This window comes from Furipterus horrens, unplaced genomic scaffold (assembly GCF_987537825.1).
Source record: "Furipterus horrens unplaced genomic scaffold, mFurHor1.1.pri manual_scaffold_4, whole genome shotgun sequence".
Classification (NCBI taxonomy): Eukaryota; Metazoa; Chordata; class Mammalia; order Chiroptera; family Furipteridae; genus Furipterus; species Furipterus horrens.
The window spans coordinates 203,245,067-203,313,773 of NW_028327174.1; the positions used below are offsets into that span (position 1 = coordinate 203,245,067).

General features: G+C 62.6%; 1 protein-coding gene across 2 annotated transcripts; it reads right to left on the reverse strand.

Moving 5' to 3' along the window:
* Window positions 1–24,332: 24,332 nt before the first annotated feature.
* OLFM1 (olfactomedin 1) lies at window positions 24,333–55,468 on the reverse strand. Of its 2 annotated transcripts, none has more exons than XM_090274983.1 (6): window positions 55,180–55,468; window positions 41,770–41,919; window positions 37,060–37,215; window positions 34,988–35,207; window positions 30,406–30,512; window positions 24,333–25,584 (listed from the first exon to the last, which is right to left on the reverse strand). In XM_090274983.1, exons 1-6 carry the CDS (start codon window positions 55,243–55,245, stop codon window positions 24,910–24,912), a joined length of 1,374 nt encoding a protein of 457 aa, XP_090131109.1. In that variant the 5' UTR covers window positions 55,246–55,468; the 3' UTR covers window positions 24,333–24,909. The 2 variants fall into 2 exon arrangements, with proteins under 2 accessions (XP_090131109.1, XP_090131110.1); XM_090274984.1 differs by lacking the exon at window positions 55,180–55,468 and adding an exon at window positions 43,837–44,028.
* Window positions 55,469–68,707: the final 13,239 nt, after the last annotated feature.

Sequence of the window (68,707 nt, forward strand, 5' to 3'; positions counted from 1 at the left end):
TAAATGAAAAAGAGAGGGCAAGGCAGGCTGGGGCCGGGAGAGCTGGGGGTGGGTGACAGGCAGCAGGGGCTTCAGCTGGAGAGGGAGGGTGGGCTCACAGGCTGGGAGCAGGGACTGAGTTTCTCATGGGGTCCCCTGGGTGCTCTGGGTTCTTGGGCAAGGATGAACCCCCTGGAGTGAACCCTCCTTTCTTTGGATCCTTCTCACAGGGGCTCGTCCAGACAACAAGAATCCTGTTTAGAGACAGGGCTCCGCTACGTGGCTGTGTGTGCACTTACATGTGTGTGTATGTGTGTCTGTGTATGCATGCATGTGTGCATGTGTGCGAAGCTGCAGGGGCAGCCTGGGTGGGGCAGGCAGGGTGGGCCAACGGGTCTCACAGGCCCCTGTGCACTGGCTACTTGGATCATTTCCCAGGCCTGTGGGTGCCTGGTCCCTGGGCTATCAGGGTGGGTGCATAGTGGCCCAGAGTGTGACAGACAAGCCAGGGAAGTGTCAGGGGGGGGCTGGCCCGGGTGGGTGCTCCTGCTGCAGACTGCCAGGGGCTGGCGGGGGGCTCGGCTGCCTCTGGGTCACGTGGGTGTGGGCCGCACGCTCGGGCTGGGCACAGAGGGACACGGCCTGGGTTCTTTGGCCGCCCTCTTGGCCCAGGTGATGTGAGAGCCCCTGTGTGGGGCCCAGGCTGGTGGGACCTGGCTGACCGCCCTCTCCCCCTGGAAGGTGCCCTTCCTTCCTCCTGAGCTCGGCCCAGGGGCCCTCCGCTGACCCCGGGAGCCCCGCCAGGACCTTCCTACCCACCCCCTCGGCCAGGCCGGGCTCTGCATCTGGACCGGAGCCCCCAGCGCTTTTGTGTTGGCATCCTGCCTGCACCCCGCCCGCCGTGCGCTCCGCGGGGACAGGCTGCCTCCCTCCGCGGCTCCGTGCCCGGTACACAGTCGGCACCTACTCAATGGTGGCTGAGTGAGCGGCAGGGAGCCCAGAGGCCCCCGTCCTTGGAGGAGGGGCTGCCCGGGGTCAGGCCCTCACAGCTCATCTCTGGGGCTCCGCGGTGGGGCTGGGGCTTGGGGAGAACCCGCCCCTTCAATGGAGAGGGGGCCTGCCCCAGTCTGCAGACGAGGCGCTCTCCCAAGGGGAATGGGTGCAGTCCTTGCTGAGACCCAGTGCCCCCAGGGCTGCTGGAATGTTAATCAAAAGAATAAAATCCCTTAAACACCATGTTTTCTGACGACTGGCGTTCTGGCCATTGTGAAGTGAGCGTGGATTCACGCGCGTGCTCCCTTCTCGGGACGAGAGGGTCCGGGGCCGAAGGATTGAAACGAGCCCGGCACCGGGAGAGGCCCCGGGTCAGGGACCCCCTGACAAGCATCTCAGTGCTTCCCCAGATGGGTTTTAGATTCCAGGCTCCCAGATAAAGTGGAAATTTACAGTCTTGATGCTGAAATGCCTTCTCTGGTCTGTCATCCACTCAACAGATGGTGTTTCTTCAGGCTACCTTTAATAGCCCCAGAAATTAAATTAGTGAAAAATGGAGGAGCCCCATAATATTAAAAGTCACCCATGGCTTCAGGAATCTGGTGAATTTCCATCCACAGAAACAAGCTTATGTGGACAAAGCCGGGAACGAGTTTCTGCTGCACAGGGAGACTGTGTCTCTGTCACTGGCCGGCTCTCTGGGCCAAGCACAGGGGCTGGGCTGGGGCCACCAAGGGGGACCTGCCTCCCAGCGCCAATGTGAGGGGCGGGGTCAGCGAGGGAGACTCCACGGCCCCTGGCAGGTATGAGCAGGAAAGGGGCCTGGACGCTCTCCGCAGCCCCACTGCGCGCCTGGCCTAGGTATCCCCAGTGGGAGAGACAGGGAAACGGGGCTCAGGTCTGTCCATGCAGAATGTCCGCTGCTTACAAGCTGGGAGGTGTACCCCAGACTTAGGTTTGCGGCCATCAGACCCACCCACGTGCCTTCGCCACCCGGGGGACACCCACAGGGGCTGGCAGTCTGGGCTCATGCCAGACTGGGACCAACCACACGGACCAGAGCCCGTCAGGGGCAGCGCCTCCTCCGACCGGAGCCCAGCACCTCCCTCCAGCAACGGTGGCAGGTGGTCCGTGGCCTCCGTCCCCGTTGTCACGTTGGACACGGAAGCCTAGACAGCTCCCTGGTGCTGTCTGACGAAACAGTCACACTAAGCCACCGCTGCCCGGAAGCCCTTCCCGCGAAGCACATCGCCGTGGCTTTCTCTGCGGCCATGATTATTTGGAGCCAGGTCCCCAGGTCTCCCCCGAGTGAAGCGACTCAAGAATTCCAGCTGCGCTGGAGCAAAGCAGGCTCTGGGCGGGGGCGCCGCCGCCATGCGGCCACTGCACGGTCGGGGTGACTCTGAAATCCACGCGGAGGAAGCACGTGCCCTGGTTCCCTGCAGAGAGACTTTCTGTTTATCACGCTTTCTTTCTGGTGTTGCTCACCCAGCTCGCGTGTGATTTCACCGCTAAGGATCTAACACATTTATCTTTAAAACTGGGCCAAGAGAGCCGCCTCCGACACCCCCTCAGGGGCCCACGCGCTGCTGGTTACCCCGGCCCTGCAGCCACGCACTCAGCAGGGGAGGGAGCGCCAGGCAGCCACCGCCATCTGCCCAACGTGGCGTCCCCACCCGCGGGCTCTTTAGAACACAGGGTCCCCTCCTCTGCCTTGGACGTGAGGCCGGCCCCCCAGGCCCCTTCCAACCAGACACCGGGGTGCTCACACGCGCGGCCCCAGGGAAGGCCCGGCACCCTCCTGCGCCCCCCACAACCTCCCCTACACCTTGCGGGTGTCAGCAGGCCCCAGAAGCTCCCCCGTGGGGGTCGCAGCCTGGCTGTCCCTCCTGTGTCCCAGGGGTGCCTGCCAGGGCGGGGCAGCGCCTCCGCTGGCTGAGGGCTGGGCGAGCTGGGCCTCTGGGTGGGGGCTGAGTCCCAGAAGCTGCAGCGCCCGCCCGGCCTTGAGGCTTGGGGAGAGCCCAGAGGGGATCTGTGCTCGGAAGGGCATTTGCTCAGACTCCTCGATTCAGGCCCAGACACCGCCTGCTTCGTCCAGGCCCCGTCCGCAGCAGCCCGGGACCCACGCAGCTCGGCCCGGGGCCTGCCTGCGCCCGCCTCCCCCCAGCAGACGGGGCCTTTTTGTGCATTTCTGTGGGAATAATGGGGGCGGGTTCCCGTTTCAGCTGGGCAAGCGGCCTCCCTCCTGCTCCCTCAGGGGCAGGGGCCCGCGTGTCCCAGCTCACAGTCGTCAGCCACTGTCCGCTTGGCGATGGGGGGAGCAGACGACTCCTGGCCAGCCGCGGGGCGTGGTTGCGGGCTGGCCTCCTTCCCGTCCCCCGCTGAGACCCCTGGGAGAGCCGCCTGTGAGCGTGTCTCCTGCCTCCCGTCCCCGAGGGCCGCCCTGGCTCCCCCGCTTCACACAGAGCAGGGGTGAGGCCGAGTCACTGGGCAGACGCTCCGCCGCGTCCCGGCTCCGTGATCCCTGCGTGAGCCGAGCCTCCCTCCCTCAGCGCCTTCGTCTGTACGAGGGACGTTCTGTTGCTCTGGTCGGTCACAGGGCCGTCGCAAGGGCAGACGGGATCGAGCCCACGAGCCCACTGGGCTCAGTGGCTGGTTAGGAGGCTTTGGTTACCGGGAGACTTAAAATCCAGCTCCAACTGGTTTCAGCAACGAAGATTTATTTCTTCTTCTAACGGAGGCTTCCAGAGGCCTCTGGGTCCTGTGCAGTGTGGCAGGGCCCTGCTCTGTACTCCTCGGGGCCCAGCTGCCCTCACGGTCACAGCATGGCTGCCAGGACCCAGCCGTTGCCCTCACATCCCCGCATCCCTTCCTGCAGCGGTGGCCGTGAGTCCCGAGCTCCGCCTGCATCACAGGGTTGGGACGGGGGGAGGTTGCTGACACCTGCTCAAGCCTCCGCGTCCCCCCTGCCCCCGGTCCCCGCAGTGGGGTCAGCGTGCAGTCGGTGGGGGTGGAGCAGGACTGGGGGCGGCAGCAACCCCCTCAGCACCTCTCCTGCCGTGGCTCCTGAGCACTCGGCACAGGTAGGTGACCCAGGCTTGCGCAGGAGCCATCGATAATCCTGGCCACACCCCGCCCGCACCCCCGCCTCCTGCAGCTGCGCAAACCTAAGCGGGAAATCAGGAGCCTCAGACCTCACCCGGGCCTGTGGGCTCCTTAAAAGAATAGGCCACGGGTGGTTTTTCTCCTTCTTGCCCAATAAAACCATTTCCCCCCAAGCCTATGGCAACATTCTGGCTCCTTTCTTTGTTGCCACAATAGCTAGAACCTCATGCCCCTTCTCACCCTTTCCTTTGTCCCCAAACTCCTGCCGGCTGGCCGTCGTGTGCCAGCTTCTGGCACAGGGAGTCTGAGGACCGCCACAGGCTGACCCCTCGGCCATCTCTTGTCGCCACGCGGCCACTTGCAGACCAGAGACACCGTCCAGGAGGCGTGAGAATCCCCAGAGGCGGGTTTGGCTGAACACAGCCCTCCCTCCCTCAGGCCTCGCTGCCTGGATCCCCTCGTGAGTCTTTACTCGGGCCCTGCTGTTCCCGGGGTTCCAAAGACCCGGCCCCCTCACCCTGAAGCTGCAAGCCGCCCCCTGCTGGGTGGTGTGGGGTGTCGCTTTGCCTCCCAGTTACGGGGTGCTGCTCTACTGCCCTGCCCCCCAGCCCATGGGAGACCTCCAGGAGCCAAGGAGCAAGCGTGTTCCAGGGAGAGCTGAGCGTCACCTGGTCAGACGTGCTGTGACCCCCCCGAAGGCCGTGGGCAGCCCCATGAAACAGCGTTAGCATGTTAGCACGGTCTGAGGCCGTCTGAGCCGGGAGCCCTGGGCTGCCGCTGCCGCCCACGCAGGCCAGGGGCCATCCAGCCCCGTGAGCATGACCCAGGGCGCAGGGCTGGGGGCAGGAGTCTGGGGTCAGTGGGGTGGAACTGACGAGGCCCGTCTCCTGTTCTCACTGGGAGAGAGCCTGGCACCCGGCAACCCTCCTAGGAAAACACGTTAGCAACAGTAATCATGGCTCCCGCCCCAGAGGCTAATGCCCTGGTGTGTCACCTAGAGCCACGGCTGTGGGACCTCCAGTCTCTGGAGGGCAGTGAGCACAAAGTGGAAGGTCACTCCAGGTGCACCTGGGCCTCCCTGTCGCCTCAGCCCAGCTTCTGGGGCCCCCTCCACGGTCCCTCAGCAGCGACAGCAGACTGGCCACCCAGAGAGCCTGGGAGGAGGCAGGGAAGGACGCGAGGGACCTCACAGAGTCACGGCGTCTGTGGAAGGAGCGGAAGCTCCTTGGAGCTGGAGGCACGCCCGTCCCTGGCGGCCACTCCGCGTGTCCACCGCCATGAGTCGGGGGCTGCCTGCCCTCTGGCCAGGTGCCCGTGGCTCAGAAAGGGAAATGACCCGCCCCTCGCCCCGCCTCCCAGAGCCCACAGAGCACACTGGCCACAGGCCGGGCTCCATCGCCTTCTGTCATGCAGGCCTCACGCTCCAGCCAAGCCACGGTGCTTGCGAAACACATTCTATCCGCCCTCCTCCCCGGGGCCCTGGGTCGCTGCCGTGACGCAGGCTGAGGACGTCAGCATCACCAGCTTGGAGAGACGCCACCCCCAGTGTGGGGGGAGGGCACCCGGGCCTCTGCTGCTGCCACCTCCCCAGGGCCACAGTGGTGGGCACCCGTCTCTGGGCCCCCACGCCGTGGCGCTCTTCTAGGTGACCAGGCAGCAGCACAGAGGCCGCCGCGCTGGGCTCAGGGCACCGGGGGAGGCTGCCCAGTGACGCCAGCCCGCCGGCCGCGGCAGAGCCCGTGCCGCCTGCGGAGTCAGGGCCGGCACTCCCGGGGTGGCCGGCAGGCTCTGCTCCCCATGGCGGCGATGGTGCCCGCCTCAGCTGGAGGGGCCGGTCCTGCACCCCGGGGACAAGGAACAGGCTCTCTGCGGAAGTCTGGACGTCCGAGGACATTGGGAACAGCATGATCACAGCCCTGTGGCACTCACTGCCCTGCTCCCTGCGGTGAGCGGGCCCCGGGGGCTGCCCCAGGCCCAGAGCCCCCCGTTTCCTGCTGACATCCCTGCTTTTCACCCAGACTCCCCTCAGACCTTCTCCGGTGAAGAACCCAGTTCTGCTGCCCTCTCATCTTGGAGGGGCAATGTGGCCAGTTTCCCCAGAGGAGGAGCCCCCTTCACACTCCGGCTGCCCGATGGCTGAGCGTGTGGCTCTAGGTGACCTTGGAGACCAGCCAGAAAAGCTACCCGGGCCGGGGTCCCAGGCCGCCTCCTCTGCCCCCCGACCCTCTCGCTGTGTCCCAGGCCTGCGAGGACACTGCTGGGCACGTTGCATTTCTAATTAACTCATGGGATTTCGTTTGTTTGTTTTGGGAAAGAACCTAGTGGGTTTGATTTATTTTACTTCTTTGCACTTTCCAGTTGCCGCTGGGAATGGAAGTGACACGTGGCAGGCGTGTGATAGCGTGATGCTGAGCCCGGCGTCGCTCTCAGGCTCCGGGCTGCACCCTGGCCCTGCAGCCCCGAGTGGTGGCGTCTGCTCCCTGGGCCGCAGCCCCCTGATCTGTGACGTGGGGGAGGTGACCCTGGTGGCTGCCAGGGTGTCCTAGAGACACATGAGGTCGTGCGTGGGAGGCGTTCCGCGTGGCTCTGGCAGATTCACGCTTGGAAGCAGCTGTTCCTTGTGTTATTTTCAGGGAACGAAAGCAGGAAGGGCGGAGGGAGGGAAGGAGCGAGAATATCCCCGACTTGGGCTCATGTGGGAGGAGCCAACACTCCCTCATCTCTAACCCTAGAATGGGCTGGAAGTGGGGTTTGAGCCCTAATTCTCCCAGAGAGTTATTTCTAGAAGTCTCCGTCCTTGAGAGGGGGAGCTGAGACGAACCCCCTCGGGGGTCCTCGCGTTTGCTTTCTGGCTTCAGGCTGCAGTGAGGGGGGGTTGTGCCTGCTCTGCCAGGCTTGGGGAGCTGGAGAGGGCAGCCCCGGGGTTCTCTCCTGCAGGGCAGCTGGTGCGAGTCCAAAGCTGGTGATTTTCAAGGAACGGAGAGATCACTGTCTCCCTAGGACAGGTGGGAAGGCCCACCTGAGGCCAGGCTGGAGATGCCCTGTCCCTGGAGGACCCTGCGCCCAGGGGACTCTGCCAGTGAACAAAGGCGCTGCAGCTGCGGTGGGAGCGCAGGGCGCAGCCTGGCTCACTGAGCCCACACCGAGACCCCTGCGTGCACCTGCCGAGGCCCAGTCTCGCCACCACCCCTGCCCCGTCACTGATGAACAGCTGCGTGCCGGCCCAGGCCCCGAGGCTTTCTGTGCAGCCACCGAGGGCAGGGGCAGCCAAGAGGTCAGGTTTCTGTAACAAACGAGGGCTCAGAAGCACGAGAAGAAAATGCGCCCAGTTCAGCCCAACGCAGACCCTTCTGTGCCATGTCCGCCCTGTCTCATGGGGATGAGGGTACCCTTGAGTGGCCGGCACCGCAGCTTCTTACCGAATGCCCACCCCCACCCCAGCGGCACTGTTCGTTTGGCACAGCACTGCGCCCACCTGCAGGCACGCGCGCCTCCACCTCCCAGAGGCTGGGATGCCCCCGAGACCGGCTCTGGCGGAGATGGGAGCCCCCGCCTGATGGGGGTGTCCCTGGAAAAGCTGTCCTCTAGGCCACAGGAAGCAGCCACAGCCACTCGTATCTGCTGCTCCTCACGCCTCTCTCTCCAGCCTCACATGGGCTTCATGCCTGGGGCGGCTGCAGCCGTTTTGTGACCAAGAGGCTGAGCGTGGGAGCCCGGTGTCACGGTGGCAGCGCCTCTGTGCCTTGATGGATGGCGGACCTGACTTGCCATTAGCTTCGGTGACAGACAAAATCTGAACCTGCGTACGTGACTCACCACGGTCAGGCTTCCGTGGCAGACACTGAAGGCTGCCCGGCCCGGCCCCCCGCGTCACTGCGACTTTGACGAAGGACACGTGAAGTGGCCTCTCTCGGCCTGTGTGTGAGGAAGCCTCAGCAACCGCTAGTTCCTCGGGTCAGTCCCTCCCGTGGGCGGGAGGCCGAGGCAGCCACGCGGCCCCGGGTGGTGGGACTTGGTGCTGAGCGGCCTTCGAGGAAATCCAACCCCTTCCCAGAAACCGCGGCTCCAGGTCTGACCCGCAAGTTGCTGAGAAACAGCCACACGTTCAGCTGGGAACTACGGGCACCAGGGTCCCTGGGGAGGTGGCCGCATCGATTCCCGGGCCGGCCAGACTCTCCTGACCAGAGCGCATTTGAACATGCTGCACCCCCTCCCCCAGGGGAGCCCTCCTGCACCCCCTCCCCCAGGGGAGCCCTCCACCCTGCCGTGTCCGAGCCCCTGACCTGGCCCAGCCCCATTTCACCCCCGGGAAAGGCAGGCCCAGTGTCCCCAAGCGTCTCCTATGTGGGCAGCACAGCCAGGAGGCCCCTCCCAGCCCAGGGCGTGTCCTGTCTCGGGATGTCTCTGACCTTTCCGGGGGTGCTGCTCGGTGGCCCTTCTTCCCACCAAGAATGCTCGGCTCAGCCTGGAATGAAACCAGCGTTAACCGGCTGGAAGGAAAAACGCTGCCCCTGCAGCTCCGGGCAGCAGGCGGCCCATCCGTCTCCTGCCCCAGGTCAGCTGCCGGCCACCAAGCCGCTGCCAGCCCCGCCCGCGCGCCAGCACCTCTTCGGCACGCTTCTGTGTGCACCCTTCTTGTGTGTGTGTGTATGAGCACACATGTGCCCTCTGTGCGTGCTTGTGTGAGCACATGTGTGCACACACGAGCACCTTCAATGTATGCGCACACGTGCTTTCTGTGCGTGCCTATGTGTGTGTGCGTGCACACACATGCCTCCTGGCAATGCTACATAGCATGCGTGTGTGAGCATGTTGCATGTGTGTGCATATGTGCCAGCGTGCATGTGAGTGTGCATGCATGACAGTGCATGTTTACGTGTGCCTTCTGTGTGTGTGCTTGTGTGAGCATGTGTATCTGTGAGCATGTTGCATGAATGTGCACGTCTTCTGCACACATGTTTGTGTAAGAGTGTACGCCTGTGAGCATGTGTGCGTGTGCTTGCGTGAGCTCCATGGGGCTGGCGAAGACCGTCTGCAGAGACGGAGGCTGCGCTGTGCTGTAACCGACGGTGCCTCTCCGTCTCTGCAGACGGTCTTCGCCAGCCCCGCGGAACTGGCTGTTTCACAGAGGAGTGACCCCGACCTCAGACGGCACCTCCTGGCCGGAGCCTGGATTAGTGCCCAGGCTGTGCGCGGACCGCTAGGCTACTCTGCTCCTGAGGCCAGTTCTCTAGGCCACCAGCGGAGCGGGGTCCCGTGCGCAGGTCCCGGCGGGAGGCAGACTCCCCTGGGGCAGGGTGGAGGGTGAAGGAAAGGATGGGGGTTCTGGTGTGGCCAGGCAGGCAGGGAGGACTGGGGGGCAGCAGAGAGGGTGCGGGGGGCAGCCGTCAGGCCCCCGCAACTAACCGGGGGTGCGCACTCCGCACCTTTGTCCCATCAGCAGTACTGCGGACCCCTTGGTCCAGTCTCAGAGGCGAGGCCAGCAGCAGCCCACCCCCAGCCCACGCAGGGGATTCTGTTCAAGGGGAATCCAGCCAGACTGTGTCCTCTGAGCCACACGGAGGGTTTCCAGAAGCGGTGTGGTAACATCTCAGGGAAAGCACTCTGGAACCTGATGGGGAGCAGCCTGCAGCTTCCCAGGGGTGCTGCCTTCACAGAACCTGAGTGTTCCGGTCCATTATTTTAACACTCATCTGAGCACCTGAGCCTGGCACTCGAGGGTCCCTGCCTTGGGACAGGGTTGCAGCTCTGAGGGCTGCAGGCCTGAGAAAGCTGGGGGTGGAGGGGAGACAGGGAAGAGGACTGCTCTCCCGCTGTGCACACCTGGCGCCCTGCCCCTGCCCCACACCTGGCGCCCTCCCCCTGCCCCACACCTGGCGCCCTGCCCCTGCCCCACACCTGGAACCCTCCCCCTGCCCCACACCTGGAACCCTCCCCCTGCCCCACACCTGGAACCCTCCCCCTGCCCCACACCTGGCGCCCTGCCCCTGCCCCACACCTGGCGCCCTGCCCCTGCCCCACACCTGGAACCCTCCCCCTGCCCCACACCTGGCGCCCTCCCCCTGCCCCACACCTGGCGCCCTCCCCCTGCCCCACACCTGGCGCCCTGCCCCTGCCCCACACCTGGCGCCCTCCCCCTGCCCCACACCTGGCGCCCTGCCCCTGCCGCACAGCTGGGTCAGCCCTCACCCCAGGGAAGGGCAGACAGCTAATGTTCAATCGAGTCTGTCAATGTCATTTTACTGGGAACTGAAGCCGTACCATAAGACAAGGTAGGAAAAGGTGGGCTTGGACCTTGGCGCCCTCTGGGAAACAGGCAGGACTTGGGCTGCTCCGAGCCTTCACCTCCGCCTCTGGGAAAAGGGGACAGTGGCAGCCACTTGTGGGCATGTTCTGATAGAGCTTAGCGTCGTGCGGCGGAGGTACGTACCCAGAGAGCTGCCGCTGCGTCCGGCAGTGAGACGTGCCGTGTGAAGGCTAAACTGCGTTAGGAGGGCAGAGTGGGGCCGTCTCAGCGTGGGCAGCGGCCTGGGAAGGCTTCCCTCTGGAGGTGACCCTGAGCTGAGGCCCGAGCCGCGCGCCTGGATTGTATTAGCGGGAGGAGTGTCTTTCGTCAGCCCACACAGTAACTCGTAATGCAACAAAAATTATTCTGCGGGTCAGCGTGTCATCGGGTCCCAGGGCCGCGCAGACCACGGAGACTCCGAAGGACGGAGCTTTAACGTGAAGGAGGAGCTCTGGATGCTGGCCTTTGCGTTGGCCTCGCTGTGGACAGGGTTGCATTTTCCACAGCAGGACAGAGGGCGATGGGGCATTGGGAACCCGGGGGCAGCCTTCCCGAATAAACCGCCACACCACAGTCTCCGTGCGCGGGCCACAGAGCACGTCTCTCGTGATCCTGGGCGAGAGCCCGATTTCCACCGGCAACACTGCGTCTGCCCTCCGTCCGCAGGGCGCCTCGCGGGGCAGCGGGCTCCACTCACCAGAAGCTGCCCAGGTGTTCGGGGTTCTGCTTTTTCTGGAGGGGCGGGGTGGGGCCCCGGGCTCCTCCTGCCCCTGGGCCTCCTCTCCCGCACCCATCCCACCGCCGAGGCCGAGTCCAGCAGGTCCTCCACTGCCCGCTGCCCTGCGACCCTCCGCCCGCCCCCCGCCCCCCGCAGTAACTTAATTAGCTCTGTTTTCCAAACAGGCAAGTGAGACTCGACAAGTTCGCTGGGTCTAAATTTATCGCCAGCCCCCAGGTGCCTTTTAGCCCAATCCTTGGGGAAATGAGATCACCCGGTTAGAGCAGGTTAGATGGGATTTCCAGAAGCTTCTGGCTTCCAGGCAGGATGAGGCCAGGCGCTGTCAGACAGTCCTCTCCCCTCGCCAGGTGGCTACCTGGGGCCGGGGTTAACGATGATGAGCTCAGGGTCCATTCAGAGCTTCCCCTTCCGTCCCCAGCGGTCGGGGGTCTGTCCCCAAGAGCTGCTGGAAGTGGAAGGGCAAGGTCGCCATCAGCCACTACGGACCCAGCGCTGGGGCTGAAACGCCCCTGGAACTTTGCTTGGGTTCTTTGAGGTGTCAAGGGCAGCTGTCCCTCTGTCCTCACTGGGGGTTCACCAAACAGTGCCAGGGGTCAGAGGAGGCCAGGAGCACCCCACTTCCCCCAGCCCCCATGTCTGCATCTGTCTCTTCCCCTTCTGCTCCTGCTTCCTCCCCTGGAGCCAGGCCTGGTGCTGGGGCTGGGACCTGAGCAGCCGGCGGGGCCGTCACCTGGAGCCCAGGGCGGGGCCCTGGGGGAGGGGCTGGGTGCACCCCCGCACCACCCAGTCCCTGTGGCCCTCCCCTGGGTGCGGTGCATGCACCAGGCTTGTTAGGATGATGAGGGAGACCCCAATGGCCAGCCCCCAGCCCTGGTGCCTCTGCCCCAACATGCACCCCTTTCTCTGCACAGTCAGAGCACCGGCACCCCCACCCTCAGGAAGTGGGTGTGGCTCCGGCAGGAGGGGGAACCGTGGCTTCCCTTCTTTGGGGGGCAGCCAAAGGCAGGTGCCTGAGCTGGGGGCACTTCTGTGTCTGCCCAGCTTCCCTCCCACATCCCTCCTCTGCCCCACCCACCCGTCCCTCTCTGCCTCTTCCCCCAGACCCCAGGGACAGTGGGTGGGCACTGGGGCCACGCCGAGGCAGCCAGAGGAGTGCCCGTGCCTGCTGGAGCAAACCCCACACACCCGGTGGCGGAAAACAACACACATTTATGCTGTCACAGTTCTGGAGGTCAGAAAACAATCCTGAGGTCCGTGTGTCAGCCAGGCTGGTCCCCGCTGGGGGCCATCGCTGCCCTGCCTTCCCCAGGACCACAGGCCTCAGGCTCCTGGCTCGTGACCCCTCCCTCCAGCTTCGAGGCAGCCGCGTCTTCTCCTCCGCCCTCTGCTCTGTCTCCCCCCACACGTCTCCTGCCTCTGGTTTCCTGCCTCCCTCTCTAAGGACCCCTGTGATGACCCTGGGCCCACTAGCCTCGTGCAGGGTCACCTCCCATCTCAACCCCTGAGCTTAGTCATGTCCATGGCGTCCCTTTGGCCGTACAAGGCCACGTAGTCACAGGGTCTGGGGATCCGGAGGCGGGCGTTTTGGGGTGCTATTATTCTGCCTACTGGAGTCACAGGCTCCTCTGTCTGTGTGACCCTGCCTGACCCTGTCACCCCAGCTTCAGCTCGGCCCAGGATGGCTGCCCACCCACCCGGCTGGGGCTCCGAGGCTGATCCTCACTCGCAGCCTGAGGTGCGGTGACGGCCTCCAGAGGGGCTGGGGGCGCAGTGCGCATCCCTGAGTGGCTGCGGGACATCGTGACGGATGTAGAATAAATTACTTGTTCACACGGGTGATTACGCCCTGCTTCTCCCGCCTTCATTAAGCAGCTAAATTATATGACCAGAGGCTCCGATGTCAGCGCCAGAGCCGCCGCAGCCATGAGGGACGGCTCGGCCCGGATGGGGCTGTTGCTGGGGGAGGGGGTGGGGGTGTCTCTGGCTCTGTTATCCAGCCCCTCCCACAGGCGTCAGCAGGGGCAGGAGGTGCCCCAGGCCGTCCCCACCAGGTCAGAGCTCCCCGCCCCCCAACCGGCCCCTTTTCACCCGGGTTCAGTCTCCTGAGAAAATGTGTCCTGGGAGACAGAAGCGGAGCCTGTCCCCTGGCCCGGGCTGGGTGTTGCTGTGGAGGACCCGTGGGAGCCCCTCTGCCGCTGGGGTTCATGGCAGCCCAGAGAGAAGACCCCGGTTCTGGCTCTGGCTTGACCATCTCTTGATTGGCTCTCAAGAGCCAGTTAATTTCCATTGTCTGGGTGGGAGTCAGGGGTGGTCTCTGGCTGCCTCGTCTCCTTAAAAACGCCAGTGTGGCCTGCGCCTGCTCCAGCCCTCGGGGCCCCCCGCCCTCCGGTGGGGCCCCGCCCCATCGAAGCCAGACACCCTGGGATAACCACCTGCATGTGCTCAGCGTGCTCACCTGGAAACAGGAGCTGAGGACGGAGCGCCCCGAGGTGTGTGCGGCAGCCAGGAATGTCCTGCCAGGAGGACGCCATCCCCCGGGACCCGCCCACGGCGCGGTGGCCCTCGCAGGCCCGGCCCCGCAGTGCTGGCCTGGGTCCCTCAGAAAGCTCGCTGCCCTCTGCGGGGGCTGCGTTCACCTGTTTCCCAGCCATGGGTGCTGGGTCGGAGCCAGTCACCCCGCGGCCCCTGGAGGGATGAAGGGGAACAGTCTGGGCGCGTGCACCACCAGCACGAGGGGCCAAGCTCCACGGGGCCGGGCCTGGCGCCGGGCAGTGAACCCAGTGCCCAGCCCTGCTCCGCTGTGGTGATGGAGACAGGGGCTCCGAGGGTCTGACCGCCTGCCTGCGGTCACCCAGCACGACGCCCCAACTTCTCTGAAGCCCCAGCCGGCGTCCCCTGGGTGCAGCCTAAGACACGCTTCTTATTCCAGTAACCACGGCAAGGACCGGTCCCCTTCGACCCCCAGCTCCTGCTTCCCCAGAACCCAGGCTGCCACATCCCCCAGCCTCCCCTGCACGCGGTTCGGGGTCAGGGGACTGACGCCAGCCAGTGACACTCGGAGGCTGCCCTGCAAAGCTGCATGGAGGTCACAGAAGGAGAGGCCTGGAGCCCTGAGCACTTTGTGGAGGTGGTGGTGGTGGGGGTCGGGGGCTCGGGGGCTGGGGCTCCCGGTGCTGCCCTTGCCGGGGGGAGTTAGGGGCACTGCCCGCCCATCAGGCGGGGACAGAGGCACTGCCACTGCACGGGTGGTGGACAGCCAGCAGCCAGAAGGGGGTGGCTGTGTCTGATTGGGGCCAGTGCCAGGTCCTGCTGTTTCCCCCAGAGAAGTGACCTGCTCCGGACCCCTGGGTCTCAGCAACGTGGGGCTTGACACGTGCCTTTTAGATAGATGCTCACCGTCCCCTCCCTGGGGCCGTCCCACGCCCCCTGGTAGCCCTGGGGACACCTGGGCCAATGTCCTTCTCAGTTTAGAAGCCAACCATTTTATATCCAGAAAGGGAGCCCAAGAGTCCTTGTCAACTGTGGGCCTGATTTATAAAGTCGGCTGCTCGGGAGCTCGCCGGCCAGTTTTATGCTGCCCTTTTGTGTGCGCAATCCATTTTACAACGTGTTTAAGAAGCGACGGGAGAGTGCATACTTCACCCCAGCAGAGGACTGACGGGCCCGGCCGCTCCAATCAATGACACCACATTCTGCTGACTTTGAGACAGAGGCTGGATGTCATCTCGCGGGGCGGCTCTGTCTGCGGGTGCGGGGGCGGCGCTGACCCAGCGGGAGAGACTTCCCGGCCCTGCTGCTGATGTACTGAAAACTGATCTACGCTGCACGGATGCGCAGAGGGTCGGGGCGGGGGCAGCGCCTCTCGGCGGAGCGGACGGGAAGCCCCTGGCCCAGCACGGCTCCTGCACACGCCCTGGGCAGGGGCTGCCGGGAGACCCAGATTTACACACCCCGGGTCTGTGAGGGACATGGGGGTCACTCGTTCAATCCAGCCCCGCCCTTCATGCAGGGGGCGGATCTGCGGACACCCCACCACTGATTGCCTCCCCGCTGCTTGCTTACTGCCAGTGCCGGGAAGCTCACCTCCCTCAGCCTCAGCCGAGACCCCCTCCCTGCACCTGCTCCCTGGTGGATCCACATCTTGAGACAGAAGGAAGCTCATCCTGCCTCATCCAGAAGGAAGCCAGCTCCTCCCGAGACCCCTGGCCTGGCCGGCCTTTAACTGTGCCCCACTCGCCTCTCCCTGGTCCTAGCCCTGCACCTCAGGTCCCCACATCAGACCCCATGTGAGCTGCAGTGAACCCCCTGAGCGTGCCGGAGACCCCCGAGTGTGATGCAGCCCCCCAAGCATGCTGCAGCCCCCTGAGCGTGACTCAGCCCTCCGAGCATGCCGCAGCCCCCCGAGCGTGCCGGAACATGCTGCAGACCTGAGTGTGCACAGCCCCCCAGCTGGCAGCACCCCTTTAGGGTAATTTCAGAGCAACGAGGATTGCATGATTCCAAGGAGGCATCCATCCCACTCGCCTGAGCGGCTGGCCTCTGGGCACCGTGCTGAGGTCCGGGCCGGGGCCAGCAGGTGGGGGTCACAGTGCTGGCTTCTCCAGGTCGGACACGGTCTGGGGCCAGGCTGGGGCGTTCAGGAGGGGCTCGCGTGAGATAGCGGGAACTGTGACTTAACCCAGGGCCACCTTCCGGGCACCTGTGATGCACCCACGCGGTGGGAGCCTGCCAGCCAGGGCCTCTGCACACCCTGTGCCCCCCGGGATCCGTGGTCATCAGCCAGCATCCCTGGAGATCCTGCCCAACAGCCAGGCCAAACCTGTTTGCCGGGAAACAATTTATGAGTATTGTTCTTGAAGCAACTGGTTGCCTCCAATGAAACATGTTTCCATAACTCACTGCTAATTCGTTTTCGAGATCAACCTGACAGCGCCCTCACACGCGGGGACCTGCCGTCGGAGTCTCCGTCCCGACCAGGCCGCCTCCCTCCATCCTTCACTTCACATTCCGGCTGCTCTGAATAATTCACACACAGAATGGCTCCTCGCCCCGGCTGTCAAATGTCAGAGGAGACGCGGTGCTCAGGGAGCCGTGGGGACCGGGGGGGCTCAGGGACTCCGGGAGTCCTCTCTCCTTTCCGGGCTGCAGCCCAGCTCTTCTTTTGAGAAGCCGAAGGGGGATGAGCCGAGACTCGCCTGGATGGTCCGAGCGTCGCAGCTGGGTGCCGCAAGGACCCCGAGGCCCCAGTACTCAATCGGTCTCCCCAGAAGACTCATGTGCATGGGTGGAGGTGGGGCAGAGCTCTCCTTGTTCCCATGGGCTCAGCGCACGGTGGGCACCTCCGAGGGGTCTGCAGGGTTCGTTCCATTGGCGCGGAGAACGGACCTGCGTGTTGGAGCCCATTCCCAGTGCGGCCTGGCCCTCTCCTCTCGGCTTCCCTGGGACCAGCCACACGGGGTCCGTCCTCTGTTCCACGGCTGCTTCCTGAGCGCCTCGCCTGCGCTGCGCAGGCAGAGCCGCCCAGGGCGCCCCGAGGTGAGCGTCCATCTGCAGGGGGCAGGACAGACAGACCCTCGCAGATGGACTGATGGACAGATACCCTCTTGCGGACAAGATGACCGGCATGTGGAGAAGAAGCCGGCCACGTGAACACCGGGAGCAAAGTGCCGGGCAGAGGGGAGAGCCGGTGCCAGGGCGTGAGGTCCCGGCTGCGTGGTGCTGGTGCGGGCAGTCTCTGTGTCAGTGCGGCCTCACGGGGCCACCACGCTGGTCATTGCTCCGTGGGACGTGGAGGCTGGTCTGGGAGCACAGCCGGGTGGCTGACACAGCCAACCTGCCCCTGAGGCCGTGGGAGGCCCCGGCCACTAGATCCTGAGACTCCCAACCTGTGATGGCAGAATGAGGGGGTGGCCTCAGGGCGCTCAGCCCTCTGGCGGGGTCTAGCATGGTGCCCTCGGTGCGCAGGAACGCTGGGCACTCACTGGCCAGGCAGGCGTCCCCGCCCTGAGCCCCAGCCCCAGGGTCCAGGGCTGGCTGCCCGCCCAGGCTCTCCTAGGCTGGCCCAGGGGCACACAACAGTGGGTCCTGTCCGACTCCCATTCTACAGCCCTGGAATCCCCGCCCCTCGAGGGTCAGTGGGGCGGCCACCCTCACACCGCCAGCTGGTGCAGGAGCAGGGATTTGACTGGGTCACACACCTTCAGCGCCTGCTGCTCTCTTCACTGTCCACAGGAACCCTCTGGGTGTCCAGTCTGTATGTGGCCCTTTGACTTCCTCGCTGACAAGTGGCTCCCGAAAGCCCGAGCCAGGAGGAGAGCAGAAGCCGAGGGGTGGAGGAGGTCCCCTTTCAGATGACTTCACGCCTGTGTTCTGTGAAGGGTTCAGAGGCTGCCTAGTTTTCCTGTTATTTCACTATATCTGTGTGGGTGACATTAGTTCCCGGCTTGTACCCGAGACCTGGAGACGTGCGAGCTCCTTCGGGAGAGTTGTCTGTCTGTCCGTCTCTGCTGGACGGAGGAGCCCGAGGGCTGCGTCGCCTGGGCCTTCGGCACGGAGCTGGGTGCCGGTGAACGTCGGCAGAATGGAGTTGCAGGGTCACTGCCCAGGGCAGCTTTCACGCGGGTCTTCCCACGGGTCTTCCTGGGACCCGCACAGACAGACAGGTTTCTGGACGGAAGGACGCGGGAGGGGGCACTCTTGTTCTGGTCGTGGTCTGTCACTCCTGAAGGTCCGAGTCCCCGGCCGGGCCTGCAGCCCCTGCGCTGCGGCGCCGCTCTGGTTGGCTGTGTCCTGTCCCGGCCCTGCCCGCGAGAGCGTGAGCTCCTGCGACTGACCCGATGCAGCCAGTGTTTCTTCTCCATTAGGGCCCGCCACCGCCAATTTAGCAGGGACAACGGCGCCTGCATTCGTGAGACGTGCAGCCGGGACCCGGAGATGGGAGAGCTCTCTGGCTGATGGAAGGAGCCTGTGCGCGGGTGTGCGTGCGTGTACGTGTGTGTGTGTGTGTGTGTGTGTTGGCGGCACCCGTGGGCCGGGGCCGCCTTTTGCGGAAAGGCTGCCTCAGGGACAGCCGCCGGGTCTGCTCTCAGGTCGCCGGCTCAGAACGTGCTTTGCGGAGATCTGTCGAGCCAGCCGCGCGTCCTTGGAGCCAGAAGCAGTGGGAGAGAGAGGCGAGGAGCCCCCGGGAAAAGCCGAGAATTCAATAAGCAAAATGAAACAATGAAGAACGTGGGCAACATCATTCTGGGCGACCTTATTTCTAAGCCCTTGGCGGGAAGGAAAAGATCAATAAGGAAATTACTGTTTCTTTTCACAGCGTCCATGGCGGGGCCTCCCCCTCCCCCGGGGCCTGGCTGTGGGGGAACAAGCAGACGCGCCTGGGTGGGGGAGCCGTTCCACCGGCAATTCTGGCAAGTGGCCAGTTAGAAGGCAGCTGGGGACCAGGGACCCACTGCCCCCAGGCAGGCTCTGCATTCGGCAGGAGCCCCAGGCTGGCCGTCGGGCGGGGGACCCCTCCCAGGCCCTCCGCTGACTGGCTGTTTTAGCCTGTTTGGGCGCCGGCTGGGCTCTCGGGGCCTCCGTCCTGGCCTGTGGAGTCCAGAGTGCGGTGCCTTGGAGGAGAGAAGGGCCGAGGGTCACAGGCCCAGGGCACAGGACACCAAGCAGGAGCGGGAGGTTGGGGGTGGGGGGCGGCACAGGGCTCCTCCCCTGAAGTCATCCTGTCCACTCTGGGCAGAGGGGTCATAGAGCTGGGACGCGGGGCACCCCCAACCTCACCAGAATGCCCCCAGGACCTCTCCCTCTGGCCTGGGGGTAGAGGAGGGAGCTGAGGCCCCAGGAGGGCTGTGTGCTGTGGGGAGAGGAGGGAGCCCGCGGCCAGTGACCACACGCCCGACTGTGCCCTGCCTCCTGCAGTGACACAGAGCTCGGGGCGGGAGGGGGGTGCTGGCAGGCCCGGTGGCCCAGGTCAGGTGGCTCTGGGCGCCAGCTCCCACTTTGCAGGGAGGGGGCTTGACCCCAGAAGTGCCCCCTCCAGGGCTGCTTGCCAACCTGCCGCTGCTCTGTGCCTGGTCGGGGGTTTGGACCAGCCAGTGTGTGTGCTGGTGTGTGCATGGGTGTGCACGTGTGTGGATGTGCGCCCGTGTGTGTTGTTGCAGTGTATGCATTGTGTGTGCATGCGGCGGGGTGGCGAGATGGGGGGCCACGCAGAGAAAAGGCCGCGCCCCACTGCCAGCCGCCCCGGGCCAGTGCCCCTCCTCCCCCGTGGCTGGGGGCCATGACTCACCAGCCCCCGGGGCCAGAGGATGAGCCCCGGCCTTGCTGCAGTGTTCTGGCACCTTCCGCCGCCTGCTGTGCGATGAACAAGCGGCCAGTGACTCACCAGCAGAGGGCCCGCCGTGCACGCCCGTGGGCCGCGGGGGTGGGGAAAGCCTCGCGGGGGCTCGGGCCGGCCTGCTTCTGCCCTCCTCATGTGGACTCTGGAGACTTCAGCACCTGGGAACTCCCCAAAGACGCCCCAGGGGACAAGCCCCCACGGGGGTGAGTCTCAGAAGTCCCCTGGGGTTTCCACTCTTTGTTTAGGACAGAGAGCTCTTCAGAGGCATTACCCTCAGGCCACGTTCACCTTTGCTGACCTAAGTGGCCGAAGGCAAAAACCCCACTTGGATTTTTAAAAGACTTTATTTATTTATTTTTAGAGAGAGGGGAAGGGAGGGAGAAAAATGTCAATGTGTGGCTGCCTCTCACGCGCTCCCAACTGGGGACCTGGCCCGTAACCCAGGCCTGGGCCCTGACTGGGAATCGAACCAGCGACCCCTCAGTTCACAGGCCGGCGTCCAATCCAGTGAGCCACACTAGCCAGGGCTCCCACTCGGATTTAGCGATGACACCGGGTGAGACGTCACAGCCATGGGGTGGGTGTCACTGTGCACATACCGGACCCACACATCACAGGATGGAACCCCAAAGGCACTGGCGTCTCGGCAAGAAGGGAGCCCAGCATGCACAGAGGAGACGCCACCCCACTGTCCGGACTCGGACCTGAGGCCAAGGGCCACTGGCAGGCACCTTGTCGGACCTACCACGTGCTGCGTGGGGAGGTCAGCCCTCTGGGACGTCGCAAGGAGGAGGGCGCACTGTCTGTCGCAGCCTCTTCAGGAGCGTCGGACACCTGTCACGAGCCCACACGGATGTGACTTTGCTCGGGGTCATTCACAGAGGTTGCTCTCAGGAGCAGAGCATGGAAACAGCGCAGAGACCACCAGGGCGGCGCTGAGGACAAGCGTGGTGCCCCGTCCACAGGATGGAAGGCCACGCAGCCACGGAAGGGAGCAAGGAGAGTCCCGCGTCCCTTATGTCACCTTTAGAGAAAATTGTCACATAAAAGTAACACAATGCAGAGTAGCATACAAGCGGGGTTCCTCTTGTATAAGAAAAGTGGGGTGCAAGCACCCATGGGTGCCTGTCTTTGCTGTTGGGTTCAAAGGACTCTGTCTTGGTCTCGTGGCCTGTGAAAATAATCTCTCATAGTGGGTTTATTAAGACAGGAGGCCCTTTCAGAAACAATTCACCCATAGGAAGCTGAGAGAGGCTGTGCTCGGTACTGCAGGTCCGGGCCACCAAGCAAGGGGCGTCGTATCTGATGGTGCTCTGCCCGGGCTGATGGCTCCGAGCTCCTCAGGCCAGGGGCAGCCCCCGCCCCGGGTGTCCAGGGAATCAGCCTCCATCCCCACAGCCCCACAGCCCCCACAGCCCGTTCCTCCTGATCATGTGCTTTTCGCCTGCACAGGTGGCCGGACAGGGGTCCGACCCCAATCCCCCTCCATCCCAGATCCCCACTCGGGCCTCTAGGAGCTGCCTCTGGGGGATTCATTGCTCCAGGAGCACTGCGGAGAAACCCTGGTCCAAAGTCTGGGCTCAGCCCCGGCCCAGGCACCCACTGGCCTTCGGTGACCTGTGAGCACCCGGAACGTGTCTGATGTGTCTCTACGTCAGCCGTGCCCTCCTGTGGACGTGGCCCCTCCTCCACAGGCGGTGAGCTCAGCCTCCCCAGTGGAGGCCACGGAGCCCGGTGCCTTTCCTGCAAGGTCATGTCAGGTCAAAGGGACGCAGGGCGGCGGGGCGAGGGTGGGGGCAGCTAACGTGGCTTCTGAGTGTCGTCTGCGCACAGACTCCCACTGGGAACCACCAAATGGGATCGATTACAACAGATGAACAGCCTCTCCTGTGTGCTCAGCTGTCTGACGTGACCCCTGGCCCTCAGCCCCCTTCCTCCTGCACGGTGGCCCCGGACTTCCTGAGAACCCCTAGAGTTCCACCCATGCAGCTGCCTCTTCCCTGCTCAGGCAGACGAGCTAGTGGGGGAGAGGCCACCTTCCCACACATCTTCCGTAAATTCCACACGGGCGTCGTGACTCTCTAGGAGCCGGAGGAGGATTCCGGGGGCACCTGCGTGGGCTCCTTGTCATGAGTTTCCTGTGGGAACAGGAAGCCTGTGGAAACTAGAAAAACTCCAGGCCTGGCTGTACCAGAATGAAGCTCACGCTCTGCCCTCCAAACACCCAAAACAACGGCTGAATTCTGATCCTGGGCCAAACTTTTAATCAAGAAAATTCATCCACAGATCTTCTGCCATCAGCCACTATATTCCGTTATTGGAATCTGGGAGATTTAGTGGCAGGACGGCTGTTTTATCTGCTCACTGGTGGGACCGTTTTTCTTGCGTATTTAATATCCTGGAGGAGTATTCTCCCTGGCAAACACTCAGTCTCAGACAGTAAATCCATTCTGGACGCATCAGGCCAGTATTTTGTCTTCTGGTGACTCCAGACAGGTATTTGCACATTTGTTTTCCCCCCATCATTAGGGGAAATGATGAAGAAATCGGCCCGTAAGTGCAGCCGTAATTACGAGGCAATCCTGATGATTGCATGGGACGGGGTCCCGTCACGTCGGAGCGCCGGTGGCTTTGTGGCCTGGGTCACTGAAACCCGGGCTTTTATCAGACGGGCCCGCTGCCGTCCCCCAGGGGGGTGTTGCCTGCCATCTCAGACCAAGGTGTTTCGTGAATGTGAAAGTATGAAAATGCACCCCACTCCTAAAAGTTGTCATTGCAGGCTGGTCCTGCAGGGGTTTGAGGGGGGCCTTCCAGCTAGTGGGGCCCTGACTGAGCACAAGGCGCCCCCGCCGCCTCCCGTCCTTGGTGCCACGGGCCACGGTCACCAGCAACAACGAGAGAGCAAGGGGGGGTTTTCAGGCTGTTTGGTCTTGGGCTTGGTGGCCCCCAAAGCATAAGTGGGTGTCAGAGTCACAGGTGCTGGAGCGCCGGGCAGACGAGGGAAGTGATACGGCGGGTGGGGGGGACTGCGAGGGACACAGGGAGACGAGACGCGTGGCTTCCGGGAGCCGGGGAAGGGGAGGGAGGAGGGTGGGGAGGGTGCTCGGGGGTGCTGAGCGTCGGAGGCGGAGGCCTGGGTGGGCGCAGCAGGGCGTGGGCAGGCGGGAGGGCCAACGTGCGTGCGCCGCGCTGAGAGAGCCTGTGCCCGTGAGAGGCGGCAGCGGGACAGGGCCGGCGGCGGGGCGGGGCCCACGTGGTGCCACCGAGCCAGGACCGCTGTCCCACAGTGACCAGCAGGTTTCCAGGGCCCTCCTGCCCCTCCCCCCAGTGGCTCAGGACTCACCCTACCTTCTGTCCGTCCGGGGGAGCTGACCGTGATCTGAGGAGACGCCCCTGTGGCCCTAACGCCCTGCCGTGCGTGAGAGGCGGCCACCGCGTCCCGGCTTCAGCTGTGGTCCTTGGCCGGCCGTGGGGTGGCGGGGAGCCAGGGAGCCTCTGCCCAGTGTTTCGTCCTTCACTTTCCCAACTACTGGCCAGGGCCGGTCACCAGGGCGCCTGCGGCGGCCAAGCAGGTGTGGTCCCCACAGCCCCAGCCGCTTCCGTCCCCGACTGGCTCCAGCCTCCCAGTGGGCACAGGGCCGGCGTTGCAGCTCCCCGGACACCCGCAGGCGGACTCCGCGGGGACAGAGCGCTGTGACGTCAGCGACACCCCATCTAAGCGCCACGGCAGCCGCCTGGGTTCCGGCCCAGCTGTCCCTCCAGGACAAGCGACGGGAACTCAGGAAGCGTGTGGGCTCATGTGCTCACTGGTTTGAGGGCAATGCCAGCTGGGCTGGGCGCTCGGGGACAGCTGGTGTTTCGCACAGCCAGCGTCACTGTCCTGGCAACCTGGTGCCACTGCCCACGGGCGTTGGGGGGCGGGAGGCCACTCCACACCTTGGACCTCGAAGGCCGGGCCCTGCAGACGGGCTCAGGACATGGGGGCACGGCCTGTCCTGCTGAAACCTTGGGCCCGGCTCAGAGCCAGGGCCCATTCGGCACCGCCGAGCGCGGCCCGTGGCGGCCTGGGCTCCTCCAAAGACCTGAAGCCTCCGTCTCCCAGGCCTGGGGCTCCGCTGCCCCACTCCGCAGCAGGGCCTCCGCTGGTGCCCCCCGCCACATCTAAAGCGGGGCCCGGTACCAGACTCCTAGCTGTGACCTCTGGGGAGCCCGGCAGGCGGAGTCAGCAGGAGTGGGTGAGGGTGGGGTCCCCAGGGGTGGAGCCCTGATTCTGACTCCCCAATGGGGGAGGGGCACCCGAGATGACCTCCAGGCTCCGACTCTTGGGGGATGGGTGGTCAGAGACCCAAAGAAAATGTGTCCACTGTCAGCTCCCAAAAGGAGGGACCGCCCTTCCCCTTTGGAAGGGACACACACTCCGGACCACGTTTGTGAGGATCTGAAGAAACCCAGCGTGTAACAGCCCCCAGAAAGGACAAGGGAGGCACAAACAGCTCCTAATATGTTTATTGTTCCTCAGGTAACTGGAGAGTACAAAGTTCCCCTCTTTTTACTTAAAAAATGTCCTTCCCACACGCCGGTGCCCTCAGGGACGCCCGCTCCCGTCAGAAACGGGGGTCTCCCCAGATGAGCCCTTCTGCTCCGTGGCTACGAGGGCGAGATATTGGATGGGAAGAGGACAGTCCCTTTGACAATGACCACTATGCACTGGGTTATCTCTCTACGAGGGTGAACACTGGTTATTATTTTTCTTTTTAGCAACAAGAACCGTCCACTTACTGACCCAAACTATGGCATCGCATGACAACACCCACTGCACACACCGGACGAACAGGTACCACCTCAAGGGACAAGGACACAATACACGACGGGCGGGCACGCTCGCACGCGGCGCGCCGGCCGCCGCGTGGCAGGGACTGGACACGGGGCGTGGGCTACTGGACAGGCTACTGGAGCTTCAGCACATTAATCTAAGACACAACCACGGCCGAGGGGTGGCAGCAGACACAGAGGGCGGGCGAGGGGGGCCTGCGTCGACCCCTCCAGACGCCGAGGGCCAACGGAGGCTCTGCCGGATGCCACGCGCCCGTCTATCCGCGCTGGCCACGGTCTAAGGAAAGGTCCATGCGATCCCAACAGTGGGTTGTCCTCGGGCGAGAACCGGCCACCGGACGTTGACTTGCTTCGTATGTCATTTGACCAAAAAGGGGGCCAGGGTGGCGAGGGGAGCCCCGGGCTGCAGTTCCAGCTGCAAAGTTGGGGGGGGCGGGTTTCTTCCCAAATCCGTCGCCCACTGGCCTGGGCTGGAGACACACACATGGAGGTCACGCCGTCCCATGACGCCCGGCTCCACGTGGCCGATGAGTTTCCAGAACTAGTGCGATCAGTATCGTGAGTGTTATTTTGGCAGCGGCTTCGCGGGGACCTCCATGCGGGCGAGGACCCGGGCTCCCGGCTTCCGGGCAGAGGCCACTACAACTCGTCAGACCGGATGACGTGGAAGAGGGTGACGTTGTAGAGGATCTGGTGGCCGTTGTTCCAGGCGTACAGGGCGCGGTCCTTGGGGTTGTAGTCCAGCATGGAGATGTGCGAGTACTTGTTCTGGAACGGGATGTCGATGTACTCGTAGGTGGACGCGTTGGTCTGGTAGGCGTAGTGGACCTTGGTACCCCCCGAGTAGCCGTTGGTGACGTAGAGGGTCCCGCAGATGATGAAGGCCTCGCCGGCGCTGCGCTTGGGGTAGCTGGTGTTCCAAGTCTGCAGCACCTGCAGGGACACAGGGTCCAGCTTGCTGATGACGATGTTGCCGGCGTTCTGGTTGGTGGCGTAGACGGCCCACAGCCCGTTCTCGTCCACCATCAGGTCGATGTCCGAGTGGCCGCCCCAGGCGTAGTGGTACATGTTGTTGTAGCCGGCGTAGTCCAGGCTGCGCATCTTCAGGATGCTCTCCGTCTTCAGGTCGAAGCGGATGACGATGTGGCTCTGGAACTTGTTGAAGTAGATGGAGCCGTTGTAGACCACCTGCCCGGTGCCGGACCAGGGGTGCGGGAGGCGGTGGGACGTGAAGTTGTCCGTGGCCATGAAGTCGGCCAGGGACCGGTACTCGCGCACGAAGCGGTTGTTGTGGTAGCCGTCCATGTACCAGACCTGCGGGGAGAGCAGGGCGTTAGCGGCTCCGCCCGGGGGGGCTGGGGCACCCCGGGGGCGCGAGGGAAAGGAAGCTGTGCCATGCCCCCCTCCCACACTCCAGGCGAAGCAGCGTTCCGTTTGAAGACCGGCCGGGGTGGGGGGTGGGGCCTGAGTCTCCTGCGGGTGGCAGGGAAGACCCGATCCCGCCCTCTGCTGGGTGCGCCCCAGCTGGGGGTCTGCAGGTGCACCCGCTCTTGTCCCTCTAAGGGCGCACAACGGGCGCTCCTGCTTGTTTGGGGAGGAAAGGAACTCCCTCCGTGTGTGAAACCCAGGCCGGCAAGACGGTGTTGAAAGGGCACAGCCACCTGGGCCCTGGAGGAGGCCAGGGCGCCCGCCGGGCAGCTCACGACTCGTGGTGACCCAGGGTCAAGGTGCAGACAAGGGCACCTCCCTCGCCCTCCACCCCCCAGGCCATCTGTGGTGGCAGCCGGCATTTGGGACCTGGGGAGTATCATTGCTCTTTGTCATTCAGGGGCTGGGAAACGGTCTCTCCGAGAGGAGCACAAGCTTCTAGAGGCTCTGACTGTCAAAATCAACCAACAGAACCATCCCAGAAGCGGCACCCGTTTGGGGTTACAGAGGAAGAGATTTCTGATTGTTGCTTAAATGCCAATTGACTCGAAACTGTCTAGACTTTGCACAAATCTTCAGTCGTTTCCAATGTGGGAGCAAACGCGGAGCAGGGGCTGGCGGCTGCGGCCGGTCTGCGGGGCCCCCACCGCGGCCCGGGCTGCCGGAGGCTCGGCGCAGCAGCTTGCCGACGCGGCGTCACACAGGCGTTCAGAATTTTAAAAAACCAGCACCTTGTTTCTGAGACATCCGTTCAGATGTGCTTTTTGTTTCTAATGAGATTAAAAAAACACAACTGGGCCTCCTTTGAGGCTCGTTGTATTTTTAGCCTTGGCGATGTGGTCGCGGATAACGACGCGGGCCAGTGTGCCCCCGACCATGTCACCCAAACTGGCCCTCCTGCCTCTGCTTGGCTACCTCCTGAGACGGGGAGCTCACTGCTTCTTTCAAGAGAATTCAAAGATGCCCCCTGAACCCTCTCCTGACCCCCTCCCTGAACCCTCCTCCCTATTTCAGGAGGCGAGCACTTGGTGAACGGGGGCAAACGTCTGCGCCCCGCCCCCCATGACAGAGCCTTTGATGGAGGGACGGGGTCTGCCGTGTCCCTGTCCCCCAGCATCCAGCGCCTCCTTTCTGTGGACAGGACTGGCTAAAATCAGCATCAAATTATTAAGGATTTCTAAACTGCCTTTTCTTCCTGTAAACAACACTCCTGGAGATGCAACTTTAGGGGAGCAGGTGAAATAAGGGCGCTCTGGACCCGGGGCTCTAAGTCACCCGTGAGAAGCCACTTGGTCCAGTGGAGAGGCCCACGACTGGAAGCCACGAGGGCCTTGTGGCCAGGGCTCCCCATCCCCAGAGCGTGTCCACGCTGATCCCCTCCTGGCCAAGTCCCAAGCTCAGGTGGGATCCCGCTCCCTCCAGGCGCATCCCCGGCTGCCTGGCCTCCCTCGGCACCACCCCACCAGATACCCTGGCAGCCTGGGACCTGCAGTCGTCCACCTGCTAAGTCTGCTCGCCGGGACCTTTCACACCCCAGGGTGACCCCAGGCCTCTGGGGCTGAGCCGGGCACTGGCGCTGGTTACAGCGTCCAGGTGACTCTCACGTGCAGGGCCGGATGCTCCCACGGGGCCTCAGCTGCTCACCCTGGACTTGACCACACTCGGTCCTTTGCAGGTGTCCCCAGCCTCTGCCCATCACCCGAGGGGCTTACAAAGCCTGGGCTTTGGCACCTATTCCTGCCACGCTCACCCCACGGGTTTGCGTTGTGGCCTTGCACCAAGATCTTTAAAAGTCTCCTAACAGGTTATAATGACCAAGCCAGAGCTGCTTGGCGAGGACATGAGGCCAGACCCTGTCCCTGCGTCCCCACCGGGGCTGGCTCAGGGCCCTGCCCAGCGTAGACATGCAGGGAGGTCTTCCTGTCGGTCACTGCTCAGGAGCTCTCATCCCCAGCCCGAGGCCTGGGGGCGCCGCGGGGAGCTGGTCCCCTTGCTAATGTCGGGGTGAGCAAGGCAGATGCAGACAAACATGAGGGAAGCAGATGCTAGACTCTGGAAGGGTCCACGGTCAGAGCTACGTGTCTCAGTGTTGGGGAACCGGTCCCTGGGGCACACGTGTGTCCCGGGAGGAGTGCAGCCTGGCAGGGGACGGGGACGCGAGCCTGGTGTCAGGGCGGGAAGCACGTGGGCAGGTCACGGCTCAGAAGGCATTTTATGGACCTGGCGGAGGAGCACCAGAGCCTGCCCGACTCACGGCGCACAGCTGGGGTTTAATCGGAGTCCAGGAAGCACAGGGGTCCCCAGCGAACCCCGTTCTCAGGGATCAGCCCAAGGGCAGTGGGGTCTGGCAGCCGGGCCGGCTCTTCTGCTGCCGCCGTAGCTTAGATGCGCCCTGACCAGGGTCCCCGCCCACAGCCTCTGGCCACCGCCCCTTGCCATCCTCCCTCTGCAGCAGCCGGCACTGGAGCAGACACTGATTTTTTTTTTTTTTTTTGGAGCGAGTCATTGGTCTCCTGTGTGTATGTAATCAAAACTGGACAGGAGGATGAAAAAGATCAAACCAAACAGAACAGCCTCTTCCAGATCACCGGCAGGACCCGGGGACGTGCCCCTTAGCGGGCTGGGAGCTGGGGTCTGGTGTGCCAACTGCCCCCTGCGCTCGGGGCAGGCCCCAGCGCCCCTGCCAGCCCGGCCCTCCCCTCCTCCCCGCCCTCCTTCTCTGTCCGTCACCAGGCTGCTTTCCTGGAGGGTGAGCAAGTCATCAAGCAGAAAACAGGCATCTAATTATAAAGAGCATCCATCACCGCCCCGAGAGCTTTGCGAATCAACGCCCTCGCCATGCGGGGGTGGGAGGCGGGGTGAGCCTCGGGCAGCCTGGCACTCGGTGTCTGAGCTCAGATAAGCAAGTGCTCTCTCAGGCCCAGCGAACGGCGAGCACATCAGGGCCGAGGGCGTGTCTGCAGCGTCAGGCCAGGGCTCCGTCTCTGCAGTGCCAAGGTCACCGATTCCAGCGCCCGGGCCCCACCCGGTCCACCTGGGCAGGCGGGCTGTGTGTGCTGTGGCAGCAGATGGCAGGCAGGATGGGGCAGAGGGCAACGGCAGGAGGCGGTGTCAGGAGACGCAGCCTGCTGTAGACATTTGTTAATAAACCCGCTGGCCAGCTTTCCCCAGACCCTGGCTGGGTCACGTGACCCCTCTGGACCTGGACTTTCTCATCAGCTCAGTGGTGGTGACGGTGACCTCCTTGTTGGAGGGTCGCAGAGGGCTGGCCCAGGACAGACCCCCAGCGTACACAGCGGGACGGAGGGCCAGGCAGCGCGGTGCATGTGGGTCCCTTTCTGTGGCGCTGATGGAGCCGCCGTCGGCAGCACATGCTCAGCAGTGCCCGGCACGCAGGACGCGGCCCTCAGGCTGGCCGCTGACACCTCCCTAACCCGTACTTGGCAGAGGTGGGGTCTTCCAGGCGGGGCATTGACGAAGAAACAGCCAGGGTGACAATTAGCCAATTAAACTGTTAGAAAACTTGTAGCACCAGGTAGCTGCCACGACGCGGAAAAGAAAATAAATAAAAGAAAAGAAAAACAGCCCCCTCCCTGACGATACCCAACCCCTAGTGTTCCCAGGTGTGTGGGAGCCAGCCAGCCACCCCAGAGGCCTCCGCCAGCAAACACTGGGGTGAGCGCCTAGGAAGACGCGCTCCCTGCGCGGTGACATGGGGACTCTTCTCCCAGCCCCAAAGCCCAGCAGTCCTGTGCCCACACCTGGGTGCCAGAAGGTCAGGCGCCACTTCACGTTCGAGTGCGCGAGGTCATGCCTGACGCTGCCTTCCCGACGTCGGGAAGGGGACTCTCAGCAGAGAGGGACTCGACCCTCCAGACGCGGCGCAGAGGGTCTCAGATTGCCCAGAGGCAGAGTGGAGGTGGGTTTTTTTCCAAGTGTTTGTTTTTTAAATGTCCCGCAAGCCACTGAAGGAAACGGGTCTCACGACTGATGGGTGTGGGTGACAACGGTCAGGCTGGTGGACACAAAAGGACAGCGAAACCCACGCAGCCTCTTTCCACTGAGAGCTGGGGCGGAACCTTCCTTCGGAGGAAGGTCCCAGCGGAGGCGGCTCAGCGCCCAGCGGCGTCCCCGGCTCTCAGCCCGCGGTCCCCATCTCCCTGCCTCCTAACGGGGCTCCGACAACAGGACCCAGACCCCCGATCAAGAGAAGCGTGGTGCTTGTTTCTCTCTCTTTTTTGAATTTTTACCCCAGTGGGAAAAATCCAGGGAAAAAAACATGGCCCCTTTCTTAAATCAAAAGGAACAGGGCTTCCCATCAGCATGAAAGGAATGGCAAATGAAATACAAATGAGATGCCTGTAAAGCAACAAAGGCCTAATGGACTCTCCTCCCCGGGCAGAGGCCGGCGGGCGGGCCGGAAGCTTTTAGACACTGAGCGCCCACCAAACCCAAGGGACGCCGGCCTGGGGAGGGCCCTCCGGGGTCCGCTGGCCGCCTTCATCCTCATATCCAGCCCCTTGGTCTGTGCCAGACCCCGAGGCTCCGAGCTCCGTTCTGTCCACAGCCCTGGAGTGCTCTGCTGGGTGGGTGGGCACAGTGGCATCAGCATGACAGCCAGACACTCAGGGGCGGAGACCGCCAGATCCGACAAGGGCACCCTTGTCCAAACGACCCCCAGGCCCAGCCCCGACGAAGGGCACTTACCCTGTTATCACCTTCTGGGGCCAGGGGGTCCGTCATCCAGGACCCGAACCTTGAGCCGGAGGTCTTGATGGTCACCGGGTCACTTATGCCCGTCAGCTTGCCACAAGCTGGAAGAAAGCCAGAGCGCAGGAGGCGAGTGAGTCCCTCGGCAGACCCCTTGCCCACCGTGGAGGACGCAGGGTCCCCTCCGCGCCCTCAGTCTGGGGTTATTCCTAGAGAGCGTCTCACGCCTGGCTCTTCCCAGTGACTCACCAGTGCCCAGGGCCAGAGAAGCACCGGAGGCCAGGGCAGCAGGGAGGGAGGGGCGGCCATCCCCCCACCCCGGGCCTCCCTTCCTGCCGGGCACTCCTGTGGTCAGGTAGGGAGGCCCCGAGCAGGACGCTGGGGGCCACCCTGCGGTTCATAAAGCAAGAACAGGGTGCTTCGCTTCAGCCTCGCACTCTGCTCCCCGTCGTCAGGCCCAGCCCACCCCACGCAGGGCTGGCTGCCTCCCCACCAGGCAGCCTGCGAGCTTTTCCTGGAGGGTGAGAGCATCTCTTCCTCCTGGAGGAGGAGCCGGAGGCTGGAGAGCCAGGGCTGCAGGGTGCGCACAGACCAGGCACGGCCGGGGCCTTGGATGGGACTGCAGGGCTCTCCCCGCTCGCAGATGGTGGCATTCTCAGGGCCACCCTGTCCCACAGGCACTGCTGAGGCTGGGACCTGGCGTTCCTGCTCAGCCCCAGCCCCTCCCATGGTCCGTGGGCCTCCCAGGCTGCACCTCTTGTCCCACCTGACTCGAACCCGTGCACACAGCTGCTGAAGTGAGGCCGAGTCCCAGCCTCTCGGCCAGCGTCAGGGCAGCGTGCTCCTGCGCCCCAGGAGGGGATCCTGGGGGCCGTGCTCTCTGGACCGTCCTCCCCTCCTCCAGGACCGGATGGAGGAGGCCAGGGGGCCAGACCTCTGTCCTCTGCATCATGCTCCGAGCCCAGCTCCGCTCAGAGTCCTGGCCACGGGCCCCGTCTTCCTGCCCCCACAGCTCTGCTCACTGCTCCTCCACCTGGAATGCCACCCCCCGTCCCAGCTGTCTTTTGGGGCTGGACCCAAACCGACGGCCCTTCCTGGGACCTCTCCCTTCTGAACCCCACCTCCCATCCTCACAGACCCGTGCTGGTGATTCCATGTGTCCTGGGGCCACAGGCGAGAGCTTGCTGAGCTCATCTGTTTCCCCAGCACCCAGAAGGGATGGATGGATGAATGAAGGAGTGAATGTGTGGATGGGTGGACGGATGGGTAAAGGCGTGGACGAGCGGGTGACTCAGCTCTCAGTACTTAGAGGTGAAAGTATTCACCTCTCTGAAAATCCTCGACAGACTCTTGCCTCACTGTGTGTCCCAGGAGAGGGGGCGGGAGGCAGAGTGTGGCACAGAGAGACAGTCGTCCTTGTCCACAATAATGACGTCCACCTCGGAGGGGGATGGCGAGGGTCACACAGCTAAGCAATGAAGAGCGTCCAGCAGCAAGCCTGACGTGCAGGACGCATTCCACAGGGGCTGTGCTACTGTCATTCCTGGGAGTCCAGACCGAGGACGCTGTGGCCGGTCGCACTGCGTCCGGCCCGCGGGGGACCTTCTGGCCTGTGGCCACACGGAAGGGGAGCTGGCCGCTTCAGGTCCAGGTGGCTCTGCCGGGTGGCTTGGTGCCCCTTCCCCCTCACCCAGGCGCTCCGGGCCCGGGCTGAGCGCCGCCTTCTGCCAGCCCCTGGAGGAGCCTTGAAGCCGTGGACGAGAGTGGGCAGGGGCAAGGCTAGCTGCCCCAGAGCCCGGCTCTTCACACGGCTGGCAGCAGGGCCAGTGCGTCAGGGCCCGGGCTGGAGGCCGCCCTGCCTGAGTCAGGAGTTATTTTTGGTTCTCTGTCCAGACTGGCTCTGCCAAGACCTCGGGAGCAGCCAGGATCGAAACAAACCCACGGCAGCGCCGTGTGTCCCTTGAGGCACACTCAGTTCACGGGAGTATCCCTCTGTCCTCAGGAGTGCTAGGGTGCGTGGTGGGGGGCTTGGAAGTGCCCAGCAGGTGTACCTCACAGGAGGCTGAGCTCCAGGACACACCCCCTGCCAAGGGACCCAGTCAGACCCCCCCCAGGAGCCCAGGAGCAGAGGGCGGGGAAGGCCGCCCGCTCAGGACAGCTGTCAGCACCGGCTCCTCAGCGGGCGGCTGCCGGCCCCGGTTCTATGCTCCTCGGCAACGTCCAGGCAAGGAAACAGCCTGCTGGGAAGGTGCCTACTTGCAAGGCTAAAGCAAAGGCTAAACGGAGCGGCCACAGGCTGTCGGCTGGGTAATTAAGTTGCTGAGCGTGAAGAAAACCTAGGAAGAGGGAGCAGCAGCAGCTGCTGAACCTGTCAGTCTGTCCGTCTATCATCTGTCCGTCTGCTGACTATCACCTGTCTGTCCACCTGTGTCTATAAACCACCTGCCATCTGTCTACCTACCTACCTACCCACCCATCACCGCCTGCCTGTCCTGCCGCCTTCTCTGCGCCGGGCGCCGTGCAGAGCGCGGGATGCGAATGCCCACCGTGGGCACGCCGTAACCCTGGGGCACAGGGACTCCTCCACCTTTGCTTTACAGACGGGAGAGGCTGAAACCCGAGCTGGTCACCGCAGCCATCTGTGACACGTGCTGCGTCCCCCAGACAGAGTCTCGGTTTCATTCCCCAGAATCTGCCCGGTGTAGGTTCAGTGTGGACCCCTGAGCCCCACCTACAGACCCGAGCAGCCGGTCTATCTACAAGGCCAGGCCTTTCGAAGAGAGAATTAAACCAGAGGTGAAATCATGGGGTGGCCCTCCAGCGAGGAGAGCTGGCCTCCGAGGGCCTGACCGCCCCCTCATTACCCCCAAACGAACTGTTTAGCAGCCAAGGGTAACACGGGACAGCCCCAGGGTCCTAAGCCATAAGGCAAACTCATCCAGCTTCTAAAAATAGCCTGTGTCCAGGTGGCAAGACTGCTTATCCGGGGAGGGGCAGCATCCCTCTTGGGAAGGCCATTAGCTTCTCACCATTTGTCATGTTTTACTCTGAATTTCCCTTTTGCTCCTTGATCTGTTAATTGCAAGATATGGAGGTTTTATCTTGGTTTCTCCCTGGTATACACAGTCTGTATATGGGGGGAGGGGCTGCTTTGGGGTCAAAACATTACAAATGTCCCCCACCCCATTCTAGATTCTTTAGAGGCCAAGAGAGACCTCGCCGCGGGAGGGTTTAGTCTGGGGGAGACAGAGGCGGTAGTGGGCTCAGGGCCATTGTGGGCAGAGACCCAAAGACGGTGCCCAGCGGAATAACTGCACAGCGGCCCCGTCATCGATCGGCCGCATGGTCACTGGCACGGAAACACCACGTGTGCTCTTGGAATGTCAGCATGGAACGCGCTGGCAGAGGCCATTCATCCCAGACCCTCCTGGGACGGTCCCAGGTCACCGAGCCCCCAACCCACCGGCACGTGGGCACCGTGAAGCATGTCACTGAACACGCAGTGGGCACTCACTCATGTGACACACCAACACGGATTCACTCTTCATGCCAATACGCCTTGGGCTTCTCTTGGGGTGGGGGGCCTTAAACGTGTGTCTCCGCTGCGTGCCTAGGGCAGCTCTGAAGTTGATCTAGATGTGGGACCTGCCCGGGCAAAAGGCTGGCAGCTCGGTTTCCTGGCCCTCTGTGCAGACAGCAGCACAGGCCCTTATTCTTCTGGGTCACTTTAAGTTCATCATAAAGAACCGGGAGTGTGTGTGGGCAGACAAAAAGGGAACTCAGTCAGAACATCAAATAAGAACCAAAGGGGAGCTTCCTCCTAAAGCAGAGGCACCCTGAGTTACTCTAAAAAATACACCGTGGAAATGAGCAACCTTCGTCTTAAAACCGGTGGTGAGAGCCAAAAAACGGAACTGGGATGTCAAGGGCGGATTCAGGCACCAACGTGTCACGGTTCGTTAGGGCAATTAACAGGGGGGTTGATGAGGCAGGCGGGTGTTCAATCACGAGTAAGAGAGCCGAGAGGTGCCCCCCCCCCTTGAGGGGTCTTTAAGAAAACGCGAACGGAGCTTGCAGCTCACAGCTTCCATCCTCGCGGGTGCCTCCACGCGTGGCGAATGGGAGCCCTGCTCCTGTGGCGTGACTCCATTTGCCCTTTTCCACGCGCGGTGCAGCACCTGAGGAGCTTCCGCAGCCCTCGTCCTGGACCTGGAGCGCGTCTGGCATGTCCGATTCCAGCCCTAAGCAACTCGTGCCTTAGGAACTCACCCCAACACACGCGCGCGCGCACACACACTCTTGAGATGGTCTGTACGTGTGACAGCAGCCTATCGGCTCCAGATGTGCATCTCGGTGGGGTCTGGGAGCCGGCCTCTGCACAGGGCGGGTGGCGGAGGTGGGGGGGACCCAGCGCTCGCGAGGGCGCAGCGCGCACGCCTCTGCCCTGGCCGGCCATCAGCTCGGGCAGCCAGGCGGGCGCTGTCCGCTTCAGCACCACGCCCCCGAGCTGGAGGCGGTGGGCGGGGCCGCGGTGGGCGGGGCCGCGCCCGCCCCGCCCCCAGGGTGCTGCCGGGCCTACCTAGCTTTTGCATGCACGCACGGAGCCTCTCTTCAAGATTGGACACTCTGTTCTGGAGCTCATCGTAGTCATAGGCGCCAATTTCCTCTTGCAGCTCGTTAAGCACTGACGTCAGATTCTGGACCTCCTCTTTAAACTGCAAAACCAATTTGGCATCGGCCTTGTACTCTTCCAACACAGGGATCAAAGGCCTAAGTTCATCCATTTTCGCTTTTATCGCCTGCAAGGTTAAAATAAGCTGGGTTCAGTGCGATGCGTGCAAAAACTTGCCACACCCTGCCTTGGCCCGGCTTCTCCCCAGGCGAGGAAGCTGCGCGTGCTCCCGCCTTAGTTACAGGTTTATTTATCGTCTGATCCCACAGCGTTAGAAGAACGTATTAAACAGTCTTCAGAACACCATCATATTTGGGAAAGGTCTTTATTGTCATGTAGGATGCAACATCTGAAGGTTACATGCTTTAAGTCACATACACAAAGTTTCTTTTTGTTTTCTTTTTCAAAAAATGCATTGACAAGGGTTCAACGTGTTCATGGAATGCATCTACAGTCGCATGCAAAAGAGGATCGTGGTTGGAGTCAAGGTTCCTTAGTGGAATGGCGCTAAGTATTGGAAAGTAATAGTAAAAATGCAGGGTGCAAAAAGCTGTCTGGCCCTCTTTCATGGGGACATGGGTACACGCTTCTTCAGTCACTGCGGCATTGAAAAAACGCTTTTAAGTTAGCCCTGCAAGCAAGAAAACGAAATACCGTTGAAGAGCTACCTCACTAGCCTGCCTCACCCAGATAGCCAACCACAGACAGATATTTTCATGGTCACTTAAAAAAAAAAAATCACACTTCAGTGCCAGCGTTAGTCCAAACACACTACTCTGACAGTTGTATAGATTTCCTCACATGATTTCTGTGGGCGTGTTTAATGCCACGCAAGCGTGGTGAAAGGCAAGGCCTGCTTTTCTTCCCCCAGAGCCACTGGGCCCCAAATCTGGGGCCTGGGGGAGACGGCTGAGTGGACAGTGCTGAGGAACTAGCTGCGGCTGCCAGAGACACCCTCATCTCTAGAGGACCCTGACGCTACCCCAGAGCAGGGAGTGCTGGCCTTTCAAGGAGAGACACTAACTCTTTTTGGTCAGGCAGATCAAAACCTCTTTCCGGGATAATTCCTGACACGTCAGAAGCAAGGACGAGACGTCCACCTGCCTCCCGCCAGAGCGACTGCTCATTTCTCCTCCACGGGATCAGGCCTGCTGTTGTTTTATTCATGACATAGATTTATAACTTCATTAGCGTGCCATTTCGGCTATCGAAGGGATGGCTTTAAAAGCGAATTTGTTCTTGCTTCATGCAGAAGCACATCAAAGGGACACGTTAGCATTGAAAGGACCCGAAGGCGCGTCAGCGATTTCCGGTCAAGCGGGGCTGAGTCATCACCTGTTCATTTGCACCTGGGCTAGAGTCCTCATTCACATGCACGGGTAGCTTAATTGAGGTGCCTATCGTTTCCCGATTTCATAATTTTGAAGCTGCGTTAACTCTACGTGTATATATACATATTTGTACATATGTATATATCATTTTAGGTCAAACAAACTGGCCTTCAGGTGCAGAGTTATCTGGAGAAAAGGATCACTTACCACAAAGTGGGAAAGATGTTGGTGTCTCTCTTTCTTCCCTGTGACTCTACCGTGAGCCATGTCACAGCTAAATTAGGTCAGTTGTGAAAAATGGCCCTGAGTGATCCCGGCTCAGACACGGCTCTAATCAATTAAGCTAATCCCCCGCTAATGTGGTTTACCTGCAGCAGCTGTGGAATGACAGGGACCGCTGCCGTCCCTGCCCAGCTGATCTGGGACTTGGCTCGAGAAGCTCAGGGCCCGGGACCCCTGGCCTCAGAAGCTGCGAGGTGCTGGCAACCACGGCCCTGGTCTCCCCCTCTCAGGGCAGGTTGTTTCCAAGGACAGCAAAGGGCAAGCCCTGCTTCCCCCCACCCCCAACCCACCATCGCCCTTTCTAGAGGGAAAGGAGAAGCCTGGAGGGAGACAAACCCAGTCTCGGAGGAGGAGGAACGCACGTACCTTGAACTGCCTGGCCAGGTGTTGCTTATGACTCTCCTCCACCTGTTTGAACTTGGACTCCAGGCCTTTCATCTGGTTCTCCATCTTCTCCACATACTGCAAGTCCCTCTGAGTCCGCCGGTCCAGGACCTCTATGGATTGGGACATGTTTTGCACCTGTCAGGAAGGCAGTAGGTTCAAGGAAGGCGCCGTGGCATGTGCCCGCTCCCCAGTACGAGACGGTGACATTTCCACGTGGCTGCCACGCTGGGAGCCAGGAGCGGCCAGTGCATCGTTTACCAGTTAATCGCCAGTATCGGGGACTGTTAGGACGCACTCCCCAAATGCAGCAGATCGGTTTGGTACCCTTCTCTCTGCCGTCTCCCAGAGCGGGCACTTCAGCCAGGACGCAGACCAGGGCAGGAGCCCCAGCTCCGCATGGGCTGCAGCTCCAGGCTTACGGCTTTGGGTGAAATTTCCCCTTCTTTTTTGGGAGTGGTTCCTACTCTCTTTATTCTGCAGGACGAAATCAGTTAGGCAGATATCAACACCTGCGAGAAGGGCCAGCATCATGGGCACCCAACCCCCCAGCCCAGGGACGGCTTCTCTTGCCCCCTCACACCCACTGGGTGCCTCTCGAAGAGCATTGGTTGGGGCGCATACAGAACGAGGGAGCTGGGACTGCTCTGCCTGACTCATTGCCAGGCCCCCTCCCCCCACCTTGTCTGCCATCCATCACACCAACAATATTACAGGTGGATGACTGCTCTGTAAACACGCACATTCGGGGCCCAGAGTCAGGAATCCATCACCCAACAAATGAAGAATTGCCGTTTTACACCCTTACGGGCAGGTCTGAATTGAGTCTCGCCTCAAGATGGAATTTTAATATTCAACAGGGTTCTGGGGAGCTTAAAAGAAAAACAATTTCGGCACAGCCACCTGCTCTTTATTTTCAGGAAACTGGCTTGTGATTCTGTGCGAGCGCATTGGGGCGGCGGCGCAAGGCGGCCAGTTTGCTCAGAACCCAATCCCGGCGTGAGGGAGGAAGGGACCGCCCGGACCGCAGATCTTCATTTCTGAGTTTCTGCGGATTTTGAAAATACTCTCCCTTTTAGGAACAAAATCATTTGGGTATGAGGCTCAGCTCTGCCTGGTCAGTGAAAAGAAGAGACGGTAGTGTGGTTTCCCCTTCTTACTGCACCCCCCGCCCAAAGAAATAAAGTAAAATAAAATAAGAGACAAGCAAAAGCCTCCTCAGTGAGAGAAAACCGGCGCTGTTCATCATGCACTTAAACATGCCGGGAGTTTTATGACTTGTTATTTGAAAGTCACACACAAATTCTGCTGAAAAATTCCTGTTTGCACAGCATGTGGGCGACAGACTCTCTCTGATCCTTTCTCTTTAGACGCGTTATGGGAACTAAAATATATGTGCTCTATTACCCTTAAGTCTCCCTGTGCCCCTCACCTGTCTTCTTCTATCACTTTGAATAACTGCAGCACTTCGTTTGAGAGAAGTTGTAATGTTTGCTTTCCTTTGCCCTTCAAGGCCCAGCCCAAATGGCACCGCCTCCAGGGAGGCCTCCCTGATGAGCTGAGCCAAAAGTGGCTGCACCTAACTTGGCAACAACATCACCTTACTGGCACAATGCCTGCACAGCAGTACCCTGCACACCTGTCTCAACCACTTTGTTGGACGGGAGACTCGTTGAGGGAGGGGGCGGGGCCTCCTTCACACCTGTAACCACAGTACAGGATTCGGCCACCTCTGTACAGGAGCAGGCCCTGCAGCCATATGGCTGGGAGGAAGAGACAACAAATGGTGGCCCCAATTCAGACCCCACCCCACCCCAGGGGACCAGACTCCTGCCTGAAGGCTGAGGCCACTACATGCTGAGCCAACGGGGTGGCTTGGGTCCCGCCCTCTAACTGGGGGCTGCACGTAGCACAATGGGCTCATTTGCCAAAGAAGCAATGCTTTCAACACATTAAAAAATTTAAACTCTCAACTTTACATTTAGAAAACAAACTTTAAAGACTGCCAAGCAACAAAGCACATCCCTTCCCAGCCTACAGCACTTCCCCCAGGCAGTTCACACCTCCCGGCCCGAGGCTACCCCTGCAGGGTCCTCTTCTCGCCTGGGAGAAGATGGAGCATTGCAGCCCGGTCTCTGGGAGTATCCGTTCTCTCCTCACCTGTTGGGAGTGGGGTGCAGACACACCTGGCCTTGGGGGAGTAACTAATGGCTCATATTCATGGAACACTTTCCAAGTGTTGAGCACGTCAGTTACGTGTCTCATCCTGGGAGGTGGACGCTACTTTACACATAAGGAGACCAGGGCTCAGAGACGTTAAGCAATTTGTCTGCCCTCACACAGCGGTCAGCCACGCCCCTAGGCCTGGCCTAAGCCCCAAGCCCACACTGTCAAACCCAGGGCCCTGCACGTGCGTGTCTTCAAAGTGCACGGAGCTGGGGCCTCTGCCCACCTTCTGCACTCTGAGGTCTCCGGTGGTCCTCCACCCTGACCCCGGGCACCTCCCAAGGACTCCAGGTCAATGACAATCACAGCTTCTGGGCGCGGGACCCGGGCCTGCCGTGGGATGCTCACAGGCCGCTGGTGACGTGCGGGAATGGAACAGGATGGAGCTACCCAGTGCAGAGCACACTGTCAGTGCTGGGGCGGCGTCCCTGCGGCAGCCTGCCCTGCCCAGCCTCGCCCTGCCCCGCCGCCTCCCCTACAGGAGGGGGAGGAGGCCGAGGAGGAGGCGGGGCGCAGACAGCGAGCCCCGCCCCTTTCTAGCAGAACCCCAGAGAGTCCCCACAGCCCATGGCGCTGCCCCACAGAGCACGGAGCCCACGGGGTAGAACCGCGCGGGGCTCTGCATGTTTAAGCAGCGGTGCTGGGGCCTGTGAGCAGGAGGAGGGGAGCTCCCAGGTCTGTGGTCCCAGCGTTCCTAGAGCTTTCCAGGACCCCGTATTGGCTTTCTGTCACCTCCCGGGAGCTAGAGGGCCTGGTCTCAGCGCCCCCCTGCCCTCAGCAGCCCCAGAGGCCCCTCCAGGCTCCACCCCTCTCCTCTACGGTGTTGAATAATTAAAGGCCCAATAGGCTCTGGGTCTTGTTTGCTGTTAATAAACGTTTGTGTAATCTGGTAAGGACATTTTACCATCACTCTTTTTAAATGACTTGGTGGCTCAGGAATACAAACACGATGTCCCTTAAAGGGAAGCAGACTTCAGGGACCCGGGCACTGTGGCCTTCATGGCCGCCTCCTGCCCTTGGAAACAAGGTCCCTCCCGTTCCCTCCAGGGCCGGCCAGTGAGGGGACTGGCTGGGAAGCAACAGGACCTGCTCTGCCTGCAGACTGACCCGGGCCTCCTGCCGCTGCGCTGGCCTTCCTGGCGCGGGGGTCAGCACTACGGCAGCCCCGCCCCCCCACCCCCACCAACGGCTGCTCTCGTGTCCCCATCTGAGGGGAGAGCCGCAGCGTCACTGCTGTGTGGGTGTGTATGTATTTGTGTGCATGCGATGTGTGTGTGGTGTGTGTGTGCATGGGAGTACCTGTGTGTTTGTGTGCATGTGAGGTGTGTGTGTGGTGTGTGTGCGCATGTACCTGTGTGTTTGTGTGTGTGGTATAGGTGTGCATGTGAGTACCTGTGTGTGGGGTGTGTATCTGCGGTGTATGCATCTGTGCATGCAGTGTGTGGTGTGTGCATATATTTGTGTCTATATGAGTTGTGTGTATTTGTGTGTGTGGTATTCACGTGGATGTAAGTGCCTGTGTGTGGTTGTGATGGACCTGTGTGTGATGTGTGTGGTGTGACCCCACTCTCTCAGGTATGAGGGGTCCCCTCTCCTTGGGGGAGGGTGACGAGGGGAGCAGAAGGGCCCACCTATTTCTCCCTCTTCCCTCGGGAGCCCCCTGACCCAGGGCATGAGAATCCAGGGCTCCTGGTGTGGAACGTACCAGGAGCTGAGTTGGCCGTGCCACCTGCAGCAGCGCCTCTGTGGGGCAGAGGCCACCGGGCCAGGGGGCACCTTGGTCCCAGGTGTGAGCGCCCCTGCTCAGCTGCTATTTGAGTGGGACGAGTCAGTCCCATCTGGACCCAAGTTCCCACTCCTTGAGATGGGGTGAAAATCTCATCAGCATCACACGGCTCTTGTGAAGATTAAGTGGAATGATGGAGTGGAAATGTGAATGCCTACTGCTCTGTGCTGGTCCCCAGGGGTTACAACGGTGACAGTTTAATCTGCTCCTGCACCAAGGGCACATCCACGGCAGGGTGGGGTGGGGGGCACGCCCGGCCCGGCCATCGGCAGGTCCAACCACTCAAAGGCAAGGGAAAAAGTCCCCTCAGGTAAGATCCAAGTGGCCATGCGTCCCCGGAAGCTGCTGGGGACAGAGCCCTCAGGACTGCAGGTGGTGGGCACCCCTGGGAGAGACAGCCGTATTGGGGAGCAGGCCCAGGTGGCTTCTCAGGGGGGCCTGCAGTGATGGGGAGGGTCTGTTCATCCCCTCCTGGGCCACCCTTGGGGAATCTCCATTTCTTCCTTCCTTCCTTCCTTCCTTCCTTCCTTCCTTCCTTCCTTCCTTCCCAAATATTCTCCATGGGAAAGAGTGAGGCCGTGGAGCTGGGACGGATGCTGCAGGCCAGCCACGCCTTGGTGTTGGCATGGGAACTCATGCTTGTGCGCACACACACGCACACACGCCCTGCACACACTCACCTTCTCCAGTAGCTGCCTCAGCTGTTTCGTGCGGGCGTCCCGGGAACACATGGACTGCTGGGGGGCCACCACTGTGCAGATACACCGGCCCTCGCTGTCCTGGGCAGAGCTGTACACCTGCCAGCTCTCCTCAGGGTTGGTGGGCAACACCTGCAGATGGCGGCGGGTGGCGGGGGGCGGGGGTGGTGAGGGAGGGGGAGGGAGAGAAGGTGAAAGCGTGAGGCAGGACACCAGGGAGGACAGTCCGCGACCAGCCGCAGGGGAAAAGCAGGAAGAGGTGATCTAAAGACTGTTCTGACCACGGGGAGGGAAGGCGTCCCGGAGAACAAAGAGACAGTCTCTGGTGAGGGTCCCAGGGCTGGCAGGGAGCCAGACAGGCACGAGTCTTTACATTTTTTCAGATGCAAGGGACACTGGAGTTTTGGCGTGTGACCAAACGGATCCGGTAGGCAGAGGGAGGGGCGAGCACAGGCTGGAGCGGGAGGAGGAGGGAGGCAGGAAGGGGCAGGAAGGGCCGGCTGCTTGACTCACAGTGGGCACGGAATTGGGAAATAAGATCTCCCCTGAAGGCGGGCGGGGGAGGGGCTGGCGCAGCCTCACGCGGCACCCCGTCACACCGTTCATAGCAGGCCATTAGCCCCGACCGGAGGGAGAGGAGCCCCGCGATCTTCCCACTGGCCACCTGGCGCAGACGGCCCCAGAAAACGCCAGGCTGCCACCTCTGCGTGAGCGGCCACCCACAAGCCATTTGGTGGGTGTCACCAAGTTTCTGGTGCCATGCTGTGCAGGGTGTCACACCCAGTCTCAGTCCTGAAGTGTGCCCGAGGGCTACGAAGAACCCAGAGCTGTGAGTGGCCGGTGCCACCTTGCAGCCCGGCTCAGGGGCTCCTGAGCGCCAGGCACACAGGGCAGAGGTCAGACCCGATCGGGAGCACGACCCCTGTCCCCTCCCGGGGCCCAGGCAGCCTGCCCTGTCGCCTCAGGTCACCTCCCGCTATTTTTAGCAGGAGGACAGGAGAAGCCGGGGGAGGGAGAAACTAGAGTGGGATCCATTTCATTTCATTCATTTCCAGCCCCAGCCGCTCAGGACCCAGGGGCGCAGCCCAGTCATTATGAAGGAAACGGCGGGCGCAGCGCCTGCCGCGTCAGGTGAGGCGGAGAGCGTCTTAGGAGGGGTCCCTCGGAGGCCTCCTCCCAGAGCGCTGCGCCTTCCGCCGCAAGGAAAGAGCGGAGGAGCCCGGTGTCCTTCACCTCTCCTTTCCGCTGACAGGCGGGCTGGGGCGCTCCGCTCCGGGGGCGCTCCGCCCGCGGCTCACGGTGGTGCGCCCCAGCCTCCTCCTCCAAGTCAGCCCTGCCCAGGATCGCCGGGCGCTCGCCCCCTCCCCGGGGCCTGGCGAGGGGAGGCAGGGCGGGGGCGGGGGCGGCGGCGAGCTCCGCAGCGAGGGGCACCCAGGGGCCTAGCTCCGGCCACTCCACACCCTTTTTGGACGGACCTCCGAGTGGGGTGGGGAGGGAAAGGCGCCCTGGGACTTGGGGACGCACAGGCAGCTGAGGGCATCAGCACCCCTGCCCACGGCCGGGCCGGTCAAGTCCGGCTCTAACAAAGTAGGGCGGCTGCCTTCGGAGCCCTGGGCGGACCCAGGCAGACCGGGGTAGAGCGGCTGCGTCTCCATCCCTTACTCTCCGAGTGACCTTGGCCAGGTCCCCAAGTCCCTGTTTCAGAGTCCTAACCTTATCAATGAGGGACTTGTCATTAGTTGAATGAGGACGCCAAGCCCGAGTGAGTCCGTGCGCTGGCATTCCCCACCGTGGGAGGGAACCAGGTAAAGCCAGGAAGCGTGGCCGGGGCCCGGGGGCCGGGGGTAGGGTAGGGTGGGGACCGCGGCGGGAGCGGCCGGGCTGGGGGTGTGAGGGGCAGGGTCACCCCCGCAGCGCAGAGGAGCCGCCCCCTGACCCCTGCCTGCATCCTGGCCCCGGAGCTTGGCTCCCTGGCGGGCGTCTGCCCAACCCACCCCGGGGTTGGGGTCGGGAGGAAGCGAGGGAGGGGGCCGCGAAGGTGGCACTTACGCCGGTGCTGCGGTCCAGCGTCCCGCCGCTGGCCGCCGAGAGCCTGGTGGTGTTGAGGCCCACCAGCGAGGGCAGTGTCTGGGACACCCAGTTGCTGATCATGGCCATGGTGCTCAGCACGACCCCGATCTTGAGTAGCGGCACCGACATCGCGCCTCGAGTCGCCTCCTGCGCCCGCGCGGCGCCGCGCCGCGCCGGCCCCGCGCCCCCGGGCAGCCTTCAGGCGGCGGGCACCGCGGCGGGCAGGGGCGCCCGGCCGTGTCCCCGCGCCCCCTCGGCCCGCCGCCGCACGCCCGCCGCTGCCGCCGCCGCCGCCCCGCGCGCCCCGGCCATGGTGCGCCGCCTCCGGGCGCGGGGACAAGGGCCGCCGGTGGCCTCCGCGCGCCCCGCCGCGGTCCGGGTGGTGGTGCCGCCGCGCCGTCCGCGCCACTCCGCGCCCTGCCTCTGCCGGGAAGGGCCGCCGGCTCGGCTCTGAGCGCCAGGCGGACCGCGCGCGGGGGCCGGGGCCGGGAGGCGGGGACACGGCCGGGCGACGCCATCTGCCCAGGAAATGGGTGGATTTTTCCTTTCGGCTCGGGCTCCCCGCCGCCCCCTGGCTGCTGGCTGTGAGGTCTGCAAACCTCCGTCTCCCCGTCTCCAGGAGTTGGGACAGGGTGGCGGGGGAGCAAAGACAGACCGCCGCTCCCCGAACAGTAAAAATCCGCTCGCGGCGCCGCAGCCACGGCCACGGCCACGGCCGCCCTCACTGCCCGCCGGCGGCCGAGCGAGGCCCGGGACCTAGCAGCGACCACGCTCCCTCCAGGGCCCGCTGCACCCCGGCTGCCGGGGACCTAGTTCACCGGCAGCTCCAGGCTCCCAGCAGCCGGGAGTGTGAAGACCCTCCTGGCAGCGCGGGCGGCCAGGTGCTGGCACCCATGGGAACAAGGGGCTCTTCTGCCGGTGCGGCGCCCACCAGGGCGGGCTCCTGGGTGCAGGCGTGAGGGACGTGCTCACACCGAGCAGGAGGAGCTGGGTGCAGGTCCGGACCCAGGCACCCCGGCAGGGGCGCTAAAGCAGGTGGTGGTGCAGCCCTGGGTCTGCGGTTGCCGGCCGCGCGGGCGCCCCAGGCCGGGCTGCTTCAGCGGGAGGACCTGCAAGTCTCCTTGGGGGCTCGGGCGGACCGGGCCAGACACCGTCATGGGGCTGATTCTCACCGAGGACGGGAGGTTTTCCCTGCAGACCTCCCATGAGCCGCTCGCGGCCATTTGTGGGCCTCACCCCCACCACCCCCTGCCCCTCTGTCTGCGGGAGGAGAGGGATCTCCCTTCCACAGACGTCGGGGGAGGGAGCCGGCTTCCTGAAGCCCCTGCCATGGGCACCACCCCTTGGCTCCATCCCTGTTTGCAGAGGAGACTCAGTTACAGCTGGGATGGTCTTGGCTTGAGCGCTGGGTGAGAGGCCGGCCAGCAAAGGGGTTTCCGCGATTTGTTCTCCTGGGCAATGCCCGGGATCTGGGGCAGCTCCTGGGCTGGGAGCCACCGACGGAACTGTTGGGGAAGGGCGCCACCTCCCCGCAGGAGCTGGTACTGCGTGCCCGCCGGGAGCCGGCCGGCCGCGGGCCCCACTGCCCCCTGCTGTCCCCTGCCCACTGCCCCGTGCAGTCGGCCCCTGCCCTGCGCTCCTTCAGCCCACGTTCAACAAACACAGAGTCACTCACACCACGGTCCCCTGCAGAAAAGGCAGCGACCACTTATTTCTTGCGACCAATCCAGCCTAAGCCAACTGACAAAACCCTCAGGCCGTCTCAGAAGCTGCGGATACGTGGGGGTACAGCGGGCTGTAGACCCCAGACCGAATCCGAGAGAGGGGAGCAGTATGCCATACACCCGGGGCAGAAGCGACACCTAGTAGCAGCAGGTTCCGGCGCTTTCCACGGCTGGACACTGCGTGAACAGACAGACACTTTCTCACACCCACCCAAGGCCATGCTGGAGAAAGTCATCTTGGAACTGTCCCGCGGTGCCCACGCTGGCTCTGGGCAGCCGGGGGCTGACGCTGCCTCTGCCACTTATGGGCTGTGGGACCCTGGCCAAGGTCATTGGCCCTCCTGTGCCTCAGCTTCCCCATCTCTGAAATGGGTCTAAGATTAGTAAGTCTCCTCTCCAACGCTGTGGGGACTGAGGTGGGGCAGGAGCCAGGCATGGCAGCCGGTGAGGATGGGGGTCCTTGTCACCCCCCCCCACCTGCTATGCACAAGACCCAATGCGCCCAGAGAGGACCCAGAGCTGAGTGACTGGAGCTCAAGAGAGAGGCAGAGGGGGGTTCAATGCCCCAGGGTCCTCCCCTCTCTTCAGAGCAGCTTGTGGCTAAAGACCATGGGCAGGAGAGTATATGGATACTCTCCTTGTGTGTGTGGGGGGATTGTCGGGCACGGAAATACTCCCAGGTGCAGCCGGGAAGGCGACGGGCAGGTGCAAAGGTAAGAGCTCTCCTGGTCTCAAAGTTCTGCTTGATTGCACGTCAGTCACGTCCCCGGAGGACGTGGCAGCGGGCACTGGAAACTGAAGAGAGCAACTTGGCTGGTTTCTCCCTCCTCAGTGTGGGGAACCCAGGTGGGTCATGGCCATGGAGCTGAGTGCTGCTCCCTCGAGCCTGAGGGCTGGGGGGCTGCCATCAGCCCCCCAGGCCCAGGGACACTCCCACCGCCCAGGAGACGGGCTGTTAGGGGTGAGTGACCTGGAGGTCCGACATCCCGTATCATGTCTCTCTGGAGCTCGCAGTCATGTTGGGGGCCTGGGGTGGCTCCCACTGGGCTTGTCAAACATGGCCCGGGCTGGGGACTCCTCCACTGCCCTGGGGACAAAGCTGACCAGGGAGGCCAGAGAATCTGAGAGCGATGGGAGAAAAAACTGACTCACACCCACCCCGATGCCTTTCCGTCCTGGTCATCGTCTCTTCATTCCTCGTCTATGTTCACAGAGACTTGAACAGACACACGGCTCCTGACCGCCACCCCCACCCCAGATGGAGCCTGGGGGCCGGACAGGGCTGCACTGGGATGCGGTGGCCTCACCCCGCTCGCGGAGGCACCCGCCACTCCAGCCTGCACCCTCCGCTCTCCCCAGCTGGGGGTCTGAGGACAGTCACTCCCAGCCCAGGTAGCGCTCAGCAGCACCCTCTCCAGGGTCTGTGATTCGCAGCAGAGACACTGCTGTACTGACTGGAGGGGGCCACTGGGAAGCCCAGCGCGAGTCTAATTGGATCTCGAAGGCCACACCGTGTTTCCGAGCGCAAACCGTGGCGTGTTGAAGAACAAAGGCATTTGGGTGACGGGCCCCAAGGCGTCCGCTGGCTCCAGGTGTGCCCAGGGAGGCACTGAAGTCCCAGCCTGCACGTGGCTTCCCTCGAAGCCAGGGGCGCTGTTTGCAGGGGTGCACAGCTGTCATTGTCCTGGGGAGCAGGTGCCGCGCCCACACGCCTTCCGTGAGCAGCACGCCGCCCCTCCCCGCTCCCCCTCCCCCCTCCTCCCGGTGGGGCCGTTGCCTGCCCCCCCCGTGAGGTGAGGCTCAGAAGGGGGATGGGACCTGCCCAGGGTCACGGGGTGGGGGGTGAACTGGCTACTCCCAGGGCCAACCTCTCACACATGGCCACCTCCGCTCCGCAGACGCATGAGGTCTCAGTCCCCTCGGCTGCTGGACAGAGATGCCACCGACAGGGGGCCTAGAAACAACGGAAATTGGTTGCTACGGTTCTGGAGACTGGGAGGCCGACACCAAGGTGCTGCAAGGTCACGGGGCTCATTGTCCTCACTCGGTGGGAGGGCAAGGGGGCTCCCGGAGCCCCGTTACAAGGCTCTGACCTTGTTTAGGAGGGCAGACACTCCCTCCAATGCGATCATCTTTGGGGGTGAGGATTTCAGCATATGAATTTGGGGAACACCCAAACTTCACAGCACAGCACACGGCCACTGTGAAGCCTCCCGAATCCCGGGAGGAGCGTGATTCCCCGTCACCCACACAGTTCCACACGCCCTGCGCCCACCAGATGCGTTTCCACTGGAACATTCCCAGGCCTTTGTGGGAGGGCTGGGTGTGCCCCACCCTGCGTGACCCCAGCTCAGGCCTGCGATGCCGGGCCACCGACGGGACCCACTGGACTGGCCAGGTTTCCATCCTCACGGCAGCCTGTGGCAGCCTTGACTGAGGCAGGCTCTGCACAAATCCATCAACAAGAACGCCAGTCTCACCGCCCTGGGTTTTACGGCTCTCCAAAGGGCGCGGGCGTTACGTAACGGTGCAAGTGCTCCGCTGCCTGGGGACGGGCCTGCGTGGGCGCCGGAGCCAACCTGCTGATACCCTGCGACAGCCGTGGGGCACACGGAGCATCTCCAGGCCACAGACAGGAACCAGGTCCAGCCAGTCCCCCAGCTGCTCGGCAAACTGACATCCCCAAAGGACAAAGCGCAACGTTCTCTCGCTGTTTACAAATACACACATTTTTCTCAAGCCTGCACACAGTGGGGGCGGCAGGGAGAGGGAGGAGGAGAAAGGAAGAGGAAGAAGGAGACAGAGGAGGAAGACAGGAGAGGGAGGGGGAGGGGGGCGCAGAAAGAGGGGCGAGGAAGGGGCACGTGTGGCCACTCTGCCCCCTTCCACCCCGTGCCCGCCCCGTGCACACTGGGGAAGGATGTTCCCGGAGCAGGGGGAGGGGGCAGCCACGGAGGGCCACCGCAGGCTGTCCGACCCAATGTCCCCATTCTGCCCCCTCCGTGGCCGCTGGGTCTGCAGGGGGCGGGCTCAGTGGAGGACCTTGTCACTCCCCACGCCCTTCCTGTAAGCGGATTTCCCTTCTGGTCAATGGCCCGGCACCTCTCAGGGCCACCCCACCGACGGCGGGCTTGGCTGTGTGGCCAGGGGACGCTGAGGGGACCGCTGCCACGGCTGAGCAGAAGCCTCTGAGCCATGCGCAGAGTGGGGCCGAGGAGGCGCGGGGGCCGGAGCTGGGAGGTGGCGTGGGCACTCCCATCCCCGGCCCTTGCCCCTCCCTCACAGCTGTCCAGGAATGGGCCACCTGCTCTCCCAGCCGCTGCCCCAGGCTGGCCCACGTGCAGACCAGGAGGCCACAGAAGAAACGGGTCCTGCTCTGGGAGGCCCTTGGAAGAGCTCAGACGAGGTAATCCAGTAGGCGTGTGGCTCTCCGCACTGCCCCTGGGTCTGCGGACCCCACGCCCGTCCCTGTTTGTACCCTCCAGGTCGGGGGTCTGGCCACACAGGCGGAGGAGAACGGCCCGCTTTCTGTGGATAAGTGATTGACCCGACAGGAATTAGAAAAGGGCGCCGTCATACGAGCGTCTCAGGGAACCTTGGGGTGCAGCTGCGGTGCAGGGAAGCCCAGGATGCAGCATTTGTCCGGAGCAGAGGACTTCGGGGTCCCCCATTCTAGAGATGGAGGCCCTTCCCTTGGAGCTCACGCTTCGCGGGCACCGCCAGCCACCTCACACCGACCAGGTGCCCTGCCTGCTGAGCCGGACTTGGCCGCAGAGACTCTGCGCCTCCAGCCAAGGCTGCTGCTGTCTCGGGAGACGTGGCCTGCGCGTGGCTCAGAGGCTTCGCTCAGCTTCACTCGGATGCCCTCTCCCCAACTGCCACTCTGTCAGCAGGACACGGTTCGGGCCGGCAGCCGGGGGTGGCACCGTGTGGGCACGCAGGCGGGGCCGGGGCGCGGGGCCACAGCTGTTGGCAGGTGGTCGGCTCTCTGTCTGAGTCCAGACGTACAACCACCCCCCTGGGGTGTTCAGTAAGTTATTGGTCACCTTTATAAACACGCCGCTGCTCTTTCCTCCGCCCTCAGATGCACCCAGCATCGCCTGAAACAAGTAAGAGTCACGTTCTTCCCAGAATCCCCCTGGGGGGGCCCTCTGCACACCGGAGGAATGTCCAGGTGAGGCTTGAGCTCAGAGGGGACCCTGCGTGCCCCCGAAGCCCTCCGGGTGGAACGGAGCTGCGTGCCGTGTCTCCAAGGTGACGCTGGACGTGGACCCTCCGACGCAGACCCCCGGCCACTTGTCGTGCCACTGAACCCACACAGCAGAGCACAGTCTGCACCCCGGTCCCCCAGATCAGAGCCCGCAGGGCCTGTGTCCTTCCGACACTGCTGGAGAGCAAAGGCACCACCCCCACTGCCACCGCGGCAGCTGCCGTGAGATCTCACGCGGGTGCAGAGGACGGGGCAGACGGCGCTCGCGAGGAGCCATTGCCCGGACCTGGGGCTGTGAGCCAAGTACTGCTGGTCTCCTTGGCTCCCGCTCGCTCCATGGGGAAGGGACTCGAGCAAGGTCACCGCTCCCCCAGTGGCAGGAAAGACCCACCATGGTCAGACGCCACCACACACTCTGCCCAGGACCTGCTGCTTCCCTGCTGAAGCCAAGCTTCCCGGTCGGCAGCAGGCGGGCATGTGGCCATCCCGCGAGAGCAACCCAGCTACCCCGGCCCCCCTGCGCACCCGGGCGCGGGCGGTGGGCCCCGGCGGGCGGGCACCACGCGCCGCCTTTCACCGGTTCTCAGTGATACTGCGCCGTTTTCTCCATGTTTCCTTTGTCTCTCTCCCAACAAGAGCATGAACTCATGTATCACGGGCGCCAGACGGAGCTGGGACTGCGCGTTGGGTCTGCCACCTACTTCTGGGCCATTAGAGAGGGTACCCGATGCCCCCAGCCCTCGGTCTCCTCACGTCTGGGGTGAGGACAGCAACGCAGGGTTGTGGGACTATCACAACAGGACCTGGGGTTTGACACGTGGCAACATAAAAGTGCCAACCCTGGCCCGTGTCTTATGCATGTGATGGGCTGAATTGAAGGGGCCGCCTCTCCCTTTCTACGTCCCCCGCCCTGGCCGTCCTCATGGGGGCGGAGGGCATGTGGCTCGGGGCTGCTGGGTCCTGAGTGTGGAGAGAATCCACGGAGCATCTGTCAGAGCCGAAAATGGGCTCCTTCCCGCCAGCCCACTCATGGTGGCCATGTATCTAATTCAGTTTGGCTGGTAATTAGTTTTGTATTACGTTGCACGCTGTTGTTAATACTGATTACAGGGCCCGATAACTTTAGCAATAAATGCCACCCAAGGCAGAAAATTACCTTTCTCTCTATCAGGGGAGGCTGAAGCCCGTGGAATGAGAAGCGAGCTGCTGCCAGAGGCAAGCAGCTGCCTGGGGGGACGCCTCCGGCTTACGCGGGCGCGCGCCTCCCCCAGCGCCGTGGTCGGCCGTCCTGGGCCAGCCCCCCACTGTGGCAGTGCGAACACAGAACAAATTCCACGTGCTCTGGACTGACCGGTTCAGAAAGGACCCCATGCTCTCCGAACGCTGACACCCACGGCCACTCATGTCCGGGGCAGATGAGGCCCAGAGGCGGGGGCAGGCGGGCGGGAGGCCAGTGGGTGGCTTGCCCAGCAGGGGACTGGGACAGAAGGTCGTGTTTTGTCCTCGTTATGTGTGTTCGGGAGCGTGCGTTGGGTCTTCCACCGAGGAGGGAACTGAGGGCGAGAGGGACGGGCACGGTGGGACTCGCAGGGGTGGACTCTGTACCCCTGCCCTATCTGCCCACCCCGAGGGGAGGCCGGGGCTGGCCACGTCTCTGCTCAGGTGCCTAGACCAGCAGACAGCGCATCGGACTCGGGGGCTGAGCACATGCGGCTTCCCTGCAAAGCCTGAGGACAGCCAGCGACCACAGCTGGCACTACAGACACTCTGTGCTCGTTTACAGCTGGGACCCCCGCAGGGTGTCGGGGTGTTATGTCCTTAAGAGGGGCCGTGCCCTGTGCTGGGGTTAGCCTGGCTCCTGAGGCGGCCCTGCATTCCTCGGCATCAAATTCCTTAGCGCAGCTTTGCCAGCGGTCCTGTGTTGTGAGGACCCTCTCTGCCCCCTGCCCTTCCCCCGCCTTCCTGCCCTGGCTCACGCTGCCCCCTGCACCCCTCCGTGCCCCCCGCCTTCCTGCCCTGGCTCATGCTGGGCCCCCGGTGCCCCCTGTACCCCCTGCCTTCCTGCCCTGGCTCACGCTGCCCCCTGCACCCCTCCGTGCCCCCCGCCTTCCTGCCCTGGCTCACGCTGGTCCCCCCAGCGCCCCCCTGCCCCCCGCCTTCCTGCCCTGGCTCACGCTGCCCCCTGCACCCCCCCCTGCCCCCCGCCTTCCTGCCCTGGCTCACGCTGGGCCCCCTGTACCCCCTGCTGCCTCCCCCAGCCTTCTCAGGCTCCCGAGGAGAACTCCCGCCTCCCTCCTCTCAGGCCCCACTTGGTTCTGGCTCTCCCGAGCCTCTTAAACAAATAATGCTGGCAGGGCCGCAGGTCTCCCCACAGAGCGCGCCGGCGCGGGGGCCAGATGGCGCACTCAGCTCGGACTCCCGCAACGTTGCAAGCCCAGGTGTGGCTGCGTTACACCCGACCAGCTGGCCTCCGAGAGCCGGGTGTGGAGGGGGGGCGAGGGGGCGGCTGAACGGACAGGGCGGGGTTCGCAGGAGGGAGGCTGCCCCCGGAGTCACCTAGTGTCGGGGCCTGTTCCCAAAGGTGGACATCCAGGCGGAGAGGTCAACCGCCTGGGGGGACTGGGGCAGAGTCAGGGCAGCGGGGCTCAAGGTCATTGTCCCAGAGCTTCTCAGCCCTCCCAGGCCATCACTGAGAGGGGACATGCTTCTGTCTGAATGCAGCAGAGGTGGGCGGGAGCTCAGGGAGCCCCACGCTGCCCCCACCCCCAGCCCTCGCCCCCCGGAACAGAGACCGACTCTTCCCATCCAGGCTGGGAGGCCCCATCCCATGCTTCTCCAGGAACATGAAACAGCCGGCCCTTTTATTGAGAATCACAGCATAAGACCAAGTCCACCTCTTTCTGTTTGAGGGCAAAGTTCACGTGGGCCCACAACCTGGCGCGTAGTGGACCATCGGTCAGTAATTGGCGTTGGACTGAATGGCTCATCGTACGCGAGCTGTGGGAGCACAGATGGCCAGCCACGTGCTCTCTGCCCCCGCCCGCCTGCCCGAGTCCTTCCAGCAGCGTGGATAACGTGCAGGTAAAATCCGTGCGTTTCGGACTTGCTCCCCTGTTGACACGGGCTGATCTGTGGTGGCAGCGGCCCTGGGACTGCGGATCCCTTGGGAGGGCCCTGGGGGTGAGGTACGGCTTGGGGAGCCATTTCCTAAAGTGCAAGAGGGCAGGGGTGGGCGGGAGACAGAGGCCACCCAGCTCAGCCACCAGCCACCGTCCTGAAGCCCACAGGTACCGTATCCAGGGACAAAGGTAGCGAGCACCGCCCCAGACACCCTGCACCGGGACTTCCTGGGGTCGAGCCACTTTGGGATCAACAAAGCAAGAGGCTTGGGCACGCAGGTCCCCGTGCCGCTCCCATTCAAAGCACGGCAGCCCCGCACACACTCATTCCCGGGCCCTGGAGGTCACTGTTAAAGGTGAGACTCTGTCCCACCCCGACTCGGTCTCCCTGGGCGGGGACAGTGCAGCCGGCATCTCTGGATTGGTGTTCTTGGACCTGAAACGCCTGCAGCCATTTCCGACAGCTGAACCTTGGCTCTGAAATCCCATCACCGTCAGGGGTCAGGGGCCTCCCACGGGAGATTCAGAAAGCAGAGCCAGAGAGGCGGGCCCAGGGAGCGGGGGCCATCCTCGCAGGTGAGGGCTGCCTCCTGGCTGGCTGCGCTGTGGGACACAGCCCTTGGACAGGTCTCCCAGCTCAGCTTCCGCAAGGGGAACGGCGGGGAAGACAATGGCCTTTCCCTGCCCGGCCCAGGGGAGCTGCCCAGGGTCCTGAAATGCTCCGGGGCGGCAGGAGGACGCAGGCGTGGAACGCCTGCGGGTGGGAGGGGGCTGGCCGAGAGTCCCACGGCAGGCGCCCTTAGGGGGGACGGCAAACACTCTCAGCGCCAAGACAAAGCTTCCAACCAAAGCGGAACAAAAAGTTTTCCCGAGAACGGGGATCTTTAAAAAGATGCAAGGAGGGAATCCTGTGGGTGGGGGGGGGGGAGCATTCTGTGGCGTGGGAACAAAGGCTCAGGGTCCCTGGGAGCTAGAAGGCCGTGATGGCTTGGAGGGCCCTCAGGGCTGCCATCCGGGGCCACCACAGCCAGCCCCTCGTCCCCGAGGTGTCTGAATAAGGCTCATGCCCAGATGTTCCGCCGTGGTGTGAACGCACGTGCAGCTGTCTGTCACAGGGCACAGCCCGCCCCTCGGCTGGGCCTTCCCGCTGCCAGGAGGCTGGTCTCCCAGGGCACGGGCTGAACCTCTCCAGGGGGCCCGGCCGCTGAGGGAAGAGGGGCAACACACCCTCTGGGCCGGCGTTGGGGCTGCACTTCCCGGGCAGAGCCAGGCAGCAGGCAAGCGCTTCAGACAAAACCAGGGGAGCTCCTTCCAGAGCCTTCTCTCCTGTGATCCACCTCTAACCCGCTCTTCCCTCTTTGTTTCCTCTTTTGTTCCGAGAGGAGGGGAGGCAGAGGGGAGGGCGGGCTGGGGCGGCTGTGGCTCGGGGCGAAGGGGCTGGCGGCCCCCCGCCCCCCGCTCCAAAGGGCCGGCGTCTCAGCTCAGAGCATGGCACAGTGGCACCATCCAAAGGGCATTTTAATGTCACCGGGAGCAGCCTGGCTCCCGAAGCCAGCAGGCTCTTCCCAGCACCCTGGTGAGCGGGTGCTCACAGACAGCCCAGATCTGCCAGCCCCGGAATGCATTTTTAAAATGGAGAACACCAGCCAGAGACAGGGGCTCCGTGGAGGCACTGTTTGGGGGATGGCAAACCCACCCGGGATGCCCAGTGGCCCCACACACGCTCCGGCGGCTCGCCACGAACACTTCTTGGCGAGCATGTGGCGCAACACCCCTCCCAGAGCCCCCCACGCGGAGCCCACCAGGCACCCCAGCCCAGCACGCCGCCTGCCCTTCCCCGCTCCGCTCTCGGAGGCACGAGTACCGGCGCACCTCAGCTCCGGGAGCCCCAAGGGCAGCCTTCTAACCAGAACCAGAGGCAGGGATGCTCCAGAGGACTGGGGTTTGGGTTGGGAGCTGGGTCAGACCATCCCCCCAAAAAACAATAGCAGCCAGACGACCCCCTCACGCTGGCCTTCGAACTTCTCAGCAGGGAACGGGGCCCCCACCGTGCAGCCGGGCTGGGCCAGGGCCGGGGGTCCCGGGAAGCTCAGCACCAGTCTCGGCGGGTCAGTCCGCACCCCGCTGTGCACCCCAAGTGCGGCCGGCACTCTGGCGCCGGGGCAGGGGGTGCCCGCGGCGCGGAGCCGCTCCCCGACTTTGCGGGGTTCCCCCGGGGCCAGGCGGGCGGCTCGCGCGCAGGGAGGAAAATGGCGTTGGATGCACGTACTTGAGTGAGTTCGGTGCCCATCAGGATGAGGAAGAGGAGGCTCAGGAGCTTCCGGGCTGGCTGCATGTCTCGCTGCCACCTCCGACGTCCTGGCAGGCGGGAGCCTGGTGCTCGCCGGCGGCGGCTGCGCGGACGCGGACGCGCTCCCGGCTCGGCTGGCTCCGCGGCGGCGCCTGGCCTTGTCCCCGCGCCCTCAGCACCCGGAGCCGGCGGCGCGCGGATTCTGCTGCGCGGAGCGTCCGCTCTGCATATTGATCGGTCCCCGCTCCACGGTCCCGGGCGGGGCGGGCCGGCGGGCGGGGCGGCGGCCGCTCCGGCCCCTCCTCCAGCGGCTCCGGCGCCCGGCTCGGAGGCGCGGCCCAGCGGCGGTGCCAAAAGTTTGCCGGGGAGGGGCGGGGGCGGGTGGCGCAGAGGGGCCCGCGCGCCGCGCTCGCGCGCGGGAGCGGGGAGGGCGGCGGCCGCGGGGAAGCAGGCTGGGACAGGATGTGACATCAAAAAGGCGGGGGAATTTAACGCGGAGAGAAACTTCATCCTGATGGGCCGCAGCTGCGGGGGGCGGGGGCCCCAGGCCCTGGGATTTGGGGTCAGGACCGGAGGGCCGCCCGGGCCTGGGACCGGGCCCCGCAGATACCGGGAGTGGACCGCAGAGGGCAGAGCAGCGAGGGGCCGCTGGGGTGGCATCTCCAGGAGGCGGGGACAGAAAAGCAGAGCGTGCTGTCCGAGGTCACCTGTCACTGAGGGAGACGGAGGCTCCGACCCAGGGAGGGTGCTCCGGGCTGGGGTGGCCCCTGGGCACGGAGCCAGAGGGCGGGAACAGGCCTTGTGAAGTGGGGCTTCTGTCCCACCCAGGGCGTGCGTGGGGGGTCTGTCCTGGGCTCAGGCCTGAGTGCGCACGTGTGGGGGTGGGGACGCACAGGCGTGCGAGGGTCCCCGGGTCTGCTCTGGTTTGTAGGCCCATGTGCTTCGATGAAACAGAGGACACAGCTCTGCCCTCCCCAGCAGCCTTGCCTGGAGCGGGGACCTGGGACAGGAGCGTGCCAGCTGGCCGTGGGCCTCCGGGTCCCCTGCGCCCCCACGCCTGGAGACAGGCTCCCTCCCTCCCCGCGGCATCTTACGCTGTCATTTCCTGGTACTCCAGCCGGCGGCCCGAGTCTTCAACCGCAGGAGCTTGTCCCAGGGACCACGTTCCCCATTTAAATTCTTCTTTCTGGGGGCGAAATCCCCAACCGCCTTTATTTCCTGAGACGATCAGGCGGCGATAGGTGCTTAGACGTGTCTCTCGTCCCGGTGAGTGTTTAGCCTTTGGACAGTCAACTCTATAAAGAAAACACCTGACAGCCAGAGGCACCAGCCCCAGTGGTCGCAGGAGGCACAGCTGTTCACGGGTGGGGAAGGGGCCTGGGGGGGGGGACTTGCACTGGCCACCCAGGGAGTTCCAGAGCGAGGACGAGATGCCCACTCCTGCCCTGTCACCGTGCCACTGGGCGCAGGAGGAGGCCCCGTGGGCATTGGGGAAGCAGCCGAGCCTTGAGGTAGCAGGGGGCGGGGGCGGGGCTGCCACGCCTCCCAGCTCTGAGGGCTCTGCCATGGGGGTGCGCCACTCTCTGAGCCCCGGGGGGGGGGGCCCAGCGCCACCCAGGCTGCACGCACAGGGAGCTGGGGGGGGGGGCGCACTTGCAGGGGCCAGCTCTGCCCCAGGGGCGGGGCTTCCTAGTGGGGTGCCCTCAGGCAGGTGGACCCTGAGAGTTGGAGCTGGGGAAAGTGGGAGTTTTCTCTCCGCCCCGCTCTGGTTTCATCCTCCCGTGTTCTCACGCTTGGTGAAGGAAAGCATCCCCTTGGCCCCTGGCCTGAGGGGCAGCAGGGACGGGGAGCCCTGTGTGGGGGCTGGACGGTCAAGCCTTGCCCCGTCTCCTCTGGGTGCACAGGAGTGCCGCCACTGGACTGCACACCTAAAATGGCTAAACCTCACTCTCTCTGTCATTTTAAACCACAGCTGGATAAAAAAAAAAAAATGGTGACGTATTACACTCAAAACCATTGAATGGTCTACTTTAAATGGCCAGGATGTAAGGCATGTGAATTATATCTTAATAAAGCCTTTTTTTAAGAAGTGGCAGGGCTCACTATGGCACGGCTTTAGGAACACAGAGTACAAAGGACACTGTCACCACAAGACCCAGAATAGCCAGTGTTGCCCTGGGTGGTGGCTGTGAGGCTGGCGCTTGTCTGAGTGCAGAAGAAGTATAATGAAGTAGGTGTGAGATGTCCTTTAAACGTGAATTGCCTCCCTGGGACTCTGGGGCAGTCACACGCCCATCACGTGCCCACGCCTTCTGCAGGTGGGGTTGACGAGGGCAACTCCCTGCCAGCTGCGTGGAGCGGAAAGCGCCAGAACGGGGCCGCACGGGCTTTGCCACTTAGAAATCCTAGATTGTACTTGGACTTGACCGCAGGATGGGAACCTAAGCAAAACGGAAGGAATCACGAATGAAAGGCTAGTCTGTCTTCACCGCACGAAGGGTCACCTCCCGCTAACACGGAGGAAGAAAGTCCACGTGGGTCTCTCACCATTGAGTCAGAGGCGTTTCTGTCCCGCGTCCCCATTCGGACCATGTGGCACGTCCCCATCAGAAAGATGGGCGACTTTCGTGTCCCCTGCCTCCGGCCTCCCCTTTCCCGTCACTGCGCTTTAGTGCGGGTGCCATCTTCAGCCTGCCGGGGGTTGTCATGGTTGCATTCGCTCCTGCGGCCACCAGCCCCTGGTTGGGGGTCCTAGTTGATGCAGGGGTCTTTGCTTCCAGTCACCGCTTTGGGTTGCCTGAAGTCCAGGCACAGGGTGGCCACAGCAGGGACACTGCCCCCCGTCTGCTGACCAGTTCGGGTGCTTGTTTTCCTCCTCAGCTGCCGGCTCTCCTGTCTGAGTGCCCGTGGGGCGCCTCAGAGTGGGGGCATGTGGAGGCGGGCGCGGGTCCCGGGTCCCAGCGCTCAGCCTGTGGGGCAGCAGCCCTGTCCCCTCACGCCAGCCCTGGGCCCCTGTGTTGTGCGAGGACGGGGCGCAGTGGGTTGGAGCAATGGGACACGGCTTTGCTCGTCAGCTGGCACGGCAGGTCCCTGGGCACCCCTCCTGCCCCCTCTGCTGCTGCACCCCCCCCCCCCGCACCCCGGAAGGAACTCGGGCCAGAGCGCCGGGAAGGAGCCCAGGTCCTGCTGCGACTCAGGAAGCCGGCCATCGATAAGCTAAGCTTCGTGGCCCTTTAAGACAAGCCTCCTTCCAAGGCCAGCCTCGTTACAATGTGACAGCGGTTGCCAAGGCAACGGCACTAACTCTCCTCGCTCCTCTCTGCAAATTTCCCAGCAAATGGGGCCAAACCCAGGAGAGGCTCTGGCCTGTGCTCCGAGCGGCAGGCTGCCTGGCGTCACCTTCCTGCGGGCTCTGAGCTGAGTACCCCCGGGTCTCCGCTGGGCCGGGCCCCTCCTATCCAGCCTCCCCTTGGCCCTGTGGTCCCTGTTACACTGAGGCTCCTGAACTGAGAACCTACTGTGTGACAAGCTGGGCCACACAGAGAGCCTCCCCCCTGGGACTGCGGGCACCCGTTGGGTGACAGGGACGGGCTGACCTGGATGCAAGGCTGCCTTCCTGTGCCATCAGGGGCTGGTAGGCCCATGACGGGGCTTCTAAGCTTGGGAAGTCCTCGGGGCCGGAGAGGGCGCCCTTCCTGCACAGCGGCTGCCACAGAGATGGCAGTGAGACCTGCCGCTGTGACCATTGGTAGCCCTACTGTGTGCTGGCCTATGCTTGGGTTCGTGTGTCCTCATCCTCCCTTACATGCACCCCGGGCCTCCTGGGGTTCCCCTGCAGCTGCTCTTCCCAAAGCCAGCGGCACCGAGACTCGCTCGCGGGCTCCAGCCCTGGTCCCCGTCCCCTGTATGCAGCCCCCCTCCCCTGGTCAACCTGGGGCCCCAGGTCTTCTCTCCAGGGGATGGAATAGGCATTTATGGGTTTAGTTTTTCTCTGTCTCACTCGAGGCCCCTGAAGGCAAAGCCAATAAAGCTCCCTCCTTTATGGGGCTGAACTGGTTTTGTCTGGTGGCTGCTGGAGCAAAGGGCCACACAGGCCAGGGGGCGTATGACAATAAACCACTACTCACTCCTGGTTCTGGGCACCGGCAGCTGACTCCTCCCCCCGAAGCCCCCAGGAGGGTCCTGCTTGCCTCAGTTTCCAGGGGCTGCCAGTGTCCCTTGGCTTGTGGCCACATCCCTCCAGTCTTGGAGGCTCACATTTCAAACTCTGCTCCGTGTTCACACCACCTGGCCTGCGGGTCAGATGGCCCCTGGCTCCTCCCATAAGGACACTTAAGATGACATTTAGGGCCACCGGATAATCAGGATGGTCTCCCTACGTCCAGATCCTTAACTCGATCACATTTGCAAAGACCCCCTTTGCGTAGAAGGCAGTGTTCACGGGGCCCGGTGTTTGGACGCGGCAGCATTTTTGGAGAGAGAGCTGCCTTTTCCGCCTTCGGCAGGTATGGAAACTAAGCAAGCAAATGAAAGGACTCGGCAAATATTGATTGTGGGGTGGGCTGTGAGCCAGGAAGCGGGGTGCTGGGGCTGGGGGCGTGGGGAAGGCGCCGGCAGGCCCTCTGGCAACGCCCACAGAGGCCCCGGGGCAGGGGTGCCTGGGGAGAGAGGCGGGTGCCGGCAGAGGGCGGGGAGTAGATGGAGGCCGGACCACGGGAGGAGCCCTCGCCCTCGGGGCCTTGCTGGCCTCAGACGACCTTTGAATTTTGTTCTCAGGAAAAGGCAGCCGCAGGGTTTGAGGAGGGAGGTGGCCGGATGTGATTCGCATTTGGAGAACTCTGCGTCTCTGTGGAGAAGGAAGTGGGGGAGTCGGAGCGGGACCCCAGAGGCTGCTGCCGGGGCTGCACGAGTGACAATGGCACTGGACTGGGCAGCGGGAGCCGTGGAGTGTTTTGTCCTGAGAAGGAGTGGGGACCGGACGTGCTGATGGCTGGGTGTGGGGGCAGGGCTCTGGGTGGGCACTGGCTTCCAGGGAAGAGAGGAAGCGGCGTTTGTGGGAGTCAGGAGCTCAGTGTAGGGTGTCGCGGGTGTGAGCAACCTGGGGGGAGATGCCAAGTGGAGGTGCCCAGTAGCGGTCGTCCGGGGCTGGCCAACAGGGGGGCACAGGCCGCCGTCCAGGGCCACCCTGCCCCTGAGTCTGGCCTGAGGGCCCACCCAGAGCCTGAGGGCCCACCCAGAGCCTGAGGCTGGCCCCTGTGGGGGCCAAGCTGTGGTTCTGTGGGTCCCCAAGCTCCTGTTCTCACTTTAGCACGTGGCTTTGCTGGGGCCACGATCGGCTTTGACCTTGCGTCCCCTCCCGGGCTGGAGACCTGCCTCTGAGTTCCACCCTTGGAGCGAGAGCTGTCGTGGGCCCAGCTGGTCAGGGAGCTGTCACCGCGCAGCTGCCCTGTGCCAGGACCTGTGCTGCATTCCCAGGTGACCCCCGTCTCCTGCTGTTGCTTCAGTTTACAGATGGGGAGACTGAGGCCGTTGCAAGGGGCGTCACTGGCTCCGGGTTGCAGGGCCTGACGTGGAGGAGGCGGTCCCAGCCCAGGACCCCCGGGACTCCCCGCCGCCGCGGTCCTTTCTACCACCTGCCACCTCCAGACGGACCGCTCAGCCCTGAATACCGTCTGCAAAGATGCCGCAGAGGCCCGAGGCTTCCCCTGCCCACTGTCTGTCCCCAGGGAGCCATGGAGAACACCGAGGCTCGGCCCCCGAAGGCTGCCACACGCACTGGCGCGTCGCTGGTTGAGTCAAAAAGGCAAAATGGAAGGACACGGCACTTCGGTGGTCTCTCGCGTTAGTATTTTGTCAGCAACAGGAAAACAGGAGAGAGCCTGAAATTCCGCAGCAAACCTGCTGTTCAGGAAACGTGGCCGAGGGCCTGCCTGGCAGCCCCGAGCGCGAGCACAAGGCGGGCAGCCGCGGCACCTGGGCGCTCTGCTCCCACGGTCCCTGTGTGGGTGAAGAGGCTCAGGGCTGCCGCCCTTGGGGTGGGCCTGAGCGCCTCTGCGGTCCCGGAGAGGTGACGCCAGCGGGGAGCGTCCTCCTGCAGCTTCCGGCTCCTAAGCGAGGGACCCTGGGCTCCCAGCACCACGTTCCCCTGGCGCTTGCGCGGTGGCCGCAGACCGGGGAGCCGTGCAGGGGAAGCAGTGCAGCCCGGGGCCCAGAGGCGCTGTCTCTGGTCCTCGCCCCTGCGGTCCCGGCACGGGCCGCTCGCTGTTCGTCCCCAAACAGGCCTGGTTTGCTCCTTCTTGGATCTGTGTGCTTTTAGCTCTTTGTCGTCCTTCCCAGTCCCTTCCTCCGGAACCCAGAGGACAGGAGCAGGATGCTCGCCCGGTTCCCAAGCTGATGGGGACAGCGGTCACCCCGTTAGGGACGACGTTTGCTGTAGGTTTTACACACGTACCAGTTGTAGCTTTTTAAAGTCTTTTCTGGTAGCCCCTGCCTTTGCATTAGGGCACTTGTTTGATTTATATTGAGGGGTATCGTTTGACGTCCGCTTTCTGTTTTTAGTTGTTTGCTGTTCCTTTCTTTCTTACTTTTTTCTGGATCATTTGACTGTTCTTTTCAAAAAATAATTTCATTATCATTAACATCTTAACTTTGAAGCTACAAATCTTTGCATTGCTACTTTAGTGATCATTCAGGGATTGCAGTACAGACCCCTGAATGCCTCACGGTCTGCCCGGGATTAATCCGTACCGTTTTGCCAACAACGACAGGCCATTTCACACCCTCAGCCTTTATGCTGTTTTTTAAAGTATATTTTATTGATGATGCTGTTACAGTAGTCCCAACTTCTTTTCCTCTTTGCTCCCTTCTGCCCGGTACCCCACTTCCCGCCAGGAATTCCACCCCCCTTAGTTCGTGTCCATGGGTCGTGCATATAAGTTCTTTGGCTTCACTCTTTCCTATATTATTCTTAACGTCCCCTGTCTATTTTGTACCAACCGATTATGCTTCTTAGTCCCCGCACCATTTCCCCATTTCTCCCCCTCCCCCCTCCCAGCTGATAACACTCCAAGTGATCACCATACCTATGATTCCGTTCCTGTTCTGGTTTGCTTTGTTTTTATTTTTTAGATTCAGTTGTTGATAGCTGTGGTTTGTTGTCATTTTAGTGTTGATATTTTTGATCTTTTTCTTAAATAAGTCCCTTTGACATTTCATATAATAATGGCTTGGTGATGATGAACTCCTTTAGCTTCACCTTGTCTGGGAAGCACTTTATCTGCCCTTCCATTCTAAGTGACAGTTTTGCTGTATAGAGTAATCTTGGTTGTAGGTCCTTGCTTTTCATCACATTGAATACTTCTTGCCAGTCCCTTCTTGCCTGCAAAGTTTCTTTTCAGAAATCAACTGATAGTGTTATAGGCACCCCTTTGTAGGTGACTCTCTGCTTTTCTCTTGCTGCTTTTAAGATTCTCTCTTTATCTTGAATCCTTGGCATTTTAATGATGATGTGTCTTGGTGTGGTCCTCTTTGGGTCTAGCTTGTTTGGGAATCTCTGTGTTCCTGGACTTGTATGTCTATTTCCTTCACCAAATTTGGGAAGTTTTCCTTCATTATTTTCTCACATAAGCTTTCGATTTCTTGCTCTTCCTCTTCTCCTTCTGGCACCCCTATGGTTCGGATGTTGACACATTTAAAGTTGTCCCAGAGGTTCCTAAGCCTCTCCTCATTTTTTTCAATTCTTGTTTCCTCATTCTGCACTGGTTGACTGTTTTTTTCTTCCTTATGTTCCAAATCATTGATTTGAACCCCGGTTTCCTTCCATTCACCATTGGTTTTGTGTGGATTTTCCTTTGGTTCATTTAGCATAGACTTCACTTCTTCCCTTATGCATTTGCTGTACTCCAGCATATCTGTCAAGCCTGTGAGCATCTTTGTCACCAGTGTTTTGAACTCTGTGTCTGTGAGGTTGGCTATCTCCTTGTCTGTTAAGTTGGTTATCTCCTCGTCGCTTAGTTCTCCCGCTGGAACCTTGATCTGTTCCCTCTTTTGGGCCATACTTCTCTGTCTCCTCATTCTGACAGGCTCCTGTGTTTGTTTGCCTCCACGTCCCAGGTAGAGCTGTCACACCTGTTATGTTGTAAGGGGTGGAGCCTTAGGGATTTGTCAGTACAGGACGACCTGTTTCACCACGTTGTGGTGCTGTATGTTGGGGAGGGTCTGAGAAGGAACAATGCCACCTGCCCAGCACTCTTCCCTTTTCCAGGCACTTCTCCCACTTCCGTATGGGACTGGCACCCCTCTAGCTGTTGCCCTGGCCATCGTTCCCAGAGTGGGTGGGTCTGTGGATGTTCTAGGATGGGGGGGGGGTCCTTTAAAGAAGCGGACTCTGCTGAGAGACCGGCAGTTTCTGCCTCCGCCCCAGCCCCCACTGGTCTGCACAGTCAGAAGCAATGAGGCTTGATTTTCCCTGGCGCTGGGACTATGGGCTGCGAGGTCCGGTGAGGAGCTGGGAGTGCTCCCCAGGTGTCCCTCCTGACTTTTTAAAACGTGTGACTGTGCTTCCCACCAGCCTGCTACTGCCACTGCTGCTGCCGCCACCACACCACGTCCTCTCCGCCCCTCCTACCTGTCTGGGTGAGTATTTCTTCTTTATATCTTTGTTTGTTGGACTTCCATGCAGCTCGATTTCTGGAACTTCTGGTTGTCTCTAGTTCTGAGGTAGTTGTGTTCCTTCTTAGTTGTGGAGGGGGCTGCAGAGTGTTTTTCTGGGCCTCCATCTTGGCGGGAAGTTGCCTTTATGCTATTATTCTGCAGTGTATTACGTTGCATCCATTATAAACACAGAGACAGCGGCTACTTTTTGCTTCACTGCGCCATCTCTGTTTTCAAGACATTAAGGGGAAAACAGTCATTTCCTGTCTACCTCCAAGCCCCTCATGTCCGACGAAGAGCCACGTTCGCGCCCAGCACCGTGCCGTCTGCCTGGCCGCCCTGCCGCGGTCCTTTTTGAGGGCCCTGGGGAAGCTCTCTGGGGTGGCCCGTAAGTGGCACGTGTCTTCTCCGTCTGAGGCTCCGCCCCCTTATTCAGGCAGACTCCTCGGGGCGAGCACCTTCTGTCCCTCCGCACACCGAGGGCGCTGCCTGCCACGCAGGCCACCCCTTCGTAGTGTCTTCCCGCAGTCTTCTCTGGAGCGCGTTCTAGCGTCCAGATCCGAGCTCCCTGATCCTCGTGCTGCGACCCCCGATCCGCTCATTGAGCCCGTCTGGTGCATTTCATGTTCAGGCTCTGTTTCTCAGTCTAAATTTCCCATTTGGAAACTTCTCACATTTGCTGTTCGTCTGCCTGGTTTTTCAATCTCGCCCCTCACTGGGGGAGTTTTCCCTTTCCTCCTGGGCCTGGTTTCAAACGGCTGCCCTTGTTCTCATGGGAGTCCCACCCTGGGTCCCTCTCCGGGCCTTTCCCTGTGCAGACGCGTCCCTCTTTCCCGACGCTCCAGTAGTTGAGCGGCTTTGGAGACTGTCACTGCCTGGTGGTGAGACTCCGCATTCTGCGGTGTCCGTCCAGAGGGCAGGCACTCGGCAGGGAGGGGACACAGTCAGACCCAAACGGCACCCTGCATCCCGCCTGTCCCGAGGACCCAGGTCTCAGCCCCGCCTGCTTCTCGTCAGCTCCCCACACGGGAGCTCCAGAGTCCAACCAGAGTCCCTGGAAGTCCCCGGGGTTTGCACAGGATGTGGGTCCCTGTCTCGGCTCTCTCTCCTCTGTTGGGTCCCCTCGTGCACCAGTGGCCCTGCCACCCAGGTGCTCCTGCACTTCCTCCAGCCAGAAGCATAGCAGGATTTACCACAGAGTCCCTGCTGCCATGCCCGGCCCTCTGGGCACAGAGTCACCCCATCCAGCGTCTGCCTGCTGAGGCCCCTTTCCAGAGCCCCTGCGAAATCTTCTTGGTCCTTGTCTGGCGTTGATGGTTGTTCTTGAGAGAGGATCAGTTTACAGGTTTATCTGCAGGGCAAGTGGACCCCAAGAAGCTGTTTCTCTGAGAGTCCGTTGCCACCTGTGGGGCCGGAAGGCCAGGCCATTTGTTTCACAGGCCGCTGGTGCTGCATGTCCTGCAAGGCTGGACCTTTGCCGCCCACGGGCCCAGCTCTAATCCCTGTCCTTGGCGTGTCATCCTGGGCCTGCAGATGCAGCCGCGGCGCTGTGACGGTCCTGTCTGAACGCTCCTTTTGCGGCTCACTGAGCTCACGGAGTTCATGTCAGCTTTTCCATGAAACCACCGGCAACAGGGTTCTAAAACCTCTGTGCCGGTGTGACGAGGCCTCACGCCCCAGCGGGAGTCACTGACCTTCCCCCATGTCACTTCCGTGTGGCCCTTTAAGTTCCACCAACGCTAGCTATCACACTTCTCCAGCTTCTTCCTGCTGCCGCCTGGTATCCAAGCCAACGCCACGTTTTGGGTTCGGTTAGGGCAGCCCCGCCCTCCGGGAACGACACCCTGCTCTGGTGACTGTCATGCGTAATAAGTCACCCAGACTTAGTGCTCCCTCCGCATTTTATTGGGGCTCAGGAGGGACAGCATCAGCTGGGGCGGCCTCGAGGCCGTGGCTCCGCATCCCTCACACGCCTGGCCACGGGCGCTGGCTGTCAGCTGAGACCACCGCTGGGCTGGTGGCCGGGCCCCTGCACGTGGCCTGTCCAGGTGGCTGCGTGGCGGCTTCCCGAATGGCACGCTCTGTGCCAAGGGAGGCCTTCCCATGGGAGAGCGTGGGCCTGGCTCGCTTCCTCTGTCCCCTGCTGCTTCAGGCAACACAAAGGCTGCCCACGTTCAAGGACAGGGGACATAGGTCCGGCCACGAAATGAGCGGGGGCCCCGGCAGAGTGCGGAGAGCCCGGGAGGCGGGGCCTGTCGGGATGGCCACGTGTGGAGACGGCCGCTGACTGTCCCCTGAATGGCTGAGTGGTCACAGTTGCTGTGAATAAGCAGCATCGTGTCTCCCGCTTCAAAGTGCTCGGACTGGGCTGCCCACGCCAGTTAGTGTTTTAGACGCCTGTGTGCTGGGCGCCAGTCGCGGTCCTGGCCTCTCACGGACAGTAATGGCCGTGGTTATTACGTGAACCAGGGCACAGGTGGGAATGACCGCACGCCAGTGGCTTTCACGGTGTTCGGTGGATGCTCACTCACCGGTCCCGTGGCTGCCAGGGGCCCGTGGGAAGCGCAAACATGGATTCCAGGGCACCTCCGCAGAGCCGTTTCCCCGCCACTGCTGCCCGGCGCTGCCCCGTTTTCCCCCGTGTCCTGGGTCTCGGGTCCCCGGGGTGGTCTGATGGCCCTGAGCACACAGGCCCGGCAGTGTGGCGGGAGCAGAGTGAAGAATGGTCATGCGGTCAAGCCCGTCTTACGTTTGTGACCTGAGGAGGGAAGGCTCAGAGCGAGCAGGCCGGGGTGGGTGGGAAGGCCAAGCAGGGGCCCGGGGCTCATGGAGCTGAAACTATCGGGGTGACTTCCCCAGCTCCGAGGCACTGCTTTGAATTAGAATGAGCGACAGTCTCTCCCGTATTGAATCCGTCCTGCCCTTCTGGTCACCCCAGGGGTGGCCTTCTTCCCCTACTGGCTTGCAAACATTGCCCTTGGCCTTGTTCACAGCGTCCACAAGTGGGGGTCAGCATCCACACCCAGAACCTGACCCCTGGCCCTCCTGCCTTTGGGTGAACGGGAAGGGCGCCTTTCCCTGCGGGCCATCGGTCCCACCGTGGATCCCGCCCGGACCACCTGCCGCACCCGGGCGTGTGTCTTGCTTTGGGTCACAGAGAGTTTTTGTTCAGGTTTCCCACGCTTCCTATGGACCAGGAATCGGGGGCACCGGCGACGTGAGGCAGTGGCGGCGTGCGGTCAGGCCAGGCCATGGCCGCAGTGCCCGCGACTGCCGCTTCCTCGTTATGGATGGGTTGGGGGAGAGGTTTTGGGATGGGACTGATTTCATTCCTGGAAATGGGGCTGGCGTTAGCGCAGAGCACCCCACCCCCACCCCCCTGCCACGAGTCCTCTGGGGCTGGGCCGAGGTTCCGGACACGCGGCTCCCGGGACCCATTTTGAATCCATCTTCAGGGAGCGATGATTGATTTTGATAATAGACTGTGTTTTGCCACCGAGGAAGAGGATAGATCGAACAGCTTGATTCTCTTCGTGGGAGCAGATCGCTCTGTCCCCATTTGCTGCAACACGGAGGAGCATCCGTTCTCTCAACGACAGGGCCCCCCTGGGTGCAGCTGTGGGGGACGCGGCGGCTTGTGTGGCAGGTCAGCGGCTCTCCCCGTCCTTGCCCGCCGCACCTTCCTGTTCCAGCTGCCTGCGGCTCTCTGAACCCCAGAAGCAGGTGGGGCTATTTGTTACCCACCCAGATAAATAGGTCCATAAATTGCCCAGCCAGGCAGAACTCGTGGGGAGGGTGGAGGAAGCCAGGAGGCGAAGCCAGAGCCTTCCCTCCTTAGCCAGGCCCCGCTGAGATGGAGTTTCAGGCCCCCACCTGGAGTCGTGCTGTGGAAATGCAGATGGCACGTGACGGGGACAGAATTGGGTGCCGGGTCCTGCTCAGCCGGCTTCCGGGTCTGCCAGGGGGCCTCTCCCCCAGGGCCCACACTAGTCACCCCCTCTGCTGCGTCTTGCCCCTCCTGACCCCATCCAGAGCTGCAACAGCTGTAGAAACAGGGGACCCCCCCCCTCCACCTGCCCTCACACAGCGTCTCTCGACACCATGAGCAGGGCCAGATGGGTGGCAGAGCCAATGAGTTGCAGATGCTGCAGGGTAGCAGGGGTGGTCTCTAGGCAGATGGAGGCAAAGGGGTCTGAAGTTCAAGGTCAACAGATTCATTTACTGATCAAAGAGCTGCCTCCCACTTTCCCTCCCATCCAAAGCCTTCCCTTTCTTTGTCTTAAAAAGCAGCCCAGTGTCCCTGGGGAGAAGGCTCCCTGGCTCCTGGTCCTGTGGTCCCAGCAGGGCCTTGCTCTGGCCTGGCTCTGGCTGCCCAAAGCCCTCAAGGTGAATTTGCTCCCCATCTCTGTGAAATGGAGCCTCTGGCTCCTCTGCACCCCAGGGCTTCACACTGGAGCGTCGTCCCCGGACCCCAGCTGCTGGCTGTCCCAGTCTGTCCATCTGAGCCACAGTCCACGGTGACCGCCGGTTAGTCCCTCCTATACGAGGTCTGTCCAGAAAAAAGTCCAGACATTGCTAATGTAACAAGAATGGTTTGTGTGACACTGATGTAGCCTGGCAGCCAAGGGGAGTGGACTGGAGTGCGCATGTGTGAACAATGGCAACTTCACTGTACTGGTCAGTGGGGGTGGTAGATGCCGTTGAATGAGTGTGTGTACTGCATGGCCGTCGCATTCAAATGCCTAAGCAATTAGAGCAGTGAGTCTACATCAAATTTTGCATTAAGCTTGAACATTCCTCCATGGAAACTATTTGGATGACTCAGAAGGCCGCAGCTGTGGGCAGCTGGTGACGG

Excerpts from the sequence above, each read along its gene's own strand:
- OLFM1 (XM_090274984.1), bottom strand. The coding sequence starts at position 43,986 with ATGTCGGTGCCGCTACTCAAGATCGGGGTCGTGCTGAGCACCATGGCC. Across the intron at positions 30,513-34,987 it reads TGCGTGCATGCAAAAGCTAG|CTTGTGGCAAGCTGACGGGC; the intron begins GTAGGCCCGGCA and ends GCTTTCTTCCAG. Across the intron at positions 25,585-30,405 it reads CCCCAGAAGGTGATAACAGG|GTCTGGTACATGGACGGCTA; the intron begins GTAAGTGCCCTT and ends CTCTCCCCGCAG.